General features: G+C 39.1%; 1 protein-coding gene across 2 annotated transcripts; it reads right to left on the bottom strand.

Annotated features, from left to right (window-relative positions):
* Positions 1-8,085: 8,085 nt before the first annotated feature.
* On the bottom strand, positions 8,086-42,280 carry LOC148028400 (Major facilitator superfamily protein). 2 transcript variants are annotated; one of them, XR_015692724.1, is made up of 14 exons: positions 41,974-42,280; positions 41,091-41,211; positions 40,941-41,008; positions 40,693-40,825; positions 40,461-40,560; positions 40,254-40,366; positions 40,084-40,177; positions 39,813-39,966; positions 39,491-39,637; positions 9,767-9,840; positions 9,561-9,649; positions 9,304-9,418; positions 8,581-9,218; positions 8,103-8,461 (listed from the first exon to the last, which is right to left on the bottom strand). XR_015692724.1 is itself a non-coding variant. In XM_087690214.1 (13 exons), the coding sequence occupies exons 1-13, from the start codon at positions 42,065-42,067 to the stop codon at positions 9,036-9,038; spliced, it is 1,485 nt and encodes a 494-aa protein (XP_087546340.1). In that variant the 5' UTR covers positions 42,068-42,280; the 3' UTR covers positions 8,086-9,035. The 2 variants fall into 2 exon arrangements, 1 of the variants encoding a protein (XP_087546340.1); XM_087690214.1 differs by having other exon boundaries at positions 8,086-9,218.
* Positions 42,281-72,089: the final 29,809 nt, after the last annotated feature.

Here is a 72,089-nt window from a genome sequence, read left to right on the forward strand (position 1 = left end):
GTTGTTTTGAACTCATCTCCTTCCTTCATTTGAATTTGATGATCACCCGAACCAAAGATCTATTTTGGTAAAGACCTTTGCATCTTTAAGTTCATCCAAAAGATTATCAATTCAGAGAATAGGATACTTATTCTTGACCGTTGGCTTGTTCAAATCCCTCGATAATCAATACACATACGAAATGATTTATCCTTCTTCTTGACTAAGAGCATAGGAAATGCAAACAGCGATTGACTTGACTGGATTAAACCTATTTCCAGCAATTCTTTGACTTGTCACTCCATCTCTTTCCTCTCAAACTTGGATGAGTGATAGGGAGGTTTGTTGATGGGCTTTGTGTCGGGCTTTGTGTTGGGCAACAAGTCGATAGGATGGTCAACCTCTCACTTTGGAAGTAAAGATGATGATGATTGAAATAAATCATTGTATTCCTCCAATAGCTCTTCCAATCTTGGTTCCCTTTTCTTCGTAGAAGAAGAAGGTTGATTTGGTGAGTTCTCTTCATCTACTTTCGCAAGTAAAAGAGTGAAGATGCATGACTTGGCATTTATTTCCTTTCGCAATTTCTTCATGGAGATGAGTTCTATATGTTTGTGGTCTATGCCTTTTAATTCTATGTGCTATCATTTCCAATTGAATTCCATTTGCATTTGCTCCAAATCTAAAGTAAATTTGCCAAAGGTTTTCAGCCAATTGCAACAAATAACAATGTCCATAGGCTCCATATCAAAAGTGATCAAATCCACTTGTATTGTGTAAGAGGGTTATAGCTCAATTGAAGTACATGGACACACTTCTTTACTAGGCTCATATGCACCATTGGAAACTTGTCTCCACCGCAAGGATGATTCCATGACAATGGATAGCAACTTCAGCCCCGTTCAAAGATTTAATGTTGTGATGAAGCTATGAGTGTTGCCCGTACCTACTAAAATATGTGCATCCTTTCCATTAATGATACCTTTGAGTCTAAGTGTACTTTCCCCTTTGCATCCCATCCATGCATCATGTGAAATAGCACACAAGGAACAATGAGAATCTTGAGTGCCACCCAAATCAAATGGAAACTCGTCCATGGGATCATAGAATCCTTCATTAGTAGCATCCTCTTCTTCATGAATTTCTTCAACCATTGGATAAGCATTAACATGCAATAAATTTCCCTCTTGTTCCTATTCTTCTTCAACTTCCACATCTTGAGTGATTACCATATTGATTTTTGAATTCTTGGCTTTGCACTTCAGCTTATGGTTTTCTCCCTACATCTGAAACATAATCCTTTGGCATGCATTTGTCTAAGCTTGTCATGAGAAAGGAAGTTGCTATTAGAACTATTTTGGGATAGTTTAGGAGCACTTTTAACTCTTGAAAAATTGCCTCTTGTCTCAGCCACATTTTTGAAATTTTTCCATGTTTCTATGCATAATTTCCACCTTGTTTAGAGGTATAAACAGTAGAAAAAGTTGGCACTTTGTTGTTATAATTGTTATGACTATTATAGCCCCTGTTTTCTTGCTTTAAAGTATCTCTTGGTTGGCTGAAAACTTGCCCATATTTTGTAGGTTGATTGGAAAAATTATTACTCACATTTCTTTGCTGGAAATTTTCTACATCTCTCTTGTATTTCAAGGAATATCTTTCAACCAATTGTATGGTCTCATGTAAAGTTTTTGGTTGTTGAGCTCCCACCTACAATGATAGGACAAGGTCAAGACCAAAAATATATTTATTCAACATGGCAAAATCTGAAATGCCTTCAACGTATATGGAGAGATTTAAGTACGTGTTGGAGTAGTCTCTAATAGACATTCCTCTTTGATCGCATGCATACCATCTTCTTTGAAGCCTTTCTTTTTCCAAAAGGAAAACGAAAACATCAATCATTGCTTGCTTGAACTCCTCCCAAGTGAGAAAGTTTTGCCTAATCTTGTGCATGTAACGCCACCAAGTATGGGCATAACCTTCAAGATAAAGAGCCACAAAATAAATATTGGTTTCTTCACTTCGAGGATAAAAGGGTGAAGTATAATTCAAGCTTCTTAATCCATTCCTCCCACTCTGAAGGTGAAGCATTATCACCTTTGAAATTAGTGATATTGATCTTTTTCTTATACTCCTTTTCATTGTAAGATGGCTATCAATAAGAATGGTGCTTCCATGAATCTTTCTTCCAAGAGTATTGCCTAAAAAGTAGGTGGCGCAAAACCATGAGATGAGGGTTGACCATTTGAAACATGCTCTTTATTTGTGAGATCATGGGTTGATCTTCTCCCATCATTTCTTCCACCTTCATGAACTTGATTGTCAACTGCATTTCCTTTTTGCACATTAGAGGGCTAATGGTAAAAGCACTTTTAGAAGGGGTCGCATCCATGATAATCCACATCCCATCGATTGTTATCTTGTTCCCCTTCATGTCTAAGACTATCTTTTGGGGTGTTGAACTGAGGCCTTGTGGTATGAATGCAATGGACTTGTGAAGGGAGATGGTTACCCCTCACTTCTCTTGATAGTTCTCCTCTTTCAAAAGTATGCATAGCTGGCTGAGAACTTTCTTTGTTTGGATAGAGTAAATTGTTGAAATGAGTTCTTGAAATAAAGATTTGTTGCTTTGCTTCAGATCAATGAACACCCTTATTTGCTTGTTCCATCCCTTGCAACAAACCTTGATTTATATGTATTAAGCCTTCATTAAAAGTCTTCAAATATTTAGAAATGTGTTCATTCACATGTCCAACTCTTTTGACAATAATAGGTAATCATTGACTGCATGTACTTCGTGTGTGTCCTCCCTTTCTTGATGTGTACTGTAAAAAATTCCAATGCTTAAGTATTCATCTATTTTGCTCAAAATTGTTGGTTTTATTTGTGTAATTTAGATCCTCTTGGAAGTTTTTGACACCCTCATTCAATGCTTCAGTAATAGGGTCTTTCTTCTTATTCATGGCCATTAGAAAATAGTGTTGTAGTAGTAGACAGTTTGTCCATAAATCCCCTATTTCTCTCAGAATATAGTACCAATCCCAATGCTTAATAGCTCAATGCAAAGCTTATTAATGAAATATACCATATTTCAAAAGATATCAACTTGGGTTCGAGACTTTAGGTGAAACAATGATAAGCAGTGTCCCCCTGTATGTTGTCTGGGTGTTGTCTCAATGTACCTACTATCAGTAAATCACCGAATAACTTGAGCTCCCGATATCAAATTGAAAAAAAAAATTATTCAAATTAAATATTAGGATCCCCTCTTTGAATGGAGCTATCAAGTTTTCAATATGGATCAGTATATAATTTTTTGTAATAGAATCTTCAGTGCTGAACAGAAGTTTCATGCACCCTATCCACAACTTGTAAGTGCATTGTTTGATCCTATAGGAGTACCCTGAGTGAAAGTAACCCTTGTGAACCTATGTAACAATGTGAAGAGGGCTATGGGACACTTGTAGGGCCAAAAAATAACCTGTAGATTGGTAGGTACCTGCTGTCATGTAGACCTGTGAAATTGTGACCACTTGTAGGTATCCAGAGAACAAGAGATGCCCTGCACCTCTTCCAATATTGTTCCAATGGAACCTCAACCAACTCTATAGCTCTCTGAATAGGATTGATCATTGATGTGCTACTTTCAAACTCTAACAATGGGCATGTATCTGCACCTAAACTTGAAAATTTCATGGGCTCCAAGACTTGAGGGGTGTGCGAAAGTTCCTCCTCAAGCTGGGTTGTGCACCCTTTCAGGGTCATAATCAGGAAGGGAGGGTCACCTCACTATTGTCTTCTTGACTCACCTAGCATCCGATTTTCCTCAGACAAATCAACATGGCAAGTAAATTCTAATGGCTAATCAAAGAAATATGATATGCATTGACTGAAAGAGCCTTTGGATTCTTCAATGAAATGCAAGTGGGTATTATGAAATGATTGAATTGGAAGGACTATGGATAGGCTGCCCTACCCTTTTGCAGTGATTCACTACTTTTACAAATATCCCACTTACCATTTTCATCATTATTTCAGTCCTGTAGTATCAATGTTCAATCATCCAACCAAATTCCAAGTTAGGTAGGCAATGAATAGCATGTATGCAATCAATTTGCCATCAACATATGAATGGGCAGGAAAGAGAATCCATAAAGCAATCACAACCAATCCTAGGTTGAATTCTACATGCCCTTCAATGGTGATTTAAGAGGATCTATCATACTCAATCTCTCTTTATCAACAGTAGGACTAGTTCAACAATTGGATGAAAAGGGAGATTCAACTGAAAGCAATAGAATTACCTCTTAATGTTGATGAAGAGTAGTAAATGAACCCTAACCAATCAATACTCAGCATAATCTGTCCTCATCAATGGATCAAGATTGAAGATCATAAGGCTGGCTTCAAGAAGAATTTTTCCCATGATGATTACTTCCATGTAATTTCAACTCCCAATCATGAAGATTGCTCCAATGCATTAAGAGAATCCAATGCTTGAATAGAAGTCCACAATGATTTGTTGGAGAAAATCTTTTGAGCCTTGAAGATTACAAATTCTTGATAGAATCAAGAATTTCAAGAATTTTCAGACATTGCCATGTCCAAGAGGCTGAAAATGCCTTCAATCTTGAAGGAATACTTCAATGTAAGCCCATTCTTGATAGAATAGCTTCAATCTAACCTTCATGGGGTTGTAAACAAAAAAAGCCCCATGGATTGAAGCCTTCTTTGAGAAGAACAAACCATGCCTAAGTGGGTTGTCAAGACCTTGCAAGAGAGCAAGTTAGATGCACAATTACTATGCAAATCAAGTGCTACTACTACTTTTGCAAGAGTTCAATCAAATGTATCTTATATGGGCCTTTACAATGCAAAGAACTTGACTTGTTTGAAGAGGCTCAAGAGATTGCACATTGAGATAAATATTATGCAACATAAAATGGATTCTATTTGGAGAATGGAACATAGGAGATGATTTCTAAAATGACATTTCTACAACCTCTTGGTTGGATTAGTTCAAACTAGGGTAGTGATTATGACACATCAATCCATGAGTGGAATTTTCTTCTTTCTTGGACAGCATCTATTATAATGATTTTTTATTGTGTTGGTGCAAAGGTTATTACCAAATCTTCTTATGTGTCGATAGATACCCATTGCAATCGTCACCAACACTTAGAACACCTTAGCGATTACAAGAGATGTATTATTTCATGCATGAGTTAAGTATATAGACATCATTATCATTATATCAATGGGATCATGCAAAGGGCATCTTTGGCTTGCTATTCTCAATATTGGCACAAGATACACTCTTCATCGATGCACTTAATAAACGGAGGTTCAACCCTTTCAAATAGCTTTGGGCTTCATCTCCTATAAAGAACGATATGCTACCTTCTACACTCAACTACCATAGCACTATAGGGCAATTCCCAGACTGGTAGTAGTGCGAGGAAATTTTGCTCCCAATAAATTTTTTCCTTTAGATATTGGTTGAAAGAACACCCAATCTTCAATGCCTTAAGAGTCCTCATATTAGTGGAAGATTTAGACAATTCTTTAAGCTCTAACTTGCAACTTCTTCCTCTCCATTTCTTATGTACTCTATATTTCTTAGTCTCTTCATATTTTTATTTTTATTCTCCCACATTTTAGTGTTAACTCTAAATAATAAAATTGTATGTTTGCTAGTTTTGATTCTTAGCTTGTTGTAGTTGCACAAATGTTTCCATCTTGTGCTTTGTCATCTTATGTGTTATGCTAGAAAGTATTATGTGATTTGTGATCAAACTATCAAAAGCACCCATCACCAATGACCAACTAGTTCACAACATGTCTCACAAGAAACAATTTTTATGGAAAAAGTATTATAACTGCCATTAACATGAGAACCTTGGTTTCCAGTTGTACCAAGCAAACTAACTTGAAGGTGCATTATAGACAACTCATAGACCTAATTGAAAAGTTGAAAAGGGACATCAAACGAAACGAGGAATGTTGTTCACACCAATATTATGATGATTTCAATAAAGAGGACATGAAGCCTTAAGGCATTGGGCAAATGCAAAACCCAACAAACCAACGATTTAAAACCCACACTCACAATAAAAAAGTAATAAAACAAACTCAATATAGCATGCAAAAATAAAGCAAATGAAAGGGCATCCAACAAGTGTGAGAATCTTTTTAGACCAGTAATATATCATCAAAAGATAATAACAACATTTAAGTAAGATGACACCCCAAGAAAACTCTTGGCTTAAAATATGTTCCAAACAACAATAAGGCAATAATTACAACAGCAAGGTTCCTTTTAAAGACAACAAATTACAATGATACTTTAATCAAAGAAGATACAATGTAGTAACATAATGTGTTGTTATAATAGAGATCAATCCTATAAGAAAATTCATTTCCAATATCAAGCTAATACATAATTTATACCAAAATGAACCGTAACACAGCTAATTCCACATGTGCCTTGACTACATGAGCAATTATAATTCCAAATCAAGGGAAAATCTAATAGGCTCAAGTTATTACATGATTTGTGCCACATGCATGCCTAAAACCCACATTTGCCTTCCCTAAGGAGACCACATCACAAAACCATCATTACTCACCAGATATTAGACACTAGGACACCCTTCAAAGAGAAGAAAATGTCTTATGTTGTCTAAATTAAACTCAAAGGTGAGGGGTTTGTTTAAGCTCATTAGCATCAACCAACCATTCAAAATCAACTCTAAAAGACCATATGAAACTCCCACGATAGACAATGAAGCATCCAAGTCCATAGTTTGGATTGTGTGGAGTAAGCAACCAATAATGCACATTTCAAAAGGATGAGGATATTCAATCTACCATGCCCTCTCCAAATCATTACACATGTGAGCTTTTACCAAAATGTTATGATCCAAACTCGCATGTAAGGGCCAAGTGGAAACTCTCATGATCAACATCAACACTCAGAACTAACCAATGGCCTAAGTCACCAAGTGTTCATCAACTAGGTTGATAGAGCATACTAGCTACCATATACCCAAAATTGCAAGGGGTGTGTTATTACCACCATAAAAGTTGTGTTGAACAGGTATTCAATCTACCATCACAAATGTACTATTTGTAAATACCTCAAAACCTATGACAAATTGGGCTTTCATTCAATTAATTGGATCAAGTTCTCTATCATTCTTGAGTATTTCTAAGGTATTACCCAAATAAGATGATGTCATGCCAATAAGTGTATGTGAGATATATATACCCAATGTAATATCTTCACATCCCAATCTCTCATGGGTGCTACAAAATCTACTTCAGCATGGGAGGCTCAATTATCATTACCTTGGTGGCTTGCTCCTAAGTTACACCTCATAACGATAAATCTGCCTAGATTTCCAAAGGCACCCTCTTAACTAGAATCTAGATGTGCTACTCCCCTATCCCTTAAGGGGGCTCTCTATGGTATCTGAGCTCTCGCAACAAACATGAACTTCTCTAGTCCTCATACTCCATGATTCAACATAGTTCTCCAAAGTAATCTTTAAAAAAAGGTGGTGGTATCACCCTCTAATATCATAGTATGCAAAGCAACTGCATCATCCAATCTCCACCCCAAATATCTAGCACATACCCTAAAACATCATTTGGTCCAATAGTCAATGGTATGTCAAGATGTGGACCTAAAAATGGCACATCTGGAACTGTGTGACAAATGTGCATCCATGTATACTAGCAAAATGCTACATACATATTCATCCATGGCTGCACTTCCAAATTTGCCATAGTAAAGAGAAACTAAAACCATGTAATAGATGTTCATCTATGTATACCGGTCAAGTGATGCTACATACACATTCCTCTCTTGCTGCCCTTCTAGATTTGCCACAATAAAGAGAGAAGACTTGTTTTACACGAGAAGCTCAAAGATGAAAGAGCACATAAGTATTATAGCAAGCCAAAAATATTACATACCCTCATTGGTCCTTTTCAACATTAAATAGTGTATCGAAGTACAGATCTGAAAATGGCACATCTAGAACTATATAGAGAAGTACATCCATAGATACTAGCCGAGTACTACATACTTAGCTTGGTTACACACTAAATGGCGGATGCCCACTTTGCATGTATTAACCAATCAAAATACTTCAAGGGTTGAGCACCCGCAATCCTTAACACATTGGAGAGGACACCACCTATTGTTTACCTATTAAATAGATGAACTCCCTGCCCACATTTGGACAGGAGTTTCCCACGCCCAATTTGTAAAGTGATAGACAAGGATGCACTTTTATATTTGCAACCAATCAAAAAATTTATCAATATAATAGTTTTCACTTTTTTGCAAAATGTGTCATTTTGCTGTGTAAAGGCTTTGTGCTCATGTTTGTGGCCAGTTTCAAAAATTGCACACCCACACTCTGAGTGGACGTCCATCATTTGGTGTGTAACCAGCCTTATTCCTCTATTGCTGCAATTCCAAATTTGCCACATTAAAGAGACGAGATTTTCTTCACATGAGTAGAAGCTCCAAGATTGAAAGATAAAGTACACAAAGGTGTATTTGCAAGCCCTGATAAGGAATGTCACCTTTGCATGAAGGTAGATTCCCCTCTTCCGCATCTGACATATAATCATAGCTGTCAACCATTTTGATTAATAGAGACTTATTTTCTGAAATTCATAGTTACCAAGAAACCCATTTCCTTAGGTTAGGAAACTCGTTTCATACCCAGGCATTTCATAATGTTTGCTGTACAAAGATAGTTTTAGGACTACCTTTAATGCCTCAAAGCAACACTTCGATTCTTACATGGACACAAAATGTTTGTTTAGCCTGTACAATTTTTCACACCTCGGCCACCCTTTTTAAGGATACTTTCATTGGTGTGACAAGAAATTGACAGAACAATCTCGTTCACATTAGTGTCCATAGCTTTCCACTTTCCTGCAAATGTGTCAAAATCTCTTCTATAGCTTTCAGGTTTTACTATCCTCAAAATATCAGATTATACAAATTATTCTCAGAAAACTATGACCTAAACCTACTTCTGAGACAAGAGAGCAGTTTCAATTTCCTCCAAAGACTTCCCCTTTGTCTCTGCCACATTCTTTCTGACGAAAAAGACTGCAGTGAGGCACACAAAGGAAAAGAAAGTATATAGTCCTGATGCTCCTAGTTTCTGTAGCAGTTCAAGGAACATCAAACCCACAAGGCAGTTTGCAATCTGTGGACAACGAAACACTAACTCATCACACTTCTATGTCATTTTTAAATCAGTACATCAGGGTCTCAGCAAGTGTAAATCATACCCAATGCACACACATGCTGACAGCCATTGCTTTTGCTCTTATTCTGTTTGGAAATATCTCTGGCAAGAGCAGAGCTGGTACAGGTCCTACTCCAAGTGCGAATGAAAAAACATACCTGCAAAGAGATTGATTGTAAGACTGAACTGTGATGATTGTGACATTGTGACAGAGAGGATTCACACCCCCCCCCAAAAAAAAAAACCCAAAAAAGCAAGAGGAACAGAAAAAAGGACAAGATACTTAAGATGGATAAGTACATGAGCGTCCCAATTACAGAAATGCTTCCTTGCAACGAAGCGAGAGAAGGGAACATGGCAGCAGTAGCTTGAAGAGACATTGCAAGACACTGCACAAAATTGCACCCAACTCCGGAGTTAAATCAGTGAGTATCGACATGTGATGCCGCTGACTAAATGTTGCATAAGAAAAAGGCATATTAAAAGTCAAGTGTCAAATCACACACCATGCCTGAAAAGCTCCAGACAAGAAGATTGCGTCTGCCCTGACGATCCATCAAATATGCTGCCAAGCAGGAAGCTGCACAGAGAGGAAAAACAGATAAACATCACTGATTACAAAAATTAGAAAAGACACCATGTACAATAGCTTAGAGATAATGAAAGAAACATATCAACCTCAAAACATTGTTGAAACAAAATTTGAGCATTCCTTTTCATCTTGCCAGGAGAAGAATCTGCTGCCTGCTTTATGTCTCTCTCATCATCACCTTTATTCTTCAATTTTTGATGTGAGGGGTAATGGCCTTGTGATCAAGAAGTATGTGTATGTGAGGGGTAAAGGCCTTGTGGTCAAGAAGTATCACACTTACAGACATTCTTTCACCTCCTTATGGAAGATATGATGAATCTTATCTTGCATTTTTTTGCTTGTTTCTGTGACGCTTTCCAGTGGTCTTTAACTTGATATGCACAACACAAACATGCACATGTGCATGCGTGCACACACAAAGGGTGTACGAGGGTGTATAATTGCTCCTCTTCTACTTTTGTTAGAGTGCTCATAGGGTAAAAGGCCCTATCTCATAGAAGCAACCAAACAACATCATGTCTTTGATTAAAGGGCAGCATGTAGGCAAAAAGACAGAGAGCACTCCCAAGAGACATTCGAATGTCACACCACTCCTTTTTTCAAGGTTATTTGCCAAATAGATCATTTTAGCTATTAGGTGTTCTGAAATACTGCATGCACCTAAAGCATATCCTCTTACAGGCGTATGGTGACCAAAACATGACACTATAAATGTTAAACTAAAAGATAAGTGCCAGTGCAACATCTTTAAGTAGCACAAAAACAAAAACAAGGACACACCTTGCCCTCCAGTCAATATTCTTGCTTGATTTTACAATTACTTGTCTGTGCCAAAGGCACTTGTTTCTGCAGCACTCTGAAAGTCCCCCCCTTAAGAGACCTTCAATGACGAGTCTAATGGGAAGCCTGGCCCAGTGCAGGGGGTAAACAGGATTCCACACTCACCTGAGAGGAGTACCAGTTGTACATTGGAATGAAGGCATGAACAAGTGCAGAAAACACTAGATTTTATTACAAGAATATACCCTCAGAGACCTGCTCAAGCTCAGCTAAGGTCAAGCAGTCTTCTCAATGTTTGGATTGTGCTGCTTGAGACATTCTTGATAACCCCTAGAGAAGTCTTCTGAAGTGTTTGGCTGGTCTTTTCACTTTGTGATACACAGCTCAGCTTTAGAGAGGGTTCATGTGCATCTGGTTGTCATGTTCTCATCACTACACTCTGATTACTGTTGCTCTTTTCTCTATGTGCTTTCGTTACTGCTTTGAACTCAAGCATCCCGTGTGAGTCTGTATTTTTGGCATACTTTTCTCCCCAAAGATCCCTAGTCTTTCTCCATCTCCTCTGCATCTCCTTCATCATGACTCCTCCAGCATCTCCTCCTTATCGTCAACATGCAAATATTCTTTACTCGTATATAAATGTTATGTTAGAGACTTGCTGTGTTCAGCCTTAGGTTTCTGTGAGGATGCTATCCCTTGGTGCTTCCAATGTTTACTCATATATAAATGTTATGTTAGAGACTTGCTATGTTCAGCTTCACGTTTCTGTGAGGATGCTATCTCTTGGTGCTTCAGATGTTCCAGTTTCAGAGAAGGGTGACATACAGCCAAAGAAGTAGACTCGGTACTATTATTGTGGCAAGAAGGGACATCTCCGGAGGGACTGCAGGATATTAGCAACTTTACGACAAGAGCAAGAGCGAACAGTAACGAAGGGTGATGATTCTCTCGATGAGTCTTTTTCATCTCTGGGTCCAAGTTTAGACTCTAGCTATGTGGCCTTGACGATGGTTGTAGGGGCCTCCCTTCTAAGTTGCTAGTCCAGGTGATGCATGACATCCCTCACAACTCTCCAGTGCCAAAGAGAGAGAGTCTAAGAGGGTGGTGAAGTGGGGCAGTTGTGCCTCATCTATACAAGTATATAGGTGCACATGATCCAAAGAGGGATGTTCTTGACGCACTAATCAAAGTCAAGCAGGTTCAAATCCTAGAGCTGGGATTGATATCCAAGTTCATGATGAGCTGTTTGACACAGCGGGATTGGCTCCTAGTCTAGTGCTCACATGAGAGGACACTTTGGCAGTCTGGCCAAAGGTGAGAAATCCATGGTCACATATGTTCAGAGGGATTTTTGACAGGATAGGCTTGTATGCTACTACGAGACATTGTTGATAGACATTGAGAGCTGCTATGATTCTTCTCTATTTTCAAGAGCTCATACGATCAACATTGACATCAGATTCTCTCCAAGACATCTTGGTGTTGGGCTGGCCACTCCCTACCTAGATATCCATGGTTCTCTTTTGGAGGTTATTGTTGTATGGACTATGATGGGTTCTCATCATTGTATCATTCTATTGTACCAAATCACCCATGCTCTCAGAGAGGGTGTTAGCAAATATGCCAATTCATGTGTGAGTTTGTGCATGCCACAGAGGGCTAGGCACATTCTAGATATTTTAGGCACTTTATATTTGTCATTTTCACGGTATTAGGGCATTTATTGTTGGCCAACCAACATTTATTGCTGGCCGACCTGACATCATTTATGGCTTAGATTTGGCCTATATATTCTGGCCACTCCCTCCTCCACATTGTGTCATTCACCTCCTTTAAGATCTGGTGGAGAGAGGGAGCTGATGCTAGTGCCTTGACAGCCAGTGACTCACGTTGGATTTGTACTACCCCATATCTTGGTATATGGATTCCATTTCCTAAGTATCTCCTTGCTTTTGAGTTCTTTGTCCAATATTCTTTTCTTTTGCAGTGTTTCTCTTTTCCTTTGTCTCTTTTGCTCAATGGTCTATTACAACAGTTTCCACACTTCCATCACTGCATATCCACTTGTGACAAGGCCACAAGGCCATGATGATCCTCACATTATAAGTTCACTTTCATCTCAAATAGGCCAATATGGGACGCTGCTAGCAAAAGCACTGAACATGGAAGGCACATGTTGCAGATGGTGGGTACAACAAGAGGTGGTTCTAATCTAATACTTATATTTGGGATACTGTAAAGAGTTTCAATACTTATACTCATGGTGCAACAAATCTTCACCTTTCTTCATTTCATCATTAGCCATTCATTTTAGACTTGTGGCTCAATAAGTTTGCGCATTGATAGCTAGTCCCTCACCTTCCAAACCAAGGTAGTCCCTCACATGTGCGTCCACCTTGTCTTTTACAAAGTCCCCACTTGTAAATAGAGTTCATTGCCTTCAAGACGAACCCTTACAAACCTTTTTCCTACTCTAAAATGTTATTGTTCGCTCATGATTTCATGTGTCTTCAAGCATGTAACGTGTAGGGTGACTCATGCTACGGCCATATGTTGAGACTTGTGGGGATTCCACTAACACAACTCAAGAAGCCCCCATGGAGTGTGTGAAGAAGTGTGGGAGTGACCCATATGAATACATGTTAGGCCTTGGCTCTCATGGCGGTTACTCAACAAGGATTCTGAGGACTAGTGCATCTCCCTCCCTCCCTCCAGCTCTCCATTCTCACTATTCAACGCCATCATTTCTTCTTACTACCATGTCTTCTCACAATGCAGTGTACACCTGCGCTTGAGGGCCCCATCACGAGTCGCCCTCAACACATGGAAGTTATTCAATTGACTTTTCTTGATCCCAAACACATGCATAGGCATCGTCCCTGAAGAATCTCCTTTCCTTGTGTCCAATCTAGATTTGTTTCTTGTGGGGACTCTCCAAGCTGACCTTAACAACAACTCTCTAAACTTTGCAATCCCCATTTTTTTCTTGGCTTGTGGCCATGGGATGCTACATCTTCACTTCTATCTAGATCCCTCCAAGGCAAAAAGAAGAAATGTAAAGAATGGCACCAACTCATGATTGGCCAAGTGGACGACCTAAATTGATTTTTATCAGTTCAATTACGTGCAAAGCATTGGGCTAATATAAATCATGCTCCAAGAGAAGACGTACACTTGGTGATAGGAGTTACATCCAAAGCTCAAACCATGGGCTGAGTTTCAATCCATTTTTCAAAAGTGTTTCAAAACACCAGCTATCAAATTGAAAACATTCGCAAGTTATTTGGGCTTGGCTTACTCAAGGAGTCCTTGGATGCATACTCATAGGAGTTCAAGGACCTTCACAAGATAAAGGTCTTGGACCATCCCTAGGTACTTCTCTATATGTGTTACATCTTCAAGTTGCTATCGGAGAGGTACTACGAAACCCTCTTCATTATTTAGAGGGTGTCTATAAGTTTGCCAAAACTATGATAATACTTTGGTAGCAAGTAAAGGCGCCCTACCGATGGCAATTTCCATGCTATCATTTGCATTTGCTTAATCTTGTATATCCATTTTGCATCCAATGATATTCTTGTTCTGCATGCAAGTCTATAACTATCCATAGGCCTTGTTCAAAGGCATCATCTCCTCATTTATGGCATCTATCCACAATATATCATTGTCTGCAGGCAAGTCCATAATTGATCATAAGATAAAGACACTATTCGATCGCCATCCCATCACTTGGCAACCTTATAGGTTCAACCAAAAAGAGGAGGCTAAGATAGCTAGGCAATCACACAACTATTTTACTAAAGGACTTTACCGAGCCAAGTAAATCCCCATGGAGCACATCTATCCTTCTTACTAAAAAAGATGGCACAATGTGCTTTTATGTGGACTATAAAGGCCTTAAGTGACCATCAAGAACAAATACCCATCACTTAGGATGGATGATCTTATCATCGACTCTCCTATGAAATGCTTCATCAAGGTTGATCTAAGATCAAGATACAATCATATATAAACGGCTCTTGAGAATGTCCCAAAAACTGCTTTTCACAAGTATTTTGCCCTATCTTTTGGGTTGGCCATCGCTCCACACGTTGAACACATGCGGAGCACCTTACGTCACTCAAGATGAGAGTGGTTATTTGCAGAACTATAAAGTGTGACTTTTTTGGCATGAAACTCTTGTATCTTCAACATGTCATCTCAATCGATGGCATTAGCATTGACCCCAATGTGATGAGATCCACATCTTATGTGTGACACAATGGGATGCCTATGTATCGCCTTTGCACGCAATTGCGTTCATGTTTGACCCTGAGACAAAATCACAAGAAGGCTAGCAATGGCCAAAGGCACATCTTGGAGCACATGATACTTCATGTTTTAAACATGCTTAGTAAGGGACCAACCACAATCTACAAGACTTTCCATAGCTCATTTAATCGTGGTGATATACAATTGAACCACAAGAAAAGGAAAAAGAGGGAGGAAAATAAAGGGGGGGGGGGGGGGGCGTGCGCCAGGGCCAGGGCGGCGAAGCTTTGTGTTGGGAGGGTTGTGCATGTAATAGCCCTAAGCTTTAGCCATTAGCAAATTAGCATTAAAGTTGTTAGCACCTCTTACTTGGAAACTTAAATGCGTCTCTTATTTGAGGAGCAACCTTCACATGTAGAAGGCCAATGCTTGTCTTCAACCATGTAAATTTGCATATGCTTTGCAAGAGTGCGACTACGCAGATTCATCCCTTGAAGATGGAGCAAGACAAGGAGCATACACAAGGGTATGCCCATGAGCTTAGGAGGCAATTGAGGAGGCAGTAGTGGAGTAAGACAAGGAGCATACACAAGCGTATGTTCAAAAGCCTAGGAGGTAGTTGAGGAGACAATAGTTGAGCAGTGAAGAGGTGGAAGATGAGGATGCTTGATGGATATCTCGGAGGGACAACAATGATGTGGGAGACGATGATGCTATCATGGATATATTGGAGGAGTACAGCCACCCCCAATCATTATGTTGATGGTCTAACCTCGTATTTGTATCTACTGTTAGCCTTGCCACCCACCTAGGCCTTTAGTTTTCAGTTCTCACCTTGCAACATCGATCGGTCTTGATGTATCATGCATTGCCTGTTTTGTTTTGAGTTGTGCAATATGAACTTTAGAGCATGCTTTTATAGTGTTCTTGAATACTCGTGAAGAAGCTTATTGCAAAATGATTAAAAAAATCCTAACTTTGTCTATTTTTTAATCTCTTGTTTGCTCCCTGTTCTTGGAATGGGGCCTCCTATCCCAATCGCATTCCCCATTCCCCATTTCATGTGGCTATGAATCAAGAAACACAAGTTGCACTACATTAAGCAGTTGACAACGGGCAACCACTAGCAATGACTTCTCCAAGCTAGCAATAACTGTTAGAGATTGTCATTCCCTAGACAAGCATTTTCCTCAGTTAGGCTGTTTACATATGTATTTTTCCAGCCGGGCAGTCATTCAAGAGTGTTTTGGGTGTGCATAGCAGGTTTACCATCTGCAGTGCCACATCAGCAATGCCACATCAGCAGCCAGATAGGCACGATGCAGTTGGACTACCACCTGGCAGTCCAATCGGCCAGTTTGCAGTACAGTCGGCTGCATTTAATGCAGCGACCTGACTGTTTTCTGGCATTTTCAGTAGGCTATAAATAACCTGACACCAGCACACTCTCTAACACTTGCACATTTTAGGGCAAAGATCGTGCAGATTGCAGCAGACTTTGAGATGCACAGCAAGGAGACATCGTTGATGTCGAGATACGCAAACATACGGACTACGCCCGTGTACATATCTACATTCCTTTGTATTCAGCATACTTCATCCAACAGATCTTCTTGTTCTATGTGTGTGTGTGTGTTCACTACTCTCTCAATCTTGGTCCCACACTTCCACATCGCTGCACTCTTACATGGTATCAGAGCGGTGAAGATGGACTGACCGAGTGTAAAACCCTTCTGAAGAGGAGATTTCAGCACGACGCAAGGCTGCGTTTCCAGCATTTGAGGGGGAGTGCGAGGGCTTGCGCATCGGAACAAGGCTAAAGCAAGTGTGGGCGTGCAAGAAAGGAGCAAAGTTGGTGAAGTTGCTACTATATGTTGCTGTTCCAAGAGGAGGAAGGCTGAGTTTTTGGCCTTCAAGTGAAAATTTTACCCTTTCATCGGCTCCAGCGGGTGGAGGAGGAGCGGAACAAGTGAACCATAGTCCTAGCACATTGTATTTTCACAATCAAAGAGGACTGCTTTTTGTGTTTTGTGCAAGCATTGTAGGTGAAGATGTCTACTAAGGCCGAGACACAATTTCAAGCGATCATGGACTGGAAGGTGCCTGCCTTGCCGGCTCTTCCATCAAATCAAAAGCTCGATGGCGAGAACTACCGCATCTAGTGGGTCATGATGCTTGCCATTTTGGAGTCCTATGATTTGGTGAAGCTTGTTATAGTGGCTATCCATCATCCTTCTTCACAAGACGAGCCCAAACAGGTCATTTTGCCCCATTCACTCAGAAGTGGATTGTTGACAGTGGTGCCTCCTGGCACATGACTCCGTCTTCAATGGGTATTGCTCATTTGCGGCCTTTGCATGGCCAGATTCTCATTGGTGACAATTCGTCTATTACTATACAGGGACAGGGCAACGTGTATCTTATTCCAGACGGACATGGCAGTGCCCATACATCCGAAGCACTTTATGTGCCAACTTTCAGGTATCATCTTCTTTCAGTGCACAAAATTTGTGCCCTCAGCCTTTTGGTCGAATTTGATGTGGATTCTTTTCGGATTCTTGATCACGGATCGAGACATGTTCTTTCTTCAAGTTATGAGGAGAATGGAGTCTACAAGTTGTGGTCTTCTTCTACCTTGACTTCTCTTCTTCTTACCTCCTAAACTCAATCCAAGCTTTGGCATGCTCGGTTTGGCCACCTCAATTATAATTACCTTCGGAAGGCGTCTATGGAACAACTTGTTCAAGGTTTACCGGATATTGTGGTGAGCCAACAGCCTTGTGTATCCTACATCTGTGGAAAGTACACTCGCGATGTTGTTTCCACCAAGGCTTCAAGAGGGTCTTCAACACCCTTGGAGCTTGTTTCTACCGATCTTTGTGGACCGACGAGGATGAGGTCCTTGAGAGGGAGCTTGTATTTCATACTAATTGTGGATGATTACAGCAGGATGACACGGGCCTATTTCTTGAAGCTGAAGTCGAAGGCTTTCTTCAACTTTGAGAATTGGTTGCTCTTTGAGGAGAACCGATCAGGCCAAAAGCTAAAGACCTTATGATCAAATAAGGGCGAAGAAGTTGTTTCTAATGAGTTTGCTCAGTTTTGTGCAAATCGTAATATTCACTAGGAGTTTGCCAATACAAACACTCCTCAAGAGAATGGCATCTTGGAGCAAAAGAATCACAGTGTGATCGAGATGGCCCGTACCATGCTGAAGCATCGTGAGACACCTCAGTGTCTATGGGTTGAGGCTATGGCTACTGCAATTCACATTTTTTTTCATTCCCCTACTTCCACGGATGAAGCACATCCTAGTGCTAAATGGATCTTACTTGAAACAGGAGCAGCACATATTTAAAAAGAAAATCAATTGTTTAAGTTCAAAGCTTCAACTTTGTATATAGAAGATCAAGGAATTCTCACTGTAGGTGATACTCTTTCTAAAGACCAACATGTTAATCTTCTATCCCTAGTATTACACAAAATCCAAAAACAGCAACAGAGAAAAACTTATCCTTATTTGCACTTAGGGTATGTAGCTGTAGGTGTTATTCCGTTATTCTGCAGAGGTGTACCTGTCTCCTGCATGGTAGCTGTCTAGATACTAGGCATTGTGAATTAATGGATATGATCGTAGGTGTTGCAGTTTCTTCCCTTTCTTTTTTGAATTAAGACCTATCTATGTTATTGCCATGGATGACTCCTATTTGCTTTAATTATTTATGCTACATATCCGCACAATGGGTTTACACATGAAGGCCTCATCTGCCCACTTGACAATACAATATCGTATGGTGTTCCGTTGTATGCCTTTAGCTATCTCTAGAGTGGTTGAAGGGATTAATTCTTGTAAAGACAAAGGTCAGACGATAATCATGAGGTCGGATGAGAGCACCCAAAGATTTTTGCTAGATTGTGTTAATTGGTCAGACATAGAGTTACCACATGAGTGGTAACTAGACATAGCTTCACTACAAAAGAAGGAGTTGTTACCCCCTCGGATGATCAAGGTTCAGAACATTAAAGGAAAAACCTGTCATCTTTCACGAAGGATGACTCTTGACGCGTATGAAGTTCCTCTGCAGACAGTGGTAGTACCACAGCCCACACTTAAAGTTTCTCCATCACAAAAGGCAACAAGTCTCAGCCTTGTCTCCATGAATAGGTACATCATGATATATGCTTACACTGCAAGAAGTTAATTGAACGTGCCTCTTCATTAGTGGCGAATGCTACACAAGAATTTGAATATGAAACACACCAATATAAGATTGCACCATATCTAAGACCTCAAGACTCCACTTCTTGGACCGTGGAACTTCAAGCTACAAATTGGACACATTTGGCTCTTTCTAGTTTGATTGAAAATATAGATGCCTTACAACAACTCTGTGATTCTATATTGAGTTTATGTTAAAATTGTGAGAGTGCGCAACGGAAGAAGAACACGAACACAGAGGAGAGAGAGAAAGCAGGGAATGAAGGAAGAAAATCTGCACTGATTGAAATGAATGCTGAATACACTGAAATGGACTGATCAGTCCCTGCACGCAGCCCGAAGCGTCAATGAGGGCACCAGATCAAGCTGATGATGACGGCAGCTCCGAAGACGGAGGAAGATGACGGAGTCGGAGTGTGCACCTGCCAAAGAAGGAGGGAAGATGATAATACAACTGACTACCAAGTGGGAAATGGCTATAAATAGCCAAAAAACCCAAAAACTGGCCGACCTGAAATTTGAGGCCATAAATATATCCGACCAGCATTTAATGCTGATCCGACCAGCATTTAATGCTGGTAAAAATGCCAGGAATGCTCAGAAAAATCCCGGAAAGGGTGGACAATGTCCGGCAGGTAAGGCAGGCTGAAGAATGCAAAAACTGCCCCGGGAAATGCACATAAAATCCCGACTGGAGGAGAAAATGCACTGAAATGCAATAAACTGAGTGCTCTAGAATGAGCTACCTCCTCCGTCAAAACAAGTGATAGACAAGTCAGAGCTCCTAAAGTCCTCATTTGACTCAGACTGAGGCTCACAGGCAGGAGATGACAAGGCATGACAAACATGACTGCTAACACCCCCTCTCAGATCTTGGATGTGGCTGAAGGCCAAGGGAGAAACGGATCCTGGGCTGGCAAGAGGAATGCCAAGGTCAATGAAGTCCGTCGATGTAGACTGCTGCTGAAGGAGCTCCTCACGATCCTGGGAATCCCCCTCTAAAACACTAGGGGCCAGGGAATCCACAGCCGCATCACCGAGATCGTCCCCCTCTGAAAGGGATGGGGGGTACGAGGGAACCACCGGAGGAGAGGGTGGGGGATGGGAAGGAACCTGTGGAATAGGAGGTGCACAAGCGGGAACGGGTGTAGCAATAGACTGCCTTGGAGGACCCTGCATCAAAGAAGGGGAATGGAGCCTGTAAAGCCCGCTCTCCTGCCAACCTGTAGATAAGACAGCTCTTGTAAAAGAATCCTCAATAACAACGGCATGCTCGGTGAAGATCACTCGTGTGCCAAGCCTCGTAAGGCCATAAACTGAGAGGAGGGGAAGGCCCAAATCCGGAACATGTAGGGCCTGTGAAAAGAAGCTCGAAGGTCGGTCGGTAAACAAAGGCAATGTGCCAACACCACTAATAGGCATCGATAAAATGTCACCAACAGTGACTGAACCCTCTGATGGACGGAGATCCTGTAACAAATCACCTCGGGGAGTCATATGACTCGAAGCACCACTGTCCACTAACCAAGGCTGCGCAGAAGACACTGCAACCACGGAAGAAGGATCCTCCTCCAAAGCATGGATATGAAGGAACACTGACTCATGGGTAACAACTGGTATAGAGGTAGAAGAAGGCTCCGATGTAGATCCATCCTTCGCTCCCGGACGAAGGTGAGGGTACTTCTTCCAACATTTCTCCTCTGGATGTGCCCCTTTTCCACAGTGTGGGCACTTCGGTCTCTCTGAATCTGAGTCAGAGCCTGAAGAACTGTCCTTCTGCTTAGCATTTGACTTCGTCTTCTTCTTCTTCTGTCCTCCCGAACCTGCAACAAAGGCTCTAGTGGAGTCGGATCCACTAGCACTGACCTCTCTGAGTCGCTCGTCATGCTCCAAGACAAGCGGGGATAGCTCCTCCCATAGAAGTTTCTCATGGGTCCTCGATGTAAGAAGGTTGGTGTAGAAGACATCAAACCGAGGCGATGGCAGCTGAGTCAAAAGAATCATAGCCATGTCTTCAGAAGATATCGTCCGATCGAGGGATGCAAGCTCATCCCTCATATCCTGTAATCTGTTGATGTGGTCCGTCATGGAAGGACTATCATCAATAGCGAGCATCCGCAACTTCTTTTCGAGAGATATCCGGTGGGCAAACGTCTTCTATTGATAGAGAGACGCGAGCTTTCTCCACACGTCTGCTGCAATCTTCAACCTGTGAACATGAACAAGGACAGAATCCTGCAAACTCAGAAAGAGGAAAGATCTGGCTCTAGAATTAAGCCGATCCCATAAGGCTGCACGATCCATAGATGTCCCATCTGCGGGATCCACCTGAGGCCGGGGAATAGGAACAGAAACAAGCTCCCAAAGATCGAAGGAGTCCAAGATACACTCCACCTTGGAGGACCATAGAGAAAAGTTGGAGCCATCCAACCGGTCCTCTTTGGGCAGCTGAGGAAGTACGGGTACCTGTACAGGGGGTACCAAAGGCTGCATCTTCGGCCCACTGGAAGGGGATCGCCGAGATACATGAATAGAAGGGGGACGGGAAAGAGGAATAGACTCCGGACAACGGTCCTCGTGATAAAAATCACGCCTCCGTTCAGATGAGTGTCGAGACAAAAGCTCGTCATCTGAGTCATCAAAGCCCGTAAACTGATGAGAAGACATCTTCCAATCTGCAAAACACCAAAGAAAACTGTGCTGAAGCCGAAGTAGGACTAGCAGTCTGGTCACCAACCACCAAAACACAGGCTGTGATAGCCTACAAACACCTGGAGCTGCAAAACGCAAAGGTAGCTGATGAAGATCACCAGAACAGAAGCCGCCAGCACCAAAACGCAGCTTGGGAGTGGGTCGCCAGCAGGAGATGAGCCGCCAGGAGTGGAAACGATCACCAGATCAGGAAAACGCAGCCTGATGATGTGTCGCCCAGCTGAAGGAGGGGCCACTTGATGGTAAACGCAAGCAGAAGGGGTTGTTTGATGACGTGGCAGCCTTTGGAGAAGTCGTCTACAGCAAATGCAAGAAGAATGGCCACCTGGAGGGGCCGCCTGGGCAGTTGGAGATGAGGGGACAGCAGCAGAAGAGGGGTGAGGTATCTCTCCACAAGGTTAGGTCCTCCGTGCTCTCAGTCAGGCGATGACACCATGTGAGAGTGCGCAACAGAAGAAGAACACGAACACAGAGGAGGAGAGAGAGAAAGCAGGGAATGAAGGAAGAAAATCTGCACTGACTGAAATGAATGCTGAATACACTGAAATGGACTGATCAGTCCCTGCACGCAGCCCGAAGCGTTAGTGAGGGCACCAGATCAGGCTGATGATGACGGCAGCTCCGAAGACGGAGGAAGATGACGGAGTCGGAGTGTGCACCTGCCAAAGAAGGAGGGAAGATGATAATACAACTGATTGCCAAGTGGGAAATGGCTATAAATAGCCAAAAAACCCAAAAACTGGCCGACCTGAAATTTGAGGCCATAAATATGTCCGACCAGCATTTAATGCTGATCCGACCAGCATTTAATGCTGGTAAAAATGCCAGGAATGCTCAGAAAAATCTTGAAAGGGTGGACAATGTCCGGTAGGTGAGGCAGGTTGAAGAATGCAGAAACTGCCCCGGGAAATGCACATAAAATCCCAACTGGAGGAGAAAATGCACTGAAATGCAATAAACTGAGTGCTCTAGAATGAGCTACCTCCTCCGTCAAAACAAGTGATAGACAAGTTAGAGCTCCTAAAGTCCTCATCTGACTCAGACTGAGGCTCACAGGCAGGAGATGACAAGGCATGACAAACATGACTGCTAACAAAAATATTGTCAAAAATCAACTTCAAGTAAAATTTGATTCACTTGTACAAAGTTCAACAGTTTTTACTGCATCCCAACTTTTGTCTATTCAGTCTGTCAGTCGTGATGGGAATACATTTTCCAATAAAAAACTCCAAAAGAGTTGGAGTTCATATTTCTTTTCCCCTGCTTCTAGTTCCTTGAATATGCATCATGTTTCTTAGTCCAAGGGAAAAGAGAAACTTCTTGTTGATATAGAAAAAGGAACGTCTGAGCGTTTTCCTACACGTCCCTCTTCTTCTTCTTCTTCTTCTTTTACTTCTTCTTCCTTTCTTCCTGATTTAAATTAGGTTTATACACCCATCTAGGAGAAGGACGAGGATGACTACTATGATGTGGCACAAACATATTAGCTTTACCTTTAGTTTCAAAGCTGCGAGTTTCACGTTTTGGCAGATCATAAGGGTTTGCAAAGAATTCTTGTCGAATTTTGTCTTTGGCCTTTTAATCTTATGAACCTATATTTGTAGAAGTATCTGCATCGTCATCACATCAGATTCATATTTCTGCTTTCCTTTGTAAGAAGCTTTGCTAGTTGAGGTTGTTGCTCCAAGGAAAAGTTTGTCTTTTGTGCCATGTCCAGAGAAATGAGAGTACCCAAAGATTTTTGCCAGACTATGTTAATTGGTCAGACATAGAGTTACTATATGAGTAGCAACTAGACATAGCTTCACTATAAAAGAAGGAGTTGTTACCCCCTCGGATGATCAAGGTTCAGAACATTAAAGGAAAAACCTGTCATCTTCCACGAAGGATGACTCTTGACGCACATGAAGTTTCTCTGCAGACAGTGGTAGTACCACAGCCCACACTCAAAGTTTCTCCATCACAAAAGGCAACAAGTCTCAAGTTCCATACACAACCTTGTCTCCATGAACAAATACATCATGATATATGCTTACACTGCAAGAAGTTAATTGAACGTGCCTCTTCATTAGTGGCGAATGCTACACAAGAATTTGAATATGAAACACACCAATATAAGATTGCACCATATCTAAGATCTCAAGACTCCACTTCTTGGACCGTGGAACTTCAAGCTACAAATTGGACACATTTGGCTCTTTCTAGTTTGATTGAAAATATAGATGCCTTACAACAACTTTGTGATTCTATATTGAGTTTATGTGAAAATATTGTAAAAAATCAACTTCAAGTGAAATTTGGTTCACTTGTATAAAGTTCAATAGTCGCTATTACATCCCAACTTTTGTCTATTCAGTCTGCTAGTTGTGATTGGAATACATTTTCCAATAAAAGACTCCAAAAGGGTTGAAGTTCATATTTCTTTTCTCCTGCTTCTAGTTCCTTGATTATGCATCATGTTTCTCAGTCTAAGGGAAAAGAGAAACTTCTTGTTGATATAGAAGAAGGAACGTTTGAGCGTTTTCCTACACGCCCCTCTTCTTCTTCTTCTTCTTTTACTTCTTCTTCCTTTCCTCCTGATTTAAATTAGGTTTATACACTCATCTAGAAGAAGGACGAGGATGACTACTATGATGATCTCCAGGCAATCTACGATATTTATGGTCCGTCTTTACACTCTGTGCTCAAAGGAGAAACAACTGTCCAACAACCCTGTTTACTACAACCTTTTTTGTTAACTGGTGATACAGCTGAAGAATTGTCAGATTATTTAGAACTTTTATTTCTAGATTGGTCTGATAAAGATTATCAAGTTGCTTTTGACCAAGTTGATGCATCAATGATGGAATGATTTAAAAGGCAACGTAAAGCAAATAAAGTTTTGGAACAAACGCCTCTTTGCATATCATCCATGGACCAAACCAAAAGTCAAGCTCATCGGCAGTTGGATGTCAGATTAGACTCTCGTCTCATGGGAGAGAGAGTGTTGAATAACAACCACCACATCAATCTACCCAAGAACTACCAGCATGGTATTTTCGAGATCAAGCTCAATTTCAACGCGTGATACCTTACACATTGACCGCTTTTGATGAAGATGGGGATAGTGTTGTGGAGGACGATTTTGTCCCCATTAATCCTCATTGGGATGAAGCTCTTGCAGATACCTTGCTACATGTATTACTCGATGTGCATACAGAGTCTCGTGTAAGTAACTTTTTCTCTTTTGCTATTTCTACTACCAAAACCCAACCAACTGTTATAAATGCTACTTCTTCATATACTGCTAAACCCTCATACACTAATTTCTACAAAAAGATAGGTGTTCCTAAGAAAGTACGTTCTTTTCCTATATGGTAAATTGATGGAAAATCCATTGAAGAAGTGAAACTCTTGATCTATATGATGTATGCATACGTAAGGTAAAAAATCTTAGACAAACCACAAACTAGTAGGATCGATATTCTTAATGCTATGACCCATGGATTTATGGGCGGCTTAAAGCAATGGTGGATATTCATTCATCCACAAGTCAAGCTAGCTATTGCGCAGCATGCAGACCTTGTACAACTGTTTTTTGAACTACTTTTAGGAGAATTAGTAGGCAATAAATTGGATGATATCCTAGAAGCTAGAGAAGCTTTCTTCAAAGCCAAATTATGTGACCCAAAACAATACAAAGAATATTTAGTGTATGTGGGAGATTTATTATATGAAGGGCTAGGTGCCCATGACAAAAGCATAAAAGAACACTTAGTGTGTTCTCTTCCTGAACCTATACCATTCTAGTGTAAACAAAAAATGAAAGCAGAAAATAGAGACTTCACTGATAGCATAGGACAAATACTTCAAACAATTGAACAAACTATCAAGGATGTCTATCAGCAACAAAAAATGAGGCAACTCAATTAGAAGTTTCCACAGTCAGTCTGTAAAGCAGCAGGTAAATGTGATTTGGATTTTGGCTGTTCCCAGTGTTCTTGTTCTACTAATGGGACTCCCTATACAAGACAATCCAGATGGTTTTCTTCTCACCGACGACATTATTTCAATCGTAAAGACAGATTAGACCGATCAGATAACAGATATTTTCACAATCGAAGATCTTCTCATTAACATAGACATGGTAAGCATCGGTCCTCACACAGATATAATTTTCATCATACTTCTCAAAATGGTCAGTATAAAAATGAGTTAAAATACTATATTTGTGGTAGCAAGTTACACCTTGCTAATAAATGCCTAAAGAAAATGAAGCAACGAACTCAATCTATATCATTAAATGCAGCTAAGGTCAATCTCCATTACCTTAGTGATTCGTCTTCTAGTTCTATGGATTCCATATTAGAATATTCTGAGTACTCTGATTCTTCTAACACTGATTATGAAGACACTGTTTCCATTACTGAGTCTAGTGGTTCTGAGTCTTACTCTTCTGAAACTGAAGACAGTGAATCTGCTCAATCAGATTTGTTGTGGCATACTGCAGATCTTGAACACTCTCTTAGTGATAGTGAATCTTTTTTTCTTTGTGAACCGGATACAAACTATGTCATACATCCAAATACGTTTATACCTGTGAATTCTCATTCCCCTCATTTCTCTGGACATGGCAAAAAAGATAAACTTTTCCTTGGAGCAATAACCTCAACTAGTAAAGCTTCTTACAAAGGGAAGTAGAAATATGAATATGATGATGATGACGATGTAGATACTTCTACAGATATAGGTTCATAAGATTAAAAAGCCAAAGACAAAATTCGACAAGAATTCTTTGCAAATCCTTATGATCTGCCAAAACGTGAAAGTCGCAGCTTTGAAACTAAAGGTAAAGCTAATATGTTTGTGCAAAATTGGCTGAGGAGAAGTGATAGCTCAATGTATTTCAACTCAATGTGTTTTTACAATGGTTCGAGGGGTTGTACTTATAGGCAAAGAAGAAATGTTAGAGTGAGAATATCTTTTAGTATGGATTGACTCAGCAACACATTGAGATACAAAAGGCACTTGAGTGCTTACGGAATATATATACTGATTACAAACTCACTTTTGTTGGGACAAAAGATCGGCAATCGTATTGTGGATCCTAGGAATATGTTGAAAAGTAACATCTAAAGCATAAAAAAATAGGGACCAATGAAGAAGACGTTTATTCCTAATCTCATTGGTAGCCTTTTTGGTAAGGTAGCTGGGCACATGTTGTAAATCTATCCTGATAGTGAAAGGCACAAATTCAAAAAAATGACGAAAAGCTTTGATAGCTTTTATCATGGAGAGAATCTCACACTGGTGTGAAGGATAATGAGTTTGTGACTCATATTAAATGCTCGATGCATATTGGCAAATGTGTGAAGTTAATGGTGAAGTTGACATATCTTCTTCGCAAAGGCAAGCGCCCCATCCTGTGTCAGAAGCATCGGTGTAAAGGATAAGGGGGAGGCCAGTTGGCAAATGCAGAGGTGGCAAGTGCTGAATAAAATTTTTAATATTTTGTACAGCAAGAGTGTGTATAGGTTGCCATGAAAAGTTATTTTTGCGGAGTAAGGTATACAGATCTTTGATATACGGAGCTAAGTTGGGTGTAGAAGAGTTTATCCAATTTCAACAACCCAAAAATTGTTGTAACTATTTGACTGAGGTAAACTGGTCCAATATTTTTAGAATCTTTTGTAACACATGATCTTGCAGAATTATTTTGGCCTGATGAATTTCTAAGCCAAGAAATTCCATAGATGTAGTAAACATGATACATTTGGTAGGTGAAAGAACCATGCTTCTTCCACAGCTTGAGCAGATTTGTAGAGATGATGAATATGCTTTTTTACAGTTTCGGAAAACACCAAAATGTCATTAATGTAGACTAAACAAAAAGAAAATTTTGCTAGAATGGAATCTGTCCAGCCTTGGAAATAAGTTGGAGCTGTTTTAATGCCGAATGGAAGAACAATCCATTAATAGTGTCCATGGGGGACACAAAACCCTGTTTTAAACCTATCTTCTGGTTTTAGGGATAGTTGCCAAAAACTTGATTTTAAGTCAAACTTATTGAAAACCATTGCTTTTTTGATTTTGTTGATAAGCATATCTTTGAGAGGAATGGGATGTCCAGACTCCATGGCCTATCAAATATTTATTTAAGGGTTTATAGTTGATCACTATTCTTTTCTTACCCCGTTTTGGTTGCGAATGCTTGTTCATATAGAAAGCTTGACAAGCCCATGGTGAATGACTTGGCTCAGTTAATACTTTTTTAAGTAAGGTCTTTATTTCTTCCTTGCGTAAGGCTAAGTCATCTTCTTTCATCCTTGAGTGAACTGCCTTTGTTGGAATTGCATCAGGTTATAAAGGCAAAGGAATGTTGCAGAATATCTGTGCCGATGAGAAGGTCATACCTCATTTGCTTTATGAGTTGAGTCTCAATAGGTACCTTAATGCCATGTAGTTGTAGATAGGCTTGAGTAACATGTATTAAAGTCACCTTTTTGTTATTGGAGAGCTCCACGATGATAGGTGATGTAGTTTTGATATAATTAGGAGAGAATAGTTGATAAGGAGCAATAGTCAAACTAGATCCGATATCCAATAAGACATCAACATATAAGGAAAATTGCGGCATATTCCTTAAATTTACACCAATTATGGGGATTGAACCTTCGATATTGAGAGCATTGATTTTATGTATATGCTGCTTTGTTAGCCTTATCTGGTTGATAGGCTTGAGAGTACAGCTATGTACATCTGGAATTTGTAATTCTTGCATAATGGCGGTATTGCTTTGAGCTAATTCCTTCTGACTGCATAATATTCTTTTAAACACTTTGTACAACGAATGCAGTTCTTGTTGCATTGCAGTGAAAGCTTGAATCATGTTACCTTCTTTTTGGGTCAAAGTGGAAGAAGTAGAGTGCAAAGAATGGAGTAGTTGTATTGTAGTCGGGGTTGGTGGATCCGATCCAAAGAATGTGGCACAAACATATTAGCTTTATCTTTAGTTTCAAAGTTGCGAGTTTCATGTTTTGGCAGATCATAAGGATTTGCAAAGAATTCTTGTCGAATTTTGTCTTTGGTAATCTTATGAATCTATATCTGTAGAAGTATCTGCATCGTCATCATCATCAGATTCATATTTCTGCTTCCCTTTGTAAGAAGCTTTGCTAGTTGAGGTTGTTGCTCAAAGGAAAAGTTTGTCTTTTCTGCCATGCCCAGAGAAATGAGGGGAATGAGAATTCGCAGGTATAAACGTATTTGGATGTATGACATAGTTTGTATCCGGTTCACAAAGATAAAAAGATTCACTATCACTAAGAGAGCAAGGTTTAGCCTATTTATTCTCATATATGGATTTTAATATTGATCACTAATCATGGTAGGCTTCATCAAATAGAAAATATAACTTATAACAAATTTTTCCCGTGACCATATTGATATGCTAAGAGAAGCACAATTGAATGCCAAGCAAGATGGGTGTTCAAGATTTGCAGTATGCCACAACAAGTCTGATTGAGCAGATTCACTATCTTCAGTTTCAGAAGAGTAAGACTCAGAGTCACTAGACTCAGTAATAGAAACAGTCTTCATAATCAGTGTTAGAAGAATCAGAGTATTCAGAATATTCTAATATGGAATCCATAGAACTAGAAAACGAATCACTAAGGTAATGGAGATTGACCTTAGCTGCATTTACTGATGTAGATTGGGTTTGTTGCTTCATTTTCTTTAGGCATTTATTAGCAAGGTGTGACTTGCTACCGCAGATATAGTATTTTAACTCATTTTTATACTGACCATTTTGAGAAGTATGATGGGAATTATGTCTGTGTGAGGATCGATGCTTACCATGTCTATGTGAATGAGAAGATCTTCGATTGTGGAAATATTTATTGTCTGATCGGTCTAATCTGTTTTGACGGTTAAAATAATGTCGGCGGTGAGAAGAAAACCACCTGGATTATCTTGTATAGGGAGTTCCATTAGTAGAACAAGAACACTGGGAACAACCAAAATCCAAATCATATTTACTTGTTGCTTTACGGACTGACTGCGGAAACTTCTAATTGAGTTGCCTCATTTTTTGTTGTTGATAGACATCCTTGATAGTTTGTTCAATTGTCTGAAGTATTTGTGCTATGCTATCAGTGAAGTCTCTATTTTCTGCTTTCATTTTTTGTTTATACTAAAATGGTATAGATTCAGGAAGAGAACACACTAAGTGTTCTTTCATGCTTTTGTCATGGACACCTAAACCTTCATATAATAAATCTTCCATATACACTAAATATTCTTTGTATTGTTTTGGGTCACATAATTTGGCTTTAAAGAAAGCTTCTCTAGCTTCTAGGATATCATTCAATTTATTGCCTACTAATTCTCCTAAAAGTAGTTCAAAAAACAGTTGTATAGGGTTTGCATGCTGGGCAATAGCTAGCTTGACTTGTGGATGGATGGATATCCACCATTGCTTTAAGCCGCCCACAAATCCATGGGTCATAGCATTAAGAATGTCGATCCTACTGGTTTGTGGTTTGTCTGAGATTTTTTGCCCTGCGTATGTATATATCATATAGATCAAGATTTTCACTTCTTCAAGGGATTTTCCATCAATTGACCATATAGAAAAAGAACGACTTTCTTAGGAGCACTTATCTTTTTGTAGAAATTAGTGTATGAGGGTTTAGCAGTATATGAAGAAGTAGCATTTATAGGAGTTGGTTGGGTTTTGGTAGTAGAAATAACAGAAGAGGAAAAGTTACTTACACGAGTGTCTATATGCACATCGAGTAATGCATGTAGCAAGGTATCTGCGGAAGCTTCATCTCGATGAGGATTGATGGGGACAAAATCGTCCTTCACAACACTATCCCCATCTTCATCGGAAAAGGTCAATGTGTAAGCTGCCTGGCGTTGAAATTGAGCTTGATCTCGAAAATACCATGCTGGCAGTTCTTGTGCAGGTTGATGTGGTGGTTGTTATTCAATACTCTCTCCCATGAGACGAGAGTCTAATTTGGCATTCAACTTCCGATGAGCTTGACTTTTGGTTTGGTCCATGGGTGATATGTAGAGAGACATTTGTTCCATAACTTTATTTGCTTCACATTGCTTTTAAATCGTTCCATCGTTACTGCATCAACTTGATCAAAAGCAACTTGATAATCTTCATTAGACCAATCTGGAAATAAAAGTTCAAATAATCTGAGAATTCTTCAGCTGTATCACCAGTTAACAAGAAAGGATGTTGTAAACATGGTTGTTGGACAGTTGTTTCTCGTTTAAGCGTAGAGTATGAAGACAAACAATAAATATCTTGGATTATCTGGCTATCATCATAGTAGTCATCCTCCTCCTTCTCCCAGATAGATGGATGGGCCTGATTTAAATTAGGAAGAAAGGAAGAAGAAGTAGAAGAAGAAGAAGAGGGGCGTGTAGGAAAAGGCTCCGACGTTTCTTCTTCTATATCAATAGGAAGTTTCTCTTTTTCCTTAGATTGAGAAACATGATGCATATTCAAGGAACTAGAAGCAGGGGAGAAGAAATATGAACTCCAACCCTTTTGGAGTCTTTTATTGGAAAATGTATTCCAATGACGACTAGCAGACTGAATAGATAAAAGTTGGGATGCAGTAGCAGTTGTTGAACTTTGTACAGGTGAACCAAATTTCACTTGAAGTTGATTTTTGACAATTTGACATAAACTCAATATAGAATCACAGAGTTGTTGTAAGGCATCTATATTTTCAATCAAACTAGAAAGAGCCAAATGTGTCCAATTTGTAGCTTGAAGTTCAACGGTCCAAGAAGTGGAGTCTTGAGGTCTTAAATATGGTGCAATCTTATATTGGTGTGTTTTATATTCAAATTCTTGTGTAACATTCGCCACTAATGAAGAGGCACGTTCAATTAACTTCTTGCAGTGTAAGCCTATACCATGATGTACATGTTCATGGAGACAAGGTTGTGTATGGAACTTGAGACTTGTTGCCTTTTGTGATGGAGAAACTTTGAGTGTAGGCTGTGGTACTACCACTGTCTGTTGAGGAACTTTATGCGCGTCAGGAGTCATCATTTGTGGAAGATGTAAGGTCTTTCCTTTAATGTTCCGAACCTTGATCATCCGAGGGGGTAACAACTCCTTCTTTTGTAGTGAAGCTATGTCTAGTTGCCACTCATGTGGTAACTCTATGTCTGACCAATTAACATAGTCTGGCAAAAATCTTTGGGTGCTCTCATCCGACTTCATGATTATCGTCCGACCTATCGCCAAGTGGGCAGACGAGGCCTTCATGTGTAAACCCATTGTGCGGATATGTAGCATCAATAATTCAGGCAAATAGGGGTTATCAATGGCAATAACATAATTAGGTCTTAATTCAAATAAGATTGGGCCATTTGAAAGGGGAGAAATTGCAGCACCTATGATCATATCCATTAATTCACAATGCCTAGTATCTAGGACAGCAGCCATGCAGGAGACAGGTAAACCTCTGCGAAATATCGGAATAACACCTACAGCTACATACCCTAAATGCAAATAAGGATAAGCTTTTCTCTGTTGCTTTTTTTGGATTTTGGGTAATACTAAGGATAGAAGATTAACATGCTGGTCTTCAAAAAGAGTATCACCTACAGTGAGTATTCCTTGATCTTCTATATACAGAGTTGAAGCTTTGAACTTAAACAATTGATTTTCTCCATAAATATGTGCTGCTCCTATTTCAGGTAAGATCCATTTAGCACTAGGATGTGCTTCATCCACAATGATTGTAGAATTGGAGAGAGACTTATAGCGCTTAGACAATGTTTTGAAGGTAGAAGTGAAAACATTCCCACTAGCCTGAGAAGAAGCCATTGGATTTACTGGACTGGGAAGGACTATGCTCACAAATGGCATACACACCATAGAAGCCTTAAATCGAGCAAACCTGATAATGTCACTTACAACCTGGCTTATCGTTGGCCAGAAAGGGTCGTAAAATGGGCTTTGATACCAAACAACATAGAGAGTGTCTCGGAAACGCGCAGTCTCAAGGAGACAAGTAAAGAGATAGTGGACAGACTAAGCGCACATAGAGAATAGAGGGCAAGATTGGCCGAGGGACTGCAATGAAAGAAGAGAATGGAAGAAGAAAATCTGCACTAGACTCCGATAGAATGCTGAATACAAAGCAAACTGATCAGTCCCTGCATGCAGCCCAAAGGATTAGTGAGGGCATTGGATCAGGTGGACAATGAAAGGAAGAACTGGATGTTGGAGGAGAGACACCGAATGTTGGAGTGTGCTGAATCGGGAAAAGAATCATGTGACTAGCCATTGGAGATCAGCTATGAATGGTTGAACATGCCAAAAACAGGTCGATTGCATGAATTTGGGCCTAAAAATGCTGGATGACCTGATCAACAGCAATAAAATAATCAAGAAATACTTGTTGCCAACTGGAAACGCTGATCGCCCCATTTGCCAAAGTAAACGTTGGCTTAAGTCACTGAAAAAGAAATGCATTGAGCAGGAAAATAACCTTAGATAGGGTGAACACACTAAACTGACTGAAAAACAAACACACATATGTGCATGCTCTAGAAAGAGTTGCCTCCTCCACTAAAACACATGAAATGATAGACATATAGAATATAATAAGATATTAGAGCTTGTAATGTCCCCTTTTGACTTCAACTGAGACTCAGAGGCAGGGGATGATTGTGCATGACATAAATGACTGCTAACAAACTTGCACTGAGGGTTACCCACTCTTGTTGGTATAGTTGCAACTTCTGCGTTGAGTGCATTCAGGATCGTTGTGATGTGTATTCATCTCAATGAGTTTGTTTCGTGTTCTCAAGTTACACAAAAATGTAGCGAGTCCCATCCCATGTTTTGAGCCACTAAGATTAGAGGCATAACACAACATTATCATATATTAATGTTTAATTTTCTTCTTCAAAATAGCCCAAAAAAGACTTCTTTGTGAAACGTGCATTATATTAATTTTGAAGGACAAATGGCCAAAATCCCCCTATAGAAGTAATTATTGTGGCCATTTGTCCCTCTTATCTTGATAATTATCATTATGAACCACTCCTCTCTTCGATCATTCCACCTCTCCTCATGGGTCATCTCTCTCTTGTTGCCCATGCTCCTTGAGGTGTTACTTCCTTGCAACTAGTGCTACTGCCCTGCTGTCCAGCTTGCTATTAGCTTGGTGTTTGCTACCTCTCTACTTGGAGGTTATTGTTAGAGTGCAATGATGTGGAAGTGTGGGACCAAGACTGAGAGAGTAGGGTGAACACAGAGAGGAGAGAGAGAGAAAGAGATAGAAGAACAAGAAGATCTGTTGTATGGAGTATGCCGAATAAAAAGGAATGCAGATATGTACACGGGCGTAGTCTGTATGTCTGCGTATCTCAACCTCGACAATGTCTCCTTGTTGTACACCTCGAAGTCTGCTGCAATCTGCCTGATCTCTACCCTAAAATGTGCAACTGCAAGTGTTAGAGAGTGTGCTAGTGTCAGGCTATTTATAGCCTGCTGAAAATTCCAAAAAACTGTCAAGTCGGTTGCATTAAATGTAGTTGACCGTATTGCAAACTGGCCGACCTTCACCCTTCACCCGCAGTTTGTGTTTTTGTGTTTTTGTATTTCTGCATTTTGTGTTTAGGGTTTGCGTTAAGAGTTTGCAGCCCCAAAAAGGGGGCGCCATCCTAGACTGACGGTGCCTATTTATAGGCCACTCTCTCATTCATTCCTCACGGTTGATTCATTCAGTCTGTCACCTCTTCTCTCCAGCCTCTCTACTACCCTCACATCCCTTCAGGAGGACATTGAGGTTCGTGGTTCGTGGCTGTCTTCATCATCTTCCTTGTGCTACGGCACCCTTGTTCCCTTGTATCACATTCACTCCATGATTCAAAACTTCATTATTCCATTCATCAGAGTTTCTTCCCTCTTTTCTTCGTTCTCCATGTTTGCCGAGTTCACTCCGTGTTCCTCCGTGCAAACCCTATTGTCTCGCTAGTACGTCATCTTTTGACAACTTATAGCGCTCAAACAATGTTTTGAAGGCAGAACTAAAAACATTCCCACTAGCCTGAGCAGAAGCCATTGGATTTACTGGACTGGGAAGGACTATGCTCACAAACGGCACACACGCCACAGAAGCCTTAAACCGAGTAAACCTTATAACGTCACTTACAACCTGGCTTATCATCGGCAAGAAAGGATCGTAAAATGGACTCTAATACCAACAGCACAGAGATCGTAAGGGTAGGTGAAGAAATTGGTGAGGTTAATAAACTGTATGAAGGAGTAAAAGCTTATGAAAGTGGTGTGAGTGCAATAAGAGGGTGGGAGAGATGGGATTTTGAAAATTACTAATAAGCACCATACCATTAATCAACCTATTTTTGGCATGTTCAACTATTTATAGTTGATCTCCAATGGCTAGTCACATGATTCTTTTCCAAATTCAGCACACTCCAACATTCGGTGTCTCTTCTCCAATATCCAGTTCTTCCTTTCATTGTCCACCTGATCCAATGCCCTCACTAATCCTTTGGGCTGTGTGCAAGGACTGATCAATCCGCTTTGTATTCAGCATTCTATTGGAGTTTAGTGCAGATTTTCTTCTTCCGTTCTCTTCTTCTTGCAATCTTTTGCTTCCCTCGTCTCTCCATGTTCGTGTTCTTTCTTTTCACACTACGACAATATTAAGGGTAGGTGAAGAAATTGGTGAGGTTAATGGACTATATGAAGGAGCAAAAGCTTATGAAAGCGGTGTTCGAGCAATAAGAGGGTGGGAAAAATGGGGTTTTGAAAATTACTAATAAGCACCATACCATTAATCACTAGGATAAGTAGAATGTTGACCATGAGAGATACCCAATCTAATCTTCAATTACCTCTTTTATAGTTTACAGAATGTTGTGCATCAAAATCAATCCATGGTAACCTACTCTTGTAGAGGCATGTTGTCATGAAGAGAACCTAAGAGGGAAGAGAAAGAGGAGAGAGAAGACTACAAGAAAGAGAGAAGAGTGCAGAGGAGAGAGAAATTCCAATCAAGGAGAGAAAGACAAGAAAGTAGAAAAGAGATGGCTGGCAGCCATGAAAGGACAAAAAGAGAAAGATGAAACAAGAAAAGACACTTGTACTAATGTCAAAATTGGATACAAAACTAATTACAAAATGATTGGTACCTTCACCTTTTATACATGCCCCTATGTACCCTACTTTTCATCTCTTACATTCCATCCCCACTCAAAAGAAATTTTTGTCCTCAAAAACATTGGTGGACTGTTTACAATGGCTAAATGTAAAAGGAATCAGAGTACAACACTGTCACAAGTGGCTCCAAAAATAGGAAAAGCACTAATATGTACTAAGTAATGGATAGAATCGGAAGTAGAAAAGCAAATAAACCAAATGGACATCCATTTGAAATGATAAAACTGAAAACTAAATCACCATAACTCCAAGAAAAGACATCTGTAAACAATAGGCAACTTGGTGTCTACTACAAACCCTGCTATAGTAAATTTGAGATATCTTTTGATAGGCACATCCAAATTACTAAGTGTGCTATGAGTCAAAAGAAAGCTCATCGGATATACTTTCAGCCCATATAGGTATTGCTCCTCTATAGTCAAATCAGAATTGAAACTGAGCCAAAACAGTAAGCTATCCATAAACTGTCTGCAGCAGAATAAGAGATAAAATGACTAGTTTTCAGCGAATAAACCTTTGAAAGATAGCCTCCTAGATCAAAAGGTATACCATCATAATAATGATCAAGAGGAGAAAAATTGTCATCAAACTCATAATCTTGACGACCCAGGTCAAATGGGTAGGAAGAAAGATCCCCATAATCATCATCATAAGCATATCCATCATCTATCATATTATAGCCATCATGAATCTCATGTACATCCTCATTATCACCATACCATTCATCAAAATCATTATCCAAGTTTTCATAACCATGATCATATGCATCCGACTCCTCTTCTAGTTGATGTAGTTCCTGATTGAGAGTGAGCTTATTTCATCCTGGCTTTGTACAAAGTATACTTGCTGTCCATGATTTAATTCTGCAGATTTAGACATAAGACCAGCATCAAATGTTCCAAAGAAGTAACCACATCTTGTAGAGTAGGCTGAGCACTATCCTTAAAGTGATTGCACCAAGTAGCAATCAATGCAAGCATTTTCTTTTTCCATGCAATATGCAGTTAGCATCAATCTCAGCAAAGAGAGTGGAAAGCAATACCAATGCATATTCTAACTGTGGGTATAAGATGACTACTTAAGCAATGATACCAACCAACGTAATACATTTCCGCCTTGAAAAGATTGTAAAAGAGTAGTACCACTACTGCAAAAATACTTCATTGATGCCCACAAATCAGCTTGAAGCTCCAATTTTTCCATGGTTAGTAATCCCAACAACATGCGTTTAGCTTCAACATTACATGTACATCCTTGTAAGATATTGTTATCATAAAGATTGATAAGAGCTTGCATTACACCTTGCTGAACCAATTGAGAGGTATGCGGTCGCAACCAATGGATAAGTATTTGCTCAACCAAACGCACATCTATTACTTCCAATTCCATTTGAGAGTCATCATAAGCCATAAAAGCATGTGCCAAAGTACCCATAATGTCTACCAAAGGAATATCCAAAACACCACTAGACTAACAAATAAACTCATAAATATATCATGATGAATAACTCAATACACTGTCAAATGGAGATACAATGTAAGTTCACAGAGGTGAGGCTGTCCAACAGCCAATGACTCTCCATGGAACGGACTGAATGAGAAGGATGGAGTGTATCATACTCCTAAGAGATCCCAAGGCAACAAATCACTACCAATACTCAAAATGAGACTTGGGTGCAAGACTGTTGTACGATGGCTGAGAAAGCAACAGACATAGCATTGGGCACTTCACAGTGTACTGTGATTGATGCTAATAAGCTCTACCAGCGGTTTCAGTGCTGGACACGTCACAAGTGCCGTAAATGATGATGGTTACAGCTGTAGATGGTGGCATTGAAACATTCCCCTAGAATCCAACCTGCACACGAGACACAACACAAGCGATGTCCACAAACATAACAGGCATCCTGTGGAGTTGATGTGACAGGCACTAGATTCAATTGGACTATTTAAATGACCTCGACTAAGCAAAAACGAATCTATTTTGGCATATCAAACCCTAGGTACCTACTTAAAACCATTTAAAACTTCTTTGATTTGCATACCTTATGCTCATTGCCAAGGGGCATGCAGAACCAAACATGTACCTCCTTTAAGAGACCACCATGCAAAAATGCAATTCTAACATCCAACTGATGGATATTCTTTTATGCGTAGCTCTTGGTGACAAGATGAGATTTGTACCTATGAATGGCATTGTTTCCCTTCTTTTAATCTTGTAGTCTCACTTTATGCATTCACATGTGGCAAATCAACCAAGTCCCTTGTGTCAATTCTCATCTAAGCATAGCTTGCATCTGTTCCACCCCGTTAATGTCACATGCATCCTTAGACTCATCATCACTAAGCATGCTTGTTGCTCAAACATAATCCAAAAGACAGGCATCCTCATGATCTCATGCTTCTAAACGAGTACAGCTTGAAAGTGGAGCATCAAGCATGCTTGTTGCCCAAACATAATCCAAAAGACATGTATCCTCATGATCTCATGCTTCTAAACAAGTATGGCTTGAAAGTGGAGTATCAAGTTTGCTATCCTGAAAGTGGAGCATCAAGTTTGCTGTCCTGAAATGTAGCTAACAACCACCTACAAACTTGACTTGCTGTTGAATGGTTGTTCTCTCATCGGCAACACTTTGCTCAACTCCTTGCTATGTACCGGGTCTTACCATAGGCTGATCTAAGGCATCCAGTATAAGCATGATTTGCTGTAATTGCCGATTTCCAGTGGGAAACTCAGTTCCCAAATCAACTGAAATGGGCAGCATCCTCTCAAATGTATCAAATGAACCTGATATTGTTCAAAAACACCAAGAGGTAATTCTAGTCTTTTTATGAAAAATGGCATCCTTGCTAGTGAAAACCTTTCTAGTGGGAGGCAAGGTCATATAAAGGCCACGTCCCTTGCTTTAGCCCACAAAAATGCAATTTTCTGCCTTACTCTCAAACTTGCCCTGCAATTACTTGCAGACATAAGATTAGGCTACACAATCAAAAAAGCAGAACTAACTGACAAATGGTTTCTTACCATGCCAGGTTTGCTATTGTGCCATCACCTTTCTTAGACACCTATTCACAAATATGATTTGAGCACATGATTGCTTCCATCCAAAATTTATGAAGCATACATAGCCTAGATTTTAATCCAAGCACTGAGCAGAAGGAACATTGCTCACAAAAAGATGGCATTGGATTAAGATAAGCATAATCAACCTTTGTAAAAGAGTCTAAAAGGGTGTGTCTACTTGTGGTGCTCTCATTCTCATAACCTCTCTTACTTCATGACCTCGTATCCAGGATTCATAGGGTACCGTTTGCAATTTGAACATCAAAAACCATTCTTTATAAAGCTCACTTGTGCAAATCTAACATCCAGTACTATGAAAAGTATTATATTACCGATCAATTTGTTCTTGCAGTCAAAATCAAAAGTCTAATGATGACAAGTAGCAAGGTACATACCAAACAGATTCACAACTCCAACAGATACACTGGCAACTAGGTCTGAGGTGATTCCAGCATTCCTAAAGACTGTGGAAGAGAAATAGAAAACTGCATTGATTCCTGCTAGTTGCTGGAACGCAAATAATGCTGCTCCTATCAATACAACTGAAAGGCCAACAAGACATCAAAGACTACACTGTTAGCATCTAGAAAGCCAAAAAATGTTTATGGCATGTTGTATAACATTTCCATAATGTCAGAAACATTTCTATTCTCCAATTGAGCATTTGTTGAAGATAAACTTTGTTGTCTAAATGTAATGGTGGTGCAGCACACATACCTTTTCTATATGGATCGTTAAATAGCTCTGTGAATGATGCTTGCTCGCTTTCTTCATGTCTCTCACTACGAATCAACTCGGTTAATGCTGATTTCACATGAGCAGGACCCCATAACCTTTCAATTTCATGTTCAGCTTCGTGCCACAATGATTTCTGGGACTCCAATGCAGTCAGCAAGACATATTAGAGCAACATCATAGGGAACTATTTAGCTTGGACAAAAGAATAGCTAGAATGTGAGTGTCAAATGATCAAGCTAAGAGATTAGACCTTGAAAAGCCACCGTGGGCTCTCAGAGCAGAATTCCATTCCAAAAGCCAATAAAACAGAAGGAATTAAGGATAACAAGAAGCATGTCCTCCACCTGAAATTCCACACATTCCCACGGGAATGATCCTTACAGTCAATGTTTCATCCACTTTCTCATTCAAATAACTCACCAGCCAGGAATAGTTGCAACCGGAAGACCAGCAACCAAGGATGCTAAAATGCCGACACAAGTAGCAATTTGGCAGAGGCTGCCATAGGTGCCTCTTACAGCTGTTGGAGAAATCTGCAGATGTCAAACAACATCATGAAAATAAGAAGCACACCATTGTTTAAAGAGCAGACAACTCTGATATTGCTACTATATAATGCCATCATACCTCCGAAACGTAAAGTGCTGTCACAGGCCCTCCAATGCCAAGTCCTAAACCAACTAAGAAGCGACCTAGGAGCATTACTCCCAAACTTCTAGCTAATGCACTGCACAACAGGAAGATCCAGGGAGTCTGATGACTATCTTATTACTTAATTGATAATACTCGATGGAAAGCACAGTTGCCATAAACAATTTGAGAAGGAAGTACAGCTTGCAGCATAGTTCAAGTTGCTGACCTTGCACATGCTCCTAGTATCATAGGAACTGTACTCAGCTGAAAGGAACGGCGACGTCCAAAACCATCTGCAATCATTCCACTAACCGCACATCCAAAGAAAGCCCCAAATAGGCATGTGCTTACAACCCATCCTGCAATGCAATGCAACCAAGATGAGATATTCCGGGAACTGTCAACAGTTAGGGCGCCTTTCCCGATGGAACCACGGCCTCTGGAGCTGGTTGCATTGGACACTTGGTCCCTCACCTTGTGCAAGCACATTTTCTGCAAACCCCAGATCTTGGGCTATAGATTGCAGGGGCACATTCACAACCCTGTACATCAGAAACAATGTGCTTAGATTTCTAGCTTGCAGTACAGTCAGCTGAATAATGGGAGGACAAACAAGATACTTACCCTATATGATAGCCAAACAACACTGCAGAGAGAATAGCCACAGAGACATGAGGCAAGGAACGGTGCCATGGTGGAGATACGGCAGGGTAATCAACCAGAGGATCGAAAGGAAATGCCATCCCTGTGCCATAAACAGCAACACAAATATCCATCAAAACAGGTAAAGCTTATTTAAAAAGCTTCCAGCTCAGAAATGAGATTGGTGAGTGTGATCAACATGAAAGGTGCATTTATTCTCCTATGTCGCTCAATAGCATCTGGCCTGAAAGCCTGCACTATATTCAAACAGAATTGGAGACTTTCTCTACCATTGCTGCCATAGGGCCGTCTATGACCACATCTTGTGCATATAAGTCTACACTCTTGCACCAATACAACAAATTCAAACGGCATTTTTTTGGCCGCACATCCATGCCACCCAAAACCCTGCCCAGATGTGGAGATTTTCTCTGCCATCGATGCCACAGGGCCATCTATGACCGTATCTTGTGCCTATAAGTCTACATTATCACGCCAAGACAACAAATTCGAACTGCATTCTTTTGGCCCGGCAACAATGCCAACCTAAACCCTGCCTAGATGCGGAGGTTTTCTCTGCCATAAACCCATCGATAACCACATCTTGGGCATATATAAGTCTACACTATCGCGCCGATGAATCGAAGACTGAAAGCACAAGTGTCCCCACATAAGAAATGCGATTCTGCATGAAGATGACTCGCTAGCAAAAATTGAACACTTGCCACGATTCCAACCATCGCCAAGACAGGAAGAGAGAATCAACCCAGAGGCAGGAGTCCAACGAGCATTGTCTGACGAACTAGGGCTGGGGTTGAGTGCATTGATGTGACCCATGCAAGAAAGAGATCTGAGATGAGCTTACCGTCGGAGAGAGGCTGCTGATCGTCGCGAGACTCACGAGAGGGAAGGCGCTTGTACATGGCGGGAGGGTTGTCGGGCATTAGGGCTGATGGCATGGACAGAAGGAAGGCGAGGGGGGGGTGTGTATGTATGGGTGTGGGCTAGTGACCGAAGGAAGAAAAGACGAGCAGACAGGAGGGGAGCCCTTTATAGTTATAACAAGAAGGGAGCAGAGAAGAAGAGTGAACTTGTAACGTCGGGGACCTGCGCCCTGTCTGCGTCACCATCCCTCTCTCTCGAAGTATTGGTCCGCTCTCCCTCTTTTTTTTTTTCGTAAATGTCCGCTCTCCCTCTCTCTCTCTCTCTCTCTCTCTCTCTCACAAAAGGAGACGACCGCACTTCATGCCATGGCCACCCCTCTGCGTGACACGTGTCCCGAACCCGGACGTCCCAATGTCCCTTTAGTCTTCTTTTTAACCCCCCCTTGTTCCTTTAACTACGCCCGGTGCCTTTGAGACCGCTGTTCACGCCATCATATATATCAGCTTTTCTCGTGGGAGATTCCTTTCAGCCACATGGGGTATGATAGCCCAAGGACACGCACAAGCAAACTTGCTTGCACATGCCATCAACTAGTCAGTCTCATGGCCATGCACCGGTGAATAGTGTGCCCTCACAGTTACTTGGCCAAGCAAGGAGAGAGATTAGGTGAGAGAGAGTCTATGTCTACGAAAAGATGCAGTCGTTAACAACTTGCTTCATGCGATGCCTGTTTTACTTGCAAACGTCCTTGGAGTTGTTCTCGTAAGGGTTTCAAATCCCAAATAGTCATTCTCTTTGAGGTCTCTAGTTTTGTGTTTGCAAATATCTCCACATTGGGGGTTTTAACAATCCCCCTCATAAAAACATTTAGAAAGACACCTCTTCTCTTTTTAAAAATGTAGGATTGTTTTATGAGAAAATTGAAAACCAACCCAAGTGGCCTAGAGTAGTTTTTTGTTTCGTTGATAATATACCTAGATTTCTATGTAGCTTAAGACTTACTCTAGATGAATGAAAGGTATTTCAAAAGCTGTCACATGAATGGTAATCCTCCCTCTTGACATGGTGCCATATGAGAGCCAAATAGTATTTGAATTATTTGAGCTTATAAAGCCCTAATAAAAAAATTAGTGACATCCTATTTGATGTAGTATGAGGTTTAAGTGATGAAGAGAAGTGGAGAGATACAAGCAATGTGCTACCAAGGGCAAAACCATGTACATCAACAGAGCCCAAGCTAATCAATTTGAAGATATGGTTTGAGGAATGATACACTAGCCTCCACAAATGTATGGTTGCATTGAGTGCTGTTCGAAGGGAACAAAGCACTATGGAAAGCTTTAAATATTGGATAGATGCACTAGAAGGAGAGACAGTAGAAACTTTTAACCCTTTTTTTGGGTAGAAGCTAATAGACACACTATTCTATTGGCACTTGCCTTAGGAGATGCTGATGCCAGGAGGCATATTACACGATAGATTCCGTGAGGTTTTATGGTGGATTCCGTAAACTTTTATTACCGGGGCTCATACACAAAGTGGATTCTTTGTGCGAGAAGTCGATGGGGACGCCTATCCTTTTCGGGCGTTTTGTTAATTTTATGTGTACGTGGGTGATTCCATAGCGGGTGATTCTGCAAAATACATATTTAATTAATAAACGTTTATGAGTTTAAAGTGCGCACTCATGATAAATTAAGGTTAGGATTGATTTCTAACCAATTTATTTATGTAGCTGAAGATTGCTAGGTATTCACTTTTGTCGGTTTAATTGTATTATTTTACTAACGATTGTGAATGCTTCAGTTGATGTGTAGAGCGAGCAGCGGTGGCAGTGGAAAGCATTGGAGGATAGCGTGTATTCAATTTTATCATCAATATTTTGATGGCCGTGTGCCTTAGGCATGGAGCCTATATTTTGTCGCGCTTATTTATCAAGGCGCTTGATATTTATTTATTATTTTTGTATGCACATGGGCGCACGATTTAGATATTTGTATTTGGACATTGTATTTGGGTACGCCTAATTTCTTGGGCGCCCATTAGCTTTAATTCTATTTGGCACAAAAGCAAACTCAAAAGCTAAAGCGTGCTATTTTGTAATTTGGGCTATTATTTGAGCTTGAAGATGATTAATATATGAAATACATGCTTTGTGGAGCGCTCACACAAGGCATGGGGGGAGATTGCACCCAATTGGTCTCTTGTTCATGTCGTGCAAGCTTTCTACATTGATTTGTGTGCAAAAAGTAGAGTTCTTTTGTTCTTGGGGACCTTCTGACGCTCACTACGTGCGCTTACGGCATCTGATCTGTGCACCAATGGTATCAGAGCGAAGCTGAGATCGAGAGCTTTCAATCGCTTACCATCTTGCGCGAAGGCGGAGCTCCTGGAATGATCGAGCTCTACAGTCAGTTTCATCGCGAACGGTCAATACCGGTGTATTCCTGGCAGTCAAGAACCCCTGTCTGCACTCTCTGATTGCGAAGGACCGGCCTGAGGAGGCGGAGGACCACGTGGATAATTCCTACATCAAGTCGTCTTCAAACACAAACAGATAAGCTCCATATCCAAAAAGTCTAAAAGTTTTATCTTAAAGCTTAATAAGCTTATTAGAAAGCTTAAGGGCCCCAACTTTTTCAATTGGTAACGCGGTATCCTGACGCCAGAATCGACGGCGAAAAACGGCCCCTCCACCTAAAATCGAAATCGTCACAGTCAGATTCTTCAAGCTTAAAGTTCCTAAATCATCTAAGTCTTCCAAGCTTACTTACTTCTCCAAGTTCTGCAAGTCACAGAAGTCACTACAGACTTACTCAATAACTCCCATAAAGGTTGTTCACACGCAGAAGCACAGAAACCGTTTATTGCTCTCTGGAAGACCCTGTTCCTATTTGCAGACTTGCTGAACCAGTTTCAGCAAACGCAGAAGGTTATACGCAGTTCATACGCAGTTTCTACGAAGACAACGAATACCGCAATCGCAAAGGACAAAGACCATAAAAGCCAAACAAAATATATATAAGCCTTGTATACCCGACTTTGAGCTACGCTCATCCCGCTAATCAAATTTCGAAAGTGTGAGGTCTTTTGGATTTTATAGGATGACGGAACAAAATATGGACGATCTTATGGCTAAAGGTGATTTACCTGAACCAACGATGGAACAAAAATTGGATTTGATTATGATGCAACTTGATGAAGAACGAAGAGCCCGACAAGCTTTGCAAGTTCAATTGACCAATCTACAACGATCTACCACCGACAAAGATGGACCGCAACCTGAAGATCTTATACGACGTACTATCGATGCGACACTTGAAGCCCAATCCATCCGCAAAGAAACAAAGATAAGTAAAAGAAACTTCAAATTTCGTACTTTCAATGGATCTCGAGATGGAAAGACTGTACTTGCATTTATCAGTCAATTTGATGATTACTTTCATGAAGAAACATATGCTGAGAAATACAAAATTAAATTTGTCACTAACCATTTAGTCGATCAAGCATCTTTATGGTGGACTATGGTCCGTAAGAGCATTGATTGTCCCACTACCTGGGAGAGTTTCCAAAAGAAGTTTTTGCAGAATTTCCTTCCTTCTCAATTCCATGAAAAAGCCATAAAGCAATGGGATCTTCTATAACAAAAAAGATTGCGAATCTATTTCCCAATACACTAAACGTTTTTGGAATGCTCTATTGCAACTCCGAATGCTCGAAGATGTACCTGAAGCGACTCACAAACGCAAGTTTATGTCTGGTCTACTTGGACATTACTATGCTGAAGTCAATATATTCAAGCCAACAACCCTTGAAGATGCAATTTCCTTGGCTCATGACACTGAAGACAAGATTCGCGGAAGAGACAAGCGACCACAACAATTTCAAACTAATGGTAACTATGGTTCCAAGCAATTCAATTCAAATTTTCGAAGATTCAATCAAAATCGTTTTCTTCCATCGTCATTCCGTAAGTCTTGGACACGACCACCTGCTTTGCCATCAAATATCAATCCAAACCCTAAGCCATCCTCACAGCCAAATCCCAACATTCCTAAACTTCCTGCCATTACCAATAATGTATCTAAAGCCAAACCTATAGTTTGTTACAAATGCCATCAACCTGGACATCTAGCAGCCAATTGCCAATCGAAAAAGCCACCTGTCCATATCAATTATCTTGGAGCAATGGAAAAAGAAGAACGTGAGGAAATGCCTGACTTTACAGAAGATGATGACGACATTGGTACTACTTCGGATACTTTGCCAGGTATGCCAACTCCACATTCTTTGTTGACAATGAAATGTTTTGTGCATGGTAAAGAAAATATTATTTTACATGATGATGGTAGCACACATGATTTTATTTCTGCAAAGTTAGTGAAAGAATTGAATTTACAAACTGTTTCTACACATTATCGCATTAAAGCTGCATTTCTAGGCACAATATATAATGAAACACAAGAAGTGCATCATTTAGAAATTAAAATTGGTGAATATACTGAACGAAGAAATTTCCTAGTTGTACCTTTGCAGTCTAGTGACATTATCTTAGGTATGCCTTGGCGTCATCAGTATAATCCTGACATGGATTATTCTACGCATTCAATTAAAATTTATTTTCAAGGAAAACAAATCACATTGCATGGTATGCACGCTTCTAATAATTTTCCACTGCTTACTCATACTCAGGCTAAACGTGCATTACGTAAAAGTAGCAAATCTTATTTAATATGGGTAAATGAACTTCAAGCTAAAAAAAAACAAATGCATCCTAGGCATATACAATTTCTTGCTCAATTTAAAGATTGTTTTGCTGATGATTTACCACCTGGACTACCACCCTCACAACCTGAAGATCACAGAATAGATTTAATTCCTGGTACACAACCACCATGTAAAGCACCATATAGACATAACCAAATTGAACAGAAAGAAATTCAAAATCAAATAGAAGAATTGCTTAACAGAGGATTAATTAGACATAGTAGTTCTCCATTTGGTGCACCTGATTTATTAGTAAAGAAGAATAATAATACTTATCGCATGTGCATTGATTATCGTGCCCTAAATAAAATTAATGTTAAGAATAGATATCGGATTCCTAGGGTAGATGATCTTATGGATAAACTACAAGGATCTGCCATATTTAGTAAGATAGATCTTAAATCTGGTTATCATCAAGTAAGATTGGATAAATCTGATATATTCAAAACTGCATTTAGAATACAATTTGGACACTATGAATTTCTAGTGATGCCTTTCGGACTAACTAATGCACCAGCTACATTTAGTCGCATGATGAATCGCATATTTCTGAAATATCAGCATTGTGTCATAGTATTCTTTGATGATATATTGGTATTCAGTAAAAATGAGAGTGAGCATTATGAACATCTGTCTTTAGTTTTCAAGTTGTTAAAAGACAATCAATTGTATGCTAATCCAGAAAAGAGTGAATTCTTTCAAACAAAAATTGAATATCTAGGACATATTGTTTCATCAGAAGGTATTAAGGTTGACCCTAAAAAGATAGAAGCAATTTTAAATTGGCCCATACCCAGAAATATGCATGAGTTACATTCTTTTCTAGGTCTTGCTAGTTTCTACAGAAAGTTTGTGCGAAATTTCTCATTACTTGCATTGCCTTTGACTAAACTTTTAAAGAAATGTATTGTGTATAACTGGTTTGATAATCAACAAAAATCTTTTGATTTATTGAAACATGCATTAACCCATGCTCATGTATTACAACTACCTGATTTCAATAGACCATTCTTTTTAGTAGTTACTGATGCTAGTGGATCTGGAATAGGAGCCGTCCTTATGCAAGATAACCATCCCAGAGCCTACTCTAGCTGTAAACTGAAACCATCTGAACTTAAATATTCTACATATGATAAAGAATTGCTAGCTGTAGTACAAGCCTTACGACAATGGAAACATTATTTAATAGGTTCTGAATTTATGATCAAAACTAACAAACAAAGCATTAGACATCTCCTTAGTCAACCCCAAATATCTAACCGACATATTAAATGGGCAGCTTTCATTCAAAGTTTTCATCCCCTTATCCAATATCAACCAGAAAAAGAGAATGTTGTAGCCGACGCTTTAAGTAGAAGACCGACAATTCATAATATTTCTGTGATATCATTTGATTCCCTTATCCCTATGAAAGATACTTATCATCAGGATCTTACTTTTCATGCTGATTGGAATAAATTAATTGCAAATAATTGGATTCCTATTGATTCATTGTCTTACAATAATGGATTCATGTTTTATGAAAAGAGATTATGTGTGACAATTCCATTTAGATCTTTTGTTTTGCATGAGATTCATTGTTCTCCATATCAAGGTCATAGAGGTATTATATCTACTTTGCGTACATTGACTAAAGATTTTTATTGGCCACATATGGACACTGATGTATCTAACTTTGTTTCTGAATGTTTAGTTTGTCAACGAGTTAAAAGACACCATGGTAAACAGTATGGTTTACTGATGCCATTATCTATTCGATCACGACCATGGGAACAAATTTCAATGGATTTTATCACTGGTTTACCTAACACTAAAGCTAACCATCATATGATTTAGATTGTTGTAGACAGGTTTAGCAAACAAGCATATTTCATTCCATGCAAGAAAACTCTAACTGCATCTCAAGCAGCTCAATTGTTTTTGAAAATTGTGTTTACTAATCATGGTTTACCAAAAGTTATTATTTCTGATCGTGATTCTAGATTTTGTAATAATTTTTGGATTACTTTGTTTGCTAACTTAGGAACAAAGATTGATTTTTCATCTGCATTTCATCCTGAAACAAATGGACAAACAGAAGCTACTAACAGTACTATTTTAGATCTTTTACATGCTTACACTATTTCAAAACCACACACATGGGATACACATCTACATTTACTTCGGTTTGCATATAGTAATACACTACACATATCTATAAAGAAAGCACCATTTGAAGTTATTTATGGATATAGATTGCCTACACCTGTTGCATCATTATCAAACAAAATTCAGACTACTGATGATATTGCTAGCATGCATGCGACTATTTTTTATGAAGTTAAAGACATGATTGCCAAAGCCCAGCAATCATATACAAAACAAGCAAATAAGAAAGGACAGGCTATGACTTTTAAAGTTGATGATTATGTTTGTTTACGCATAGAAAAACGTAGATTACAAAGTGTAGATAAACACCCAGTTGTGAAATTAGCACCGAGATTCTATGGACCATTCAAGATCATACACAAAATCAATGACAATGCATTTAAACTAGAACTACCACCACATTGAAAAATTCACAACACCTTTCATATTAGTTTATTACAACCCTTTAGAGGCCAATTATCTGTACACCCTGTGTATGAAAACCCACATTTGCTAGATGATGAGACTGAAACTATTATAGATACTGACTTTATGACCACTAAAACTGGCCATAGATATTCTAGACATTTGGTTAAGTTTAAAAACCATCCTGTTGAAGAGGCCCAATGGATGCACGCTAGAGACTTAAATGCTTTCCCCACTTTGTTAGCTCCACATTGAGCTAATAGCAATTGAGAACAATTGCTATCCCACCCCGTGGGTATGATGCCAGGAGGCATATTACATGGTGGATTCCGTGCCACGGTGGATTTCATGAGGTTTTACGGTGGATTCCGTAAACTTTTATTACCGGGGCTCATACATAAAGTAGATTCTTTGTGCGAGAAGTCGATGAGGATGCCTATCCTTTTCGGGCGTTTTGTTAATTTTATGTGTACATGGGTAATTCCATAGCGGGTGATTCCGCAAAATACATATTTAATTAATAAACGTTTATGAGTTTAGAGTGCGCACTCGTGATAAATTAAGGTTAGGATTGATTTCTAACCAATTTATTTATGTAGCTGAAGACTGCTAGGTATTCACTTTTGTCGGTTTAATTGTATTATTTTACTAACGATTATGAATGCTTTAGTTGATGTGTAGAGCGAGCAGCAGTGGCACTGGAAAGCATTGGAGGATAACGTGTATTCAAATTTATCATCAATATTTTGATGGGCGCGTGTCTTAGGCATGGCACCTATATTTTGTCGCACTTATTTATCAAGGCGTTTGATATTTATTTATTATTTTTGTATGCCCATGGGCGCACGATTTAGATATTTGTATTTGGACATTGTATTTGGGACGCCTGATTTCTTGGGCACCCATTAGCTTTAATTCTATTTGGCACAAAAGCAAACTCAAAAGTTAAAGCGTGCTATTTTGTAATTTGGGCTATTATTTGAGCTTGAAGATGATTAATATATGAAATACATGCTTTGTAGAGCGCTCATACAAGGCATGGGGGGAGATTGCACCCAATTGGTCTCTTGTTCATGTCTTGTAAGCTTTCTACATTGATTTGTGTGCAAAAAGTAGAGTTTTTTTGTTCTTGGGGACCTTCTGACGTTCACTACGCGCGCTTACGGCATCCGATCTGTGCACCAGATACTATTAGAAAGGGGATAATAGACATGAGAGTAAGTGTTAGTGTTGTGAACTCATCAATAGTGCTTCAAGCTTGCGGTAGTCCACCCATAAAAATGCACACTTTAATTTGATTGGAGTCAATTGCTAAAAGGTTAAACGTCTAGGAGTTCTCAAAGGGACTCCTTGGTGGGCATATGTGTATTCGAGAGGTATTCAATGTAGTTGGGATTTCAACCCCCTGGAGTCTTGCATTTTGTTTTTATATCTATATGTTGACATCAAATCTAATGCTTGATTATTGCAACATAACATTCTAGTTATACTACTAGCAATCATGATGCATGCTAATGCCTATAATGCACATTTTTCCCTTGACCTCAGGTAGCTCTCTTACTTTATTTTTTGGGAAATTTTACTCTTTTTTTTTATCCACTGCTTTGCTCCCTTTCTGAGTGCTTTACATTTCAATAAGTTCTCTCCAACTTTCTTGACCCTCTATGGCATGTAGCTTATCTTTAGCTTTTTTCCCTTTCAATTTACCCAACCTGCAGCTCCTAAGGCACCTCTCGATAATCACTTTGCCTAAGTACAATGATAGCAAAAACCTCAATTTACTAGCCACCTCCCTCTTAATGAGAAGTATTATTTGCTAGTTGTACTCTTGTGTAACCTCTCCCCCTTGATCTTAGCCATTTTTTAAAAAGCTCGTCTTCTTTTGGCCATCTTCTCTTCCCTTTACTTCAAATGTACCGAGTGGTTGTTGAATAAGGCCATTATGGATAATCCTTCTATAGGCCTTGTTCACATGTATCTCTAAAAATAAGCACTCACGTGTACACATAGATGCATAAAAACATTTCCATGAAAAGGAACCACGAAATATTATACCACATCCTAGCCCCTTAAAAAATCACTAAGGACTATGCATGAAAGGTGGTGCAAGAGTGGAAGCACAAGTAGAAGTAAGAGAGAAGCAAGAGCTCTGGAGGTTCAAGTAAGAGAGAGAAAGACCGTATGTGAGAACTCCAACAATCACAATGTGTGACATACCTTTCCTTATTCTATTGTCATGTAAATAATAAAGAATAAAGTGATAATGACTAATGGCTATCACCTACAATGGGTAGGTGTATGGGTGATAAGTACAAGTAAATGTAGGTAGCCAAGCATAAGTAGCCTTTAACCCCCAAACCTCCCACACTTAAAGGGAATGTGCTTGACTATGGAGAAAACAAGAAAAAGGGTGAGTACAAAGTGTACATAGAAGTATAATAGGATGAGGAAAGAGACGTCATCTCATCCTACACCCATCGTCTTTCTCTCATAGAGTTTGAATGCAATGTAGAAGTCATATTCATACCAAGGTTTACCATTAGGCTCCTTTACATGCACCTTTTCATTTACAACTAACAGAGGAGAGAGCCTAGCACTCTTTTACAAAGGGTTAAAATGCGCCTTATTTCTTGCGTGCCTTGTTCTTGATTTTTAAAATTTCTCCCATGCTTCTTGGTCTTCTTTTTCTAGCAGGCTATCCTTTTATGCTCCTTCTTAAGCCTTCTTTGCACCTTGTGTCATTCCAAGGGTTAACATTTGACCGTCAAGCCACTTTTAGCCGAATTGCCAAGCCAACTCCTAAGAGTTGTTGCACTAGATAGGTGATAAAAGTATCACCAATTTCAATAGCTCCGTCTAACTTTCCAGGTATATATAATACTATTTTGCTATAATAGTCCAACTAATATCACTCAATGCTTACGAACTAAACAAATCTACTCAATTCTTTTGTTTCTCTTTTCAATAATCACTTCACGGATAGGTCTCTAGATTGGCATTAGAATACTAAACCTAGGATAACTATGGTTTCCCCCCATCTTTCAAGGGTGGCTTCTCATAATTTTCTCCTGCCATACTCGTGGTGGTTTATCCAGGAATTGTAAATTATTGAGCTTTAAAGAGGTTTTTTTCTAAATATAGATCTTTTTGATCTATAATTGTTTTTCATTTAAATTCCATTTATATTTTTTCCATCATTTTTATAAAATAATTCTATTTATTTGTGATTAAGATGAAAACATTCAGAAGAAATTACTTTAACGTTCCTTAAAACCCATAAATCTTAATCACACTTTCAACACGCAGCCCCTCTCTGTATTATGAAATCCGTTGTTTCTCTTTAATTTTTAAATAATTAATTTATTTTTTAATAATAGCATCCTTGTCCCCTCTCTTTAAACTGAACATCAAGCAAGATAAAGAGTTTCCTTCAACACTCTTACGCATACATACAATTCATTTAAAACCCAATGTCTTCCCTTAATTAAAAAATTACTCTAGTGGTCCTCCACTCTTTATTTTCTTAAGCATCTAAGCAATATTTATGTAAACATAGATGTTGAGGCTTTCCCTCATGCCATTGTGTTAACAAACTATTAATTTCAGTATTACTTAAGAATTTTTATGATTGTATTTATTCTCTACTAATTATTGTTTAATAAATCATAACAAATTTACCAACCTTAGTAACAATCAAGAATACCCTTACGTCGCCCTCATACCCATATGACATAAATCAACGTAATGCGTACACTCTTAGTTTGCATAAAATGAGAAACACCATATTTTATATGAATAACATTAAGTTATTTCTCTTTCTTTAAACTTTAAGAATGTTCACTAAAACATAAGAAATTGTACTCTCAGCTTTTCCATGAGATATCATAATTTTTGTTGATATAAAACATAGTTTTCTATCAATAGAGACTATAAGTTTAACAAAAAATAATTATTTTAAAATTTTAAAGCATATTAAATATTCTTAAAAATTTCTTAAAATTTTTTAGCATAGTTTTAACAGTATAAAATTTATTTTTTAAAAAATTATATCAGATAAATAATAATCCACAAATTTCATAAAAAATTATATATGCAAATTTAAAGCCATTTAAGCATTTTTAACCATTTTTAAAATAAAATAAATCATAAATAAATACTAACAACCATTTAGACTAGAAAAACAGCTTAAAGGCATTAGATAAAAATTCTAAATTAAGAAAAGTATAATATGACACTACTTATTTTTGTTAAACGGAACAAGTGCTTACTTGGAAACACGCGGGTCGTAATCACGTCCTTGGAAGCGCATCTCACAGCCCAGCCATGGAGTGAGGTCTACTCCATCATCTTAGATGGCAAGCTCTTCACTTTGATCATTATTCCCGAGACTACCAACTTGCATATTGCTTCGTTGCAATATGGACGATCCTTATGAGTTAAAGATTAAGCTTTTTATTAAAAACTTAAGGACTGTGATTTCTTGCTAATCAAATATGGTGATGAATGAAGGGGGAGGAGACTAAATTGATATCTTGACAATCTATCCACCAAACTGCACATGAAGCGAAGCATTTGAAATCCAAGAAATTCTTCTTGAAGCCTGCAGCTTCAATTTGCCCAAGTATATTGAGGCTCCATATTGGCCATTAGAGGAAAGACATGGCGATGGAAGAGAAGAACAATAATTGAGATTATTTTGGAGATCAATTAGTTGAATTGTCTTCTTTCTGCTTTCTTGGACTTCCTTCCACTCCAATTACACCAATTGAATGGCCAAAGACGGTGCCTCCATTCTTTCTCTCACCTTGAGAAGATGCTCTCTCTCTCTCTCTCTCTCTCTCTTTGTGGCCCATGCGCCATAAACAATCTCATGGTTCAATCGCCTACGATATCACCATCTCTTCCCATCAATAGAATGGTTGAGTCACATATTAGCTCAGTCTCATCCCCTCATCACCATTGATTAGGTGTGCCAAGTTGGAGGTGGCCATCAGAATGGCAAGTTCTAGGGCAATGCAGGTGCCGCTTGAAGTCCGCCTTGGTACAATCAATTGCATCAAGGATAGCAATTTCTCGCATAATAGCCAATGTTTGAAAGGGTCATTCGGACTATCATTTGTGTACAATCATATACTCTCTCTCTCTCTACCTGTAACATGTCCACTTGTCCACTTGTGGGACACGTTTTAGCAGCCCATCGGGAAGAGAGTCTAGAAAGCGCCACCTGGCACTCGCAAGAAATGTCACAGGGTTTGTGATCTAGGTCTTCTCGAGTCTGCCCCGAGCGGAAGTATCCGACCGTTCCCACTTAGGACCGACCTGAAGTCAAGGTTTCTTTCCTATCAGCAAAGTCTCTAGGAAGTAGCTAGCGTTGAGCTCCAGATGAACCACTTTGCGTAGGAACAACAGAGTCAAAGCGAATTTATGTTGCACTTGGTTCATGGAGAATGGGAAACGAGAGGGATGCGAAGCTCAACCTCTCTGCCCATAAGGCATAGTTCCATCCTGCTCCCCTAAAACATCATAAATTGGGATTCTAACTCTACTGACTCTAGGGTCTTCACAGTATCGTTTTCACGTCTTTTGAGAAAAGTTCCCAGCTAACCAGGACCACCCTTTCGTAGGACAGACCCACGTCATGTCCACCGCACTTTCCTTGGTTTGCTTAGTTTTCTAATTACCTACCACATTATGTTTGACATGCAAAAGCAACTTCCTTAATTAATCAATTTAATCATAGGTTCCTTCATGTAACTTAGGCACTGACACAAAAACATTGTCAAGCAAGTTCCTTTTTCAAATATCTGATCTTTATTTATCATAGTCTCGGAATACCTCAAGTATCATGCCCTAAGGCTATCCCAGCAATCAACAGGATTGTTGCTCCAAGTTCCGCCCGTAGACTAGTACACGGGCCTTGAGATCCCATCTCGAGTCTCGTCGGCCTCTTGTGCGGGATCCGGAGGCAAGGAATTTACAACCAGAGCCTCCCCTGGCACCCAAGCGTCCTCCCGCTCCAAGTAGCATCCATAGACAGACCTCTCGCGGCGGGTTCGGTCCATATACCCGGCACGGCTAACAACCCCCTTGGATAGGGCCAGGCAGGCAGACTGAGGTAATTGAACCTACCTCTCCCTCCAGGCTTTTAACCTAAAGCATTAAGTGTTTTGCCTTGAGTTAGTTCTTGAGTAAAAAAGTTCAAGCAATGTACCTAGGTGTACAATCATGATCATCTTAGAGGTCGTTTGTACGACCAACTGCTAAGGTGTGATTCCTTCTTCCCGAATGCTCCCAGCATTTGATCCTCTTGGCGAGATTCCAAGGGCTTGGCAAGCTAGGTTGCTTGTTTTCCCTTTTTCTTTGGGTTAGGGTTTGTACCCTACCGACCCTAATTATCCTTTCTTAGGTCTCCTTGTAAAATAGATCATGGACAACCTCGTCGTCCTCAGTTGGTCAACTTGCTGGTTATCTCCTAGATCCCTTGTAGTACCCATGTACCTTTATCTTTGATCTTAATTGATCAAGATTGTCTATCCCCTTGACCATGGTTGGTCAAGATGGTTCTGTTTAGAACAGTCCTACTCTGTCTTAAGTATAATCTTCTTAAGCTCTCTTAATAATAGGCGCTTAAGCTTTTACCTATCCCTCTTGAAGTCACCAAGGGCTTTGACATGGGACTCATGGATCTCAGTCCCATTTGGTAGATTACAAACAATGTTGAATTTTCCCAACAACTTTAATGCACGCAACGTAATGCCATGCCTTCATTTCAATGCTTACAAATTTGATATAATCCATACGATATTTTTATGCCACACATGCGAAGGTACTTCCTATGCATGCAATCTTAACATTATCCTCTGTGTATTTATTTACACGACCTATAACCTTCTTGAATGATCTAACTTTATGTGATCATTGTATGAGTCTAGCTGCACTTTAATCTTTTCTGCAGCTTATTACAAGTACCTTAGAATCCTTTTTGCGATATGGAGATGCACTTTTGTTCTTTCAATGTCCTCTGAAATACATTTTAAGCAAGAATTTGTGCAAGGAGCAATGCACTTTTGTTCTTTCAATGTCATCTGAAATGCATTTTAAGCAAGAACTTGTACAAGGAACAATGCACTTTATGCAGGAATTCATGCAAGACGTTTTTGGTAATTTACGATGCAATTATCTAATTCAATTTCACCTATTACGATGTCATCTTACCACGGAAATTATATTGTTCGTTACATACATCACAATAAGTTCATACCTCGGAAATTATCAAACACGCAATTAATGTGATGCATGTGAATATGATTTTCACCATGATAATTATAATCTATGATTTAATAATAGAGCAACCTGGGTTTGGAGTGATGTCGTGATTCCAGTGGTATTGATGCCTGATGAAGCGTTCGCGGTTGCAGTGCCACCTTGTTTCGAACCTCCATCCACACTTATAGGGTTTCCGGCCATCTTTGTGGAACTATGCTTCGTGGCCATACTCGAAGACGCGTGTACGAGAGATAGAATTTCCACACTCTCCTATGCAAAATTCTCACTGCCTCTCCTTGAGTGAAAAAAAAATGAAGGGGGAGGGGCGTATTTTCAGATATTCTTCTTCTTCTTCTTCTCTTTTTCTCCTTTCTTTCTCTCTCTCCTTCTTCTTCTTCTTCTTCTTCTTCTTCTTCTCTTCGCGATGAACACGGGGGGGAGGGGGGGTCTGTGCTACCTGACGACAAGGGGGGAGCAGGCTGCACTGTTCCACGAGGGAGGGGAGGGCTGCTGCTGTCGATGATCATAGGGCGGTGTTGTCCATGAGGGAGGGGAGGTGCTGCGGGCTGACGACTAGGAGGGGGGGCTGCTTCAGACCACGGGGGGGGGGGGGGGGGGAAGGGCTCCCCTTTATAAAGGGGAGTGGTGGTGTATGAGGGGGGGGAGGGGGACGGCTGCTCACAGTCGCCACCCCTTCCACCTGGAGCTGCATGCCCCCCTCTCTATCTTTACTCACAGAGGCGCAATTCAAGAACTAGCCTTTAGCACCTTCATGTAACTAGGAGAGTGGCTATGAGATATCGAAAGGCCTTCTTAATGTATGACTTGCCTCTTAGAATTCTTGGAATTGATTTTGAAGGTAGTGCATGGCTAACCCCAAAGCTTGAGGTTTCTCCACATGTAATCATGCATTACTCTCATGATATTCTTGACTTTGTTCTTGGATATTTTGTAGAGTGGCGGTGACACTTTCTATCATCATATATCTCTCAACTAGGTAAGATCAAGTATGCTTTCTTACCAAAATACTATATGAGAGCAACAAGAACTTGGCAAGGATAATGATTGTTGGCTCACAGCTTACAAGAGCATAAGTTGAAGATAAATACCTTATTTTTTCATTACAAAAGGCTGAAGTACAATAATATTTTTCTTGATGCAAGACAAATCCTTGATAGGAGACTAGGTTAAAACATGATAAGAACTAGAGATACATATGTTAAATTGGAACTAGAGGAGGACTTCCTCGTAGGAGCCTCACAACTAGTGTTTCATATGAAAATTCAAATTTTCATTGATGCCTCATGTAGGGCTTCAAAATTGTGAGTATAGGGGAGGAATTGGTAGGAGAGGTATTAGTCTCTCTATCTTAGGAAACTCTTCACTTTCACTTGGACCACATTTGCAAGGAGTCTTGTACTTTCAAAGGAAAATTTTAATTGAATTTTATCTCATTTTCTTTATATCTCTTTACATTATAAAAGGTAGAGCTCAAGTGAAAGTAGATAAGCAAAAGCAAGAGCTATGGCAGACAATAGTAGAGAGAGAGATATATATATATATATATATATATATATATATATATATATATATATATATATATACCATATGTGGAAACTCCAACAATCACAATATATGACTGGTCTTTCCTTATTCAAATGACATTGAAAGAATAAAGAATTTGATAGTAATGGGCACCCACCACCTACACTGTGTAGGTGTGCATATATTATCAATGTATAAATATACAGAATATACGACATAGGTGCCTTTAATCCCAACAACCTCCCACTAAAAGATGAATGTGTCCCTAGTTAGGAGAGAATAAGAAAAAGAGATAAAGTATAAATGTATGTAAATTACAATAGGATAAGGAATAGATGCCATCTCATTCTAAGCCATCATATTTCTAAGGAAGATAAAACATTCTATTGAGAGACTTCTAATGCACAGATTTGTAGGATTTTGGTCGATTAAGATCTTGACAAGTTCAATAGACTTGTCCTCAATGATCTCTTGGATAAAGTGGCAATAAACCTCAATACGCTTTGTCTTCACATGGAAGACTGGATTCTTGGCCAATTGAATAGCAAATTAAAATGCAGGGTAGGGACCGCATCAGTAATACCAAGGTATGCCACCAGGTGGTCTAACTAAAGAGCCTCCTTGCAAGCTTGAGTGGTGCAATGTACTCTACCTTTATAGTGCATAGGACTGTGGATTTCTGTACCCTAGACATCCAAGAAATAGTACATCTACCAAAGGTGAAGATATAGCCAGAGGTGGACTTCCTACTATTTGTATGTTCTACATAATTAGAGTTAGTATATCCCATGACTCTTGTATCTTGGCAACCATAACATATGCACATATCTGTAGTACTCTTAAGGTACCTCATAATATCCTTCATGGCATCCCAATGTTGCTTGTGCTAGGTGTGGCTATATAGTGTGCCACAACTCCCACTGCAAATGCTATGTCAAGAAGAGTTGCTATCATGGTATACATCAAATTGACCACTGTAGATGCATAAGGAACCTTGGCCATCTTAGCCTTCTACTCATTAGACTACAGACTAGCCTTCACATGAGAAGGTAAAGGACATCCAATAGGCTTAACATCCTGCATATGAAACCACTCGAGAACCTTTTGGATATACTCCTTTTGTGACAAGTAAAGGAGACTCTTAGAGTGATTGCAAGTGATGTGCATCCTCATAATATGTGAGGCCTATTCCATGTCCTTCATCTCAAAGATCTTCTTGAGCTGAATTTTCAAGGCATTTAGCTCATCATCATAAGCACTCCCAGCAATGAAGATATCATCAACATAAAGTACCAAAATCATAAGATTGCTATCACAAGCCTTCTTTGTATATAAACATAGATCCATATCACGAGTACATCCTTGGGAATGTATGAAAGCACCAAACTTGTGGTACCATTCCCTAGGTACCTACTTAAGGCCATAAAGGCTCTTTCTCAACTTACACACTAGGTGTTCCTTGACTTTTTCCTCAGAGCCCTTGGACTGCTACATATAAATCTCATCATACAGGTCCCTATGTAAGAAAGCTTCCTTAATAACCATATGATAGAGGTCCAGATCAAGCTATGCAACCAAAGCCAAAACCAAGTATAGGGTAGTCATCTTGACGATAGGAGAGAAGACTTCATCAAAGTCAACATTATGCTCTTGCTTAAAATACTTAGCAAACAATCTAGCCGTATAGGCTAGCTTGGGGTATCCAAGGGTACTCTCCAACTTATACACCCACTTGCATGGAAAAGCATGTTTTCCACTAGGCAAAGAAACCAAATCCCACATATGCTTTTTCTACAATAAGGTATACTCTGTTTGCATGGTCCTCTCTCAAGAATGACTATCACCTTTGTGCATTGCCTCATTATAGGTAAGAGACTCACCAACATTCGTCACCATAATGTAATCCATAGAGGGCACAAACTAATCAGACTAAGTCTATCTCTAATAGATCGCCACAAAATAGGATGTGGGGCCTATACCTCATGTCTAAAATCATGGTCCTAGGCCTACTACTGTTGGCTGTCTAGCTAGTTGTACAGTAACAAGAGGCTCCTCCTAAAATATTACCCTACATACCTTAATGACTTGCTCAGGTTGCTTATGCATATTTTCCTAATGGAAAACAACATCATGGCTACAGAGATGACCTTTCGAGCCTATGGATCCCATAGGCGATAGCCCATCTCACATGCATTCCCATAACCAAGAAATATGCATCTCACAGACCTAGGATCCAGCTTATTGTGCTTGCCCTTGGGAACATGATAGAAAGCCTCACAACCAAAGACACACAAATGAGCATATGATGGATGTTTTCTAGACCATACCTCCTCTGGAACGTGATAGTCAAGAGAAGTATATGAGGATCGATTAATCAAATATATAACAATAGTAAGGGCCTCAATCCAAAGGTATTGCAATAAGCCTCCTTGGCAAAGCATACTATGAACTTACTCTTGAATCATCCTATTCATGTGCTTAGCCATACTATTCTAAGGTGGGATGTATAGGGCAGTCAACTGATGCTTAATATCCCTCTCATCATAAAATTGCTCAAAGGCTTTAGATGCATACTTGCCTCCATTAGTATATCATATACCCAGATTGGTTCTCAAGAAAAGCAAGCCAATGCTGAAAGGTAGCCAATACTTTTGATTTCTACTACTTTATGGGTTATGCCTAGACCTTATGTAAGCAATTATCAATGAAAGGAACAAAATGCTTTGCATCACCTAATGACTGCAGAGCATAGGTCCACAAATATCAGAATGAATAAGAGCCATAAGCTCACTTATACATGTAATACTGGACTTCTTATACGAGTTACGAGTATGCCTACCATAAAGACAATGATCACAAGAAGCAAAGTAGTTATATTCAAAGGATAGAAGATATTACAAACGAGTAAGCATTTTCATTCCCTTTAATATGTGCCTAAGGCAATGATGCCATAACACTATATATGGTATGATAGCTACTATCAAAACATAGCTAATAGAACCAAATACAAGTAAGGGAAAAAGAATTCTTGCCTTTGCACCTCATTCCAGGACAAGATTCCCATGGAAAAGCTTCCATGAAGAATCACCAAAAACTACAACTTAACCTACATCATCTAACTATCCAGGCTTTTGGTCAAAGTTGGAACATGGTGTATATCATGTAAACTAAACATACTGCTTGAAGAAAATTGCAGTTGGATATCTCCAATATCAAAAATATACAAGGCTAGGTCATTATCCAATTCGAGAGACCTTGTCATGCTGCAATAGGAGTGGAATCACTCTCAATGAGACATGACATGAAATGAAGCCCCTGAATCAAGTAGCCAACATTGAGCATAGGTAGACAAGACATTAGTGAATTTTGGAATTTCCCACAAGTTTCGGACTCATGGTCAAAATTTGCTCTTTTCTATAACTCTCATATCATGGCTCTGAATTTGGTGTTCAATAGCTCAATAAATTCCATTTTTCATAAGGTTTCCAATTATGTGTTAGACGGTAGCTTTGGGTGACTTGAAGGCATCTTTTTTTGAGTCACAATGTTATAAATAATAAAAAATGGGACTTGAAAGTTTCCCAAATTCACCAAAATTGTATTTTAGTCAACTCTAAAGCATCAATAGAAGAAGTTACAAGTATGTAGTTGTCATTAGTAACCATACATGTGGTAGGCATAAACATCATGCATATAGGAGATCTCATGTAAAGAGATGAGAGCTACCAAATGCATAACCTAATGAGCAAAGCTCAATATATAACACGGAAGCATATAAGTATCACTGGCAATAAACTAATAGACATAAGGACTAAGTCCAAAGTAAGTATTAGTCCATTGTAGGGTAACTGCATCCAATACATATCAAGAGAGTATGTACATAAAGTAAATGTCTTAGGTCTCAGTGAAAGTAATCTCAAGCTCAACTACTTAAATCCAAAGCTCTACATAACATAAAAAATAGTGTAGGTAACTTCCACTAGAACAAAATCGAATGCCAAATAAGCAATGCAAGCTCAAAATATCAAGTACATGACATCGGAGTATCCAAGATACATGAAGCATAGATTGAAAGCATAAAATCAAATAGATTCTTCAAGCCATAACGGCATGAGCCACTAAAGTGACCAAGATAAGGTCAATGTAATAGAGCCCAAATCTTAGCTCAAAAGCATACCATAACATGCGGGGAAGTATACATAACAATTGAAGTAGCGATACATCTACCGAGTATCCCGTAAAGTATTAATGAGCATTAGGCATAAGCTTTTCACTAATAAATGCTTAGTATCCTATTAGTACAACACTAAAATGAAAGTAAATTTTGACCTATTTCAAGCTCAAATCAGCCCTGAAAGCATACCCATATCATTCGGGCACCAAAATAGCATCTCCACTACACAATTTGATATTTATAAAGTCCTGGATACTATTCACAAAATACGAAGGTTAGTACTTTCTTGGCATGTACAACACAAAAAGTGTCAAATTTGGTTTTTTATGAATAGTACCCAAAAACACACACTGTACCATTACCGCATTAAGTACAAAAAGGCATATATAGTATCAAAAGTTTTCTTGGTGCCTTGTATAGTACCAAATCTTTGCATTGATTCACCTGATTTGGTACTATATGGCCCACCAACAATTTATAGAGTATGAAAAGTACCATGTACAGTATCCAAGTCTATGTAGTAGGTTCTGAAACACAAGGTCATCTCATCCATAGAATTGGAAGCTTCTAACCTAGATTGTTTTCATCTCATAGATCAAAATCTACAAAAGGTTCAAGTGGATTTATCTTATCGTGTAATTATCTCTTAGATGTTTTGAGGCATTGAAGCTATACTTTGTTTGAAATTTGAAAGAATAGTATACTTGGTGTTGTGTGTATCATTTCTCGATGCTATGTTTCAAAGAGGCTTTCAATTAGATGTGGCAAAATAAGTTTAGGCATCATGGGAAATCTCATCTCTACACATGCTTCGTTTGTTACAAAAACAGTGATGCATGGTAGTTTTCTGCAAACCCAAGTAGTCAGTCAATACATCACTAGTTTGTGGAAATCCACATTGTACTCGAAGCCTCTTGATAGCAAGTACCATGCAAAGAAATGCTTATTTGGAGATTCATGCCGTTGTGGTGTAACAAACTTGATATTTACCAGATGAGATTTTAGTGGATAGTAGAGGAAGGTGTTTATTAAGGTTTTCATGGATGTTGGTATAGGACAATTTGATGCCGCAAGAAGTGACAAGAAGATAAAGTACTTGGTCTTGCAAAGAATGGCGAGTGGTGCTCTTCATGATCTATTTTTAGATAATCTTAAAAGTTTCATCAAGCATAACTTAATCCTTCGGTGAAGTAGACATAACAATTCAAAGATTGCACGATTAAGTTTCCTAATGATCTTGTCATGCATCGGTAGTCAACTCAAGTAACAATTCTTATGCACATTGCATATGTGAGAAACTTGGCAAGAACATATGTAATAGTATGGCATATGATGATGGAGTCGAAGAGGATGAAGCCATGTTATCCCCCCTACCCACCTCTGCCAAATGAGGTAAGTGGGTAAATTTGTACTTCTCGTAATGGAATAATATTGGGTTTTGATGGGTTTTTATGTGATCATGCCTACATCTGCCTTTTTCTACTCTAGATATGGAACCCACTTTAATATCTCAAAGCTCAACTTTGGATATTACAATTCCAAAATTGATACTTAAGTACCAAAATTATTGGTACTTAGAGTGTGCAGTTTGGTATTTACAATACTAAATTTTGAAACTTTTCAATTCCACATTTTGATACCCACATTACCAATTTTGGAATCTACAATATCAATTTTGGTACCTACAATACCAAATTCTAAAACCTCTTAGTTCCACATTTTGAGACCTATAGTACCAATTTTAATACCAAGAGTACCAATTTTGGTACTCTATATTACAAGATTGTTCAAAAATAGAGAAATTGCAATTTTAGAGAAACAAAAAATAGGGAAGTCCATAACATTTTATGCCACCTCTTTAGTCATGTGTATCTCCAATTGAACACTCTTGCACACCAAATATGGTGCTAGTTAGATCAGAACTTGGTATGTATCACTTTAATGCATGAAGAACCCAACCCTTGGGATGTACTACCATCCCATGTGGCAAAGAGCTGATATCTAGGTGCCAAATCTTCCTGTTGATGTGAACTCTTGGAGAAGATTAGCATGTATTCCCCTAGACTAACTTTTACTCATTGAATGACAACCCTTTCACTTGGCACCATTAGATCAATAATGCCGACTTTTGTAATCTTATTCTAAATTTTCTTTGAATGAAGAGGAGTTGTATGATGTGGGAATCTCACATGCAATTTTGTATATTGTCACACAGGAACTAGCTATTTGTTGATCATTCAAGAACTACACAAAAAAAACCCTAACTCTACCCTATGTAAAGTTGCAACTTGGTACCTGATAGTACCAAATTTGGTATTGTTTAATGAGGGACTATTGAAATACTTGTTTATGAAAAGTTTAGAGAGACACAATATAAGCTACTTCAAAACACCATTTTTGTACTTTAAACTTACGTATTGTCCATGTCACTCTATACTACCAAATATGGTATTATTAATTTTGGACTAAGTACCAAAATTGAAACTTAGAATACCAAAATAAATACTTCCAAAATGGATAGTTATAGTACCAAAATTGACACTTACAATTTTAAAATTGATACATATAGTACCAAATTTGGTACTTAAAGTTTGAATTTTGGTACTTGCAGTACTAAATTTTCAAACCTTTTAGCTCCATATTTTCAAACCTATAGTATCATTTTTTCTATGTACAATATTAAATTTTTATGTATTTATAGTACAAATTTTTATAGATACCCATAGTACCAGTTTAAGTATGTACAATATCAATTTTGGAACATACGTACCAATTTTGGTGCTTGTATATTGTAAGATTATCCAAAATAAGAGAAATGAGAAATTTAGAGAAACACAATATAGGGTAGTCCATAACATTGTACCACCTCTTTGGTCATGCTTTTGGTACATATAGTACTAATTTTGCTATGTATCTGCAATACCAATTTTAGTACCTATAGTACCAATTTCGGAACCTATAGTACCAATTTCAGAACCTACAGTACCAATTTTGGTACTATATATTGTAAGATTATCCAAAAAAACATAGAAGTGAGTATTTTAGAAAACACAATATAGGGTGGTCCATAACATTTCGTACCACCTCTTTGGTAATGTGTGTCTCCAATCAAACATTGTTGCATAAAATATGGTGCTAGTTAGAGTGGAACTTGGTACTTGATAGTACTAAATTTGGTACTATGTAATGTCAAATTAATTAAAAGACATGCTCAAAAAAAACTTTAGAGAAGTACAATATAAGCAATTTCAAAATGCCATTTCTGTCACTTTGAACCTACAAATTGTCCATGTCACACCACACTACCAAATATGGTACTATTACTTTTGCACTATAGCACCAAATTTGGTAATGTAAGTACCGAATTTGGTGCTAAATAGTAGTAGATTTGGTATTTTCTAGTACCAAAATTGGCGATGTGAAGTGCCACCATAAAATTTCAAAAAAAGTGCAAGAGATATGCCAAAACACCACTTCTATCACTAGATAAAAGACAATGTTAGAAATACATCAAAGACAATGCACTGGACAATACAATAAATATAAGCGATGGATTTCCATTACAATATATGTGCATGTACAAAGCATGGTCCATGGTACAATGCATCACTCAATGTTAGGGGGTCAAATTGATATGAGTATCCCTCTTGCTGAATGAAATAATTAGCAATGAGGGAAGAGATGTCATCTTCTAGATAAAAAAATGGGTGCTTGTGATTGTATGCCATTGGATAGGCATCGTCAATCCAACCAATCATCCAAGGTTCAATTAGGTCTTACAAGTATAAGGGGTGTCTTGGGTCATAATATGAAGGTTCATATGAAGGTCTTGCAAGTATAGGGGATGTCTTGGGTCATAATATGAAGGTTCATATGATTTGAAAGCTAGACAAATCTCGTAATCCTTTTTGAGAGACTTTATCTACAATCATCTACAAGAATTGTTATGGTAGCTTTATATCTTGGGTGCTTCACCCAAACAATCCTCAATAACTTTTGAAACATGGGCTTACTTTGCTGACCTCGTTTGGCACATGTGGGATGTTAAGAATAGAATGTAGCCACTCCTCACAATCCTCCTAGCTAAATATGTCTATAAAAAAACAATAGGTTAGAGTACTTCATCGTGTCATTATACCTATAACTATCATAAGGCTAGAACACCACATGAAGTTATACCTTTAAAATGCCCTACTTTATAGAAATAGATGCACTAGATTCGGCCTTCGACAACAAGACCACACCATAATATCCACTCTCTACCTCAAAGAGATGAGCACTTTCCATGTATCAAGCCTCACCACATAATACAATTGGCTATTGATACATACTGCACGTAGTTTGCATTCAAGCGGCAACACAAAATCCAACTCTAGTGGTGATTTTTTGTAGGCCTTTAAGAATACACCATTGACATCAAATATCATTAATCACATGTCGTGAGTATTATATCCTTCGGTAGCTCTATAACTCATGATTTCTAGTCTAGCCACCAAGGATTAATTACTATAGTGCCAAAAGCAGTAACGAGTTGAGGAACAGAGAGATAGTGAAAGCATAACGTGCATTATTAGAATAGAGACCCAACTCACAACCAAAATCTCACATAGTACTAAGTGTGGTTATAACAAAGTTACATCTTGGTGCTAGATAGTAGCATAGCTAAACCAAACAACAACATTCCTCTACTATAAAGCCCAACACAACTCTGGTATTATAGTCTGAAACCAAATGTCTAGTCAAGGATCAAGAAGAGTGTACGAGATAAGTACTTGTTTTCAAAATATAAATAAATGGAAGGAGACAGAGTATTCATATGCATTAGATCGATAAATAACATGGTCAACTACAAATAGCTATAGTAGCCGCTACAATTTGCAAGCACATGGCTTGTTATAATGACCACGAGGGTGCTTCTTCCCTACTATAGAAAAGAGCTTTGATAAGGCAATCACCTAGAGATTTTGCTATTACACTAGCCACCTCCCTTGGATTAATATCTCCCTTGTGGAAACTCCTTCAATATCACCCTCTTTGCCTATCAATTGGGTCCTCGATTGTCCCTTTTAGTAATCACTCCCTCAATAGTCTCCTCACAATCATGTGTCCCCTTAGCATCATTCACTAGCTTGCTACCACTATTAGGAATCATGCTCTCTTTGGCATCTCTTCCCTTCTCATTGGTAGCCTTTTTCCTATCCCCCTTCTTTCGACCAATAACACCTACCCCACTTTTGACATCACTAGCATCCAAATCCTCCTCAGCCTCAATGGCATGTAGTAGTGCCTCATCAATGGAAGAGACTTTCTCAGCCTTGATGTGCTCCACATCTCGCACATCATTGTTGATTATTCCATGTTTAGTAGCACTAACTCTTGGATTTCTTTGCCTTCAACAATGACCCTCTCCTCCATATAAGAGCTCCCCTGACTATCCCCTATTGTATCCCCATCCAACTTCACCACCCCTCCCTTCTCCTCCATCCCACAAGACTTTAGGTTACGTAGGGCATCGCATACCTTCTCCCAATTGTACAAGTCCTCAAACATATTACTTGCAATAGACTTTGCTAGTCTTGGCCCATCATACTTCACATTAACTCCAATCTTCCCATCTTTGATGACCGCAGCCACATGTTCCTCATTTGGGTAGTAACCACATGCAATTCCAAAAGCACGATCACATCAAATCAACATTGTAATTGGCACATAAAATCATCGTCATGGATAATAGTACCAACTTGCTCTTCACAATGTAATGCCCGATGATCCATGCTTTTGCTACCACAATTATTTCAACACTACACCCCTATTTACAAAAAACTCATTAGTATGTAGAACTCAAATGAAGCAAAAGGGCTGGTATTGATTCCTACACTCGAGCATGAAGTTGCCCATAAGATGTGCCAACTCCAACACATAGTACAAATGCCAAACATATGGATTGTTCCTATCTTGGTCTACATTAAGTGGCCTATGGAAGAGGGTGAGTCCCTTCCCCTTCTTCATGTCAATGACCACCTAGTTAACATAGTCCATGTGGACCTATCCTTTCTTTGCAAATAGCCTCTAGCTTGTCGTATTATGATTGTCAAGTGAAATTTTAAGAAGATTAAACTTACAAAAAAAATCATAGAAGCCAACTACCAAACATCATTCGGCCTACGACATGAATACCAAAGGTAACAAAAGGTATCAATTGTACCAAATTCCAACAAATTCTTCAAATACTAGAGAGCTCAAAATGTACCAAAAATGACTAGAACTACCAAAATTTACCAAAAAGACCTAGAGGCAGTGGCAAAAAGCACTTTAATACTAAAAACAACTAGAGAGAGTACCAAGAAGCACCAAATATATCAAAAAGTTAAAAAGCACCTTATAGGGTTTTAAAAAGTACCAAATGTACCAAAAATTACAAATGCATCAAGTATACCAAAGAGCTTGACGTGTACAAAGAGGACTAGAACTACGAAAAGATATAAAAAATACATGAATGGTTTCAAAAAGCACCTTAGCACAAAAAAAATTAGAAGTAGTACCCAAAAGCACCAAATATTCCAAAGGTTCAAAAAGCACATTAGTATCACAGAGTACTGAAAAGAACCAAATGTACCTTACAATTTACCAGATTTACATAATGTACCAAAGAACACCAAATGTATCAAAGAGGACTAGGAAAGCCAAAAACTTTGAGAATCTCTATGAAAACTGGTCAACTCTAAAGAGATCTACTAAGGATTTCCATGTAGCAGCTATACCAAGGAAAAACTAAGACAAAGTACATTGAGTATATTTGCTCACTTGAGGCATTGTAGCATTCGTTAGGTGACTCCAAGATCAGTTTCCACCTCATTTACTTTAGCATCAGTACACTTAATTTGTTGTCAAAGCTCTTAGAGATGCGGTTCTTACACTTTAATGTCATCCTTTATGTGTTTAGCCACTGCATTCAAACCCTTGTACCTCAAAGACACCTCCTTCTTCTGTTGGACCAAATACTTTAGCTTTGACAGCTTATTCAATGTATCCTTGGTCTTGCCATAGGCATCCTTTCCAGCAGTGACTCCAAGTTACAAATGTAATCACAAACTAGCCATACATACCCAAGATCCATTTTTATGCAAATATTGCTCATGGATTGTGTCAAGTGAGTCTTCTTTCTGAGGAGGGACACCAACATAGAAGGGACTGTGTCAAGTGATGCTTCTTCTTAGGAGGGACACCAACCTAGGAGGCACCATTTTCCCTTCTCCATGTCTCAATCTTCACTCCAACCCCCCTAGCCTCCTCCTACACATCTAAAGTACACTTTCCCCAAACTTGGGCCATGCCACTTTGTGGCCTACGGGGTCTTTTTTTGTCATGGCATGGGATTGCTCAAACGTGTAGTAGCACATAAACTTGGTAGTGATCTTAACACAAGATGGAGGTGCTTGATATACCTTGTGAAAAAGCAACTTGCAATCATCTGCCAAGTGAGGGTGCAAGTAATTTAGATAGATCTTTACACATTTTTTGCGATTTTGCTTGAAGATTATGAAGCTCTAGTCTTTATGGAGGGAATTGTTGCTTAAGTCCTTTGAAAGCACACCTTCTAAACTCAGGCTATACTCTGTATATAACTCCTCTACTACATGGCAAAATTTTCTTAGCCATACATACTCTTCCATTTTATTTTTTCTTGATTAGTATTAATGACATGTCTTGGCTCTCTTTAACAAAATTAACAATGCTTATTCTATAATGATTTTGGAAAAAGAGGAACTTTACGTGCTTAAATGTATATGGATACAAAGCAAAAGCATCTAGTAATGCAAAGTCTTAATAGAGGTTTTATAGTCTGAAACCACCAAATTAAGTACTAGTTATCCTAGAAAGGTCAAAAACTAGACATTCTCTATATACTTTCACCCATCAACTATCTACAATAAGCTCTTACTGTGAGATCATGCAATAATTCTTATTTGATGTCCCCATTGACCAGGACTAGTGTAAGCATGCATTGAAAGATTTGAGATGTAGCACCCATTTCACAACCACATGTGGCCAAACTAAGAGCATCTAATGGTAGATTGAATGAGGTCCTAAGTGCATAAAACATAGAGAAAACAATGTAAATCCCAAATAACTCTATAGAACCATAGCTCTAGAAACTAATAGCCACAAAACAACACATATACAAAGAAAAAACTCAAGTAGCTTGCACAACATAACTTGCACACATGCAAAGTAATTGTACGAAAGCCACCTCTAGATTTTATTATGAACTTATCTTTATCACCAAATAGGACTGAGGTTCTCTCCTCTAATTGCTCCATAGAGTAGCAAGACTTGCTTGCACGAGTGTTTGGGTTGTGCTTCACCTTTGACACACACCAAATTGCCTTGTTGCTGTGTTGAAGAGGAGATTTCATCCTCTCCTACCCTTCATCTTTGGGATCTTCAAAGGATATTAAGAAATGCCCTTTCTTTACATGCTAAGATGCAAAGAAGGTCAAGAATCTGCAATAAACTAGACATGTATTCAAAGGATAAGAAATCAATTTGGAAGACACACTTGTCCTCCTCCAAGCCAAAACCTCGATAAGACTCAATGGCTTATAATTGTCCTTCAAACACAACATTTATACTACATAAGAAGTTAAGATAAACTATTTGGATGACTTGAATGACCAAGCCACTTAATAATGCTTTGAATGTGATGGGCATGTGCATATGTGAAGGGAATATCCAATCATTGATGCTAGCTACTGGCCTCTTACGTAGACTGCATAGAGTGATAGAGAGAAATAGTACTCCCATGTCAGTACTCTTCATGAGAGAGAGAGAGGATAAGAGCAATACCATATGTATATAGAGATTAGGAGCTTATATATATATATATTTATAGGGAGGAAGAAAAGTAGAGAGAGAGAAGAGAGGAGAGTAATAGAGAGAGGTGAAGCTAGGGATAGAGAATATAAGACAAAAAAGAGGGGAGATAAAGAGAAAGGGAGAGAGGTAATGGAGAAAGAGTGAGGAAAAGTAGAAAAATAAGAGAAGAGAGAGAGGTAGCAAGAGGCTAAAATTTTCTCCTCCATCATCTTTCCCTTTTCTTTCCTCCTCCTACTTTAGCATTTGGCATTAGAGCTTTGTCACTGCCATTTCCACGAATGCCAAGTGGATCTCATACTAAAGGAATATCAAGGGAGGGATGGACACCATCGGAGTTCAAAAGAAAGGGTATTTTATTTAGTAAATTTACAAGCTTATATTTACAAAAAATGTTTTTCGATTATACTTTAGCAAAAATCCATAAGTTTAGTAAAGTAAAAGGGGTCATTTTATGGCCCTATAGCATGTAAAGAAAGATAATTTCTTAATATTCTTTAAACACATGCTATTTATATGGTTTCATATAGCTACACCCCCCAAGCATCAAGAGCATTCGCCCCGATTTTGTGCATCATGTAAGTAGGTAGAGATGGCACCAAAGAAATGAGTGGCTAAGCACCTCTCCAAGAAATACTCCAATCATGGTAAACTGAACTATCTATGTAATTGTGCAATTGATCTCATGATGGTGGCATAAATTGATTCCATGGGATGGAAGTTATATTGAAGGACAAAAGAGAAAAATGGTAGGATAGAACTAGAAATTGTCATAGAAGAAAAAATAGAAAGGATCCTAACTCAAATTCAAGAATTAGGGAAATGAATTAACATGACATCTAGGCATTATATTGGCCTCAAGCTATCTATATTGACACATAATCATATCCCACAAGGGGGGGGGGGAGGTGGGGGAT

Source organism: Lygodium microphyllum, chromosome 12 (genome assembly GCF_053477565.2).
Source record: "Lygodium microphyllum isolate KBCC chromosome 12, Lygodium_microphyllum_v1.1.10, whole genome shotgun sequence".
Classification (NCBI taxonomy): domain Eukaryota; kingdom Viridiplantae; phylum Streptophyta; class Polypodiopsida; order Schizaeales; family Lygodiaceae; genus Lygodium; species Lygodium microphyllum.

Coding starts and splice junctions, on each gene's coding strand:
- LOC148028400 (XM_087690214.1), bottom strand. CDS start 42,067: ATGCCATCAGCCCTAATGCCCGACAACCCTCCCGCCATGTACAAGCGC. Junction 39,967..40,083: donor GCCCACGGTGGCTTTTCAAG/GTCTAATCTCTT, acceptor TTGGAGTCCCAG/AAATCATTGTGGCACGAAGC. Junction 9,219..9,303: donor TCAGCATGTGTGTGCATTGG/GTATGATTTACA, acceptor CGTTGTCCACAG/ATTGCAAACTGCCTTGTGGG.